The 51,817-nt window shown below is 48.1% G+C and overlaps 1 protein-coding gene across 6 annotated transcripts; it reads left to right on the top strand.

Annotated features, from left to right (window-relative positions):
- Window positions 1–798: 798 nt before the first annotated feature.
- On the top strand, window positions 799–34,327 carry KDM5C (lysine demethylase 5C). 6 transcript variants are annotated; one of them, XM_051827113.2, is made up of 26 exons: window positions 799–1,465; window positions 5,169–5,246; window positions 7,793–7,915; window positions 8,203–8,373; window positions 8,846–8,977; window positions 9,738–9,861; window positions 9,959–10,140; window positions 11,132–11,290; window positions 13,400–13,519; window positions 13,632–13,790; window positions 14,419–14,600; window positions 14,699–14,861; window positions 24,039–24,158; window positions 24,265–24,459; window positions 27,537–27,718; window positions 27,807–27,931; window positions 28,059–28,206; window positions 28,816–28,921; window positions 29,606–29,964; window positions 30,573–30,711; window positions 31,136–31,315; window positions 31,477–31,614; window positions 31,803–32,402; window positions 32,646–32,715; window positions 32,843–33,042; window positions 33,134–34,327. In XM_051827113.2, exons 1-26 carry the CDS (start codon window positions 1,316–1,318, stop codon window positions 33,500–33,502), a joined length of 4,674 nt encoding a protein of 1,557 aa, XP_051683073.1. In that variant the 5' UTR covers window positions 799–1,315; the 3' UTR covers window positions 33,503–34,327. The 6 variants fall into 6 exon arrangements, with proteins under 6 accessions (XP_051683073.1, XP_008270870.2, XP_002720062.2 ...); XM_008272648.4 differs by having other exon boundaries at window positions 32,646–32,724; XM_002720016.5 differs by having other exon boundaries at window positions 8,843–8,977.
- Window positions 34,328–51,817: the final 17,490 nt, after the last annotated feature.

The following is a 51,817-nucleotide window of genomic DNA, read 5'->3' as shown; positions in this document are numbered from 1 at the left end:
GATGTATACATGACAGGTACTCAAATAAATAAGATGAGTTACACACAATAAGTGTGATCAATGTACATAGATGTGGGATAAATACACTGTGGTTTCACCCATGGGGAAACAGGTGTTCCAGATAGTAGGCATTGGAAGGCAATGGATAAATACGCTGTTGCTAAATGTCCAATAGTTAAAATGCACATACACTCAGGTTTATTTTATAGGAATACATGCCACGAAAATATGTATGTAGTAAAAGTGCATACAGATCAGATGAAGGGCATTCATTAAAATGCTGACTGCCAATGACTCTTTGGGGTTGAGAATGAAAACTCCATCTCTGAGAAGTCTCTACGTGTAATCTTGGCCAAAATAATTTTTTCTTTCCTCTACTTGGGATCCAGGATTCTAAAATAAAATTTAAAAAAAAAAATCCATAATCCCCAGGGAGTGAGCCACCTTCTGCCTTCATTCTTTAAAAGCCCCAGAGGCGTCGGAGCCTCGAGTTAAGACCCTAATATTTCTCCGCCAACTTGCGGGCCAGCACTACGGTTCCCTCGCAACTAGGTGCCTAAAGCCGCTTTCTGTGGCTGGTATCGGAAAAACCAAAGAGAACGGACAGAGAACGTTGGGGCGGGGCTGGCTGAGGTCTGCGAAGGGGGGCCAGTTTGGGTACACCACCCACCCACGCCAGCTTCTCTTCCGGTCTCACTCCACAACGCGCATGCGCGCCACGGGCCTTTAAACGTGCAACGCCGGTCCATCCGGAAAGAGGATCCGGCTAACTAATTACAATCTTGCTCCTCCGCCGTTGAGGTGGACTATTTTCTCTCAGTCAGGAGGAACGTTTGAGTAACCGCTTCCGAATAGGAAACCCATACCAGCCTATTTAGCTCGGTCTCCACGGGAAGAAGGCTTCCTAGGGCTTGACCTGATGCAGAGTGTACGAGAATCGGAGGGACATCCCGCGGAGGGATCCGGTTTGTTGTGGTGAGGGGAGGGGGAGCCGCTGACAAACCAAGATGGCGGCGGTGGCGATGAAGGCCGCGACGGTTGGGAGGTAACTGTGGTAGCGAAGGCTGCAGTAGTTGGGAGGCAGCCGCAGAGTTTGGAAGGAACGGGGCAAGACGAAGAAGCGGTAGCAATAGCGGAAGCTTGAGCGTCTCAGAGCGCGGCAACCACACGCCCCCTAGGGCCCTCGGCGGGCGGCGGCCCCCCTGCTTAGGGCCTAGTCTCGGAGCAGTTCCTCGGCTTCAAACAGCGGCGGCGCCATGAGTCCTTAAGGGCGTTTTGAGTCCACCTGATCCCTGGCCCAGCCCTCGGGCCCACCATGGAGCCGGGGTCCGACGACTTCCTACCGCCGCCGGAGTGCCCGGTGTTCGAGCCTAGCTGGGCCGAGTTCCGAGACCCCCTTGGCTACATCGCGAAAATCAGGCCCATCGCTGAGAAGTCGGGCATTTGCAAGATCCGCCCACCCGCGGTAAGGCCTGGGGCCGGTGGTCGCCGGCGGCGAGGCGGGGGTGAAGGAATAGGGTAGCCGGCGGAGAAGTCGGGGAGGGGGAGGGGCAGGGGCAGCGCGAGGTGTGGGAAAATGGTGTGGCTGGGACCCTTGTGGATGCGGCGCGGGTCGGAGAAAGGGTGCCGGGGCCAGGGCCCTCTCGTGGCCTGCGGTCCTCGGTGACTTGGGATCAGAGACCCACCCCGACCCCTGGCTCTTCGGAGTCACTCCTGGTTCAAGACCCGGATGCCCAGTGGGCCAGGGAGAGTTCATAGGCACTCCGCACATCTTTTAGGTTCCCTGGACGACGCGGGTCAAGGCTGCACTAGATCAGGCCTTTCTCCCAACTACTGTCATCGCTTCCCTGGAGGCGGGCAGCATAGTTGAGTAGAAAGATCATGGCTCTGAAGGGAGACAGACCTGAGTTCAAAATTCCACTTTGAAGCTCAGCAGCTGTGTGACCTTGGACAAGTAAAATAATCCCTCTGAGCCTGTGAAAGGGGACCCAGGAATGGATATTTCGAGGATTGGATTAAACTAGGCAGCGTCTGTGTGTGTAGTTGGCAATACATAAGTGGTAATTATTGAGACTGTGAAGGTGTTTGATGTGGTCATTGGCTTGTCCCCTATGTGGATTGAGTCATATTTACTCACACCCTGCCAGGCCAGTTCGTCTGTGATAATGTATTGGCCTGGTGGACCAGTCAGGAAATACTGGGGTTGGGGGGGTTGCTCCAGCTGGCTCCCCTGAGATGGATTCAGGAGCGGGTCCCTTTTTCCACTTCCTGTGGAGAGGCTTGGGTCAGTCAGTCAGCTTAGTGGTGGGGTGTGAGTCTTCCTCAGAAGATTTCTACTGTCCCCAGGCCCAGGATGTAGGCGGTCCCAGAGGTTAGGGCATTCGTGGGGGTCCCCTTCCGGAAGCAGACCAGAGCTATGGAAGTGTGCCCCTTGGAATACTTGCTTCCCAAAGGTCAACATCAAAGGCCATATGTTTTCTCCTAGGTCTGGCTTCAGGCCAGAAGAAGTTCCCCAGGGGGTAGGACAGGCTACTGCTTTGGCAGTATGGAGGAGAAATGATGCTGTGTGTTTTCCAGTGAGCACTTGGGAGTCAGGGTAGGAATTGAGTTCGGCTGAAACAGGGTGTTTCTGTGTTTCCTGGCTGAAGGGGCATGGGAAGCCTCAGTCTCACCTGAGGAGGGCACCACAGGCCTCCAACTTGGTGCTTTCTGGTACTCAACCACAGGTCTAAACTAATTTCAAATGGATCCTCTGGGAGGTGTTGGGTAAGCTTCCTTTTTGGAGCTGGCCACAGATCACAGAGGTATCCTTGTCCATGGTGAGGGAGAGACGAATCCTGGGCAGCCTCACGGAGGCTCTCCCTGAAGTGGCGGGGTAGGCCTGAGGGAAGAGGCGTATCTGGGTATAGATGAAGCCAGGAATTCCTTTTCTCTGTCTTGGACTTAGGCAGGCAGGCAGGTCGGTCTTCTGCAGGTGGTGTTATCCTGTTTTGGGGGACCAGGAAGGGGAAGGGTGACGTGTCCCAGGCATGTGTGTGTAATACCAGCAGGGGCTGTCTTTTGTTAGGCCTGTTTACCCCTACAGTATGCTTCCCTATTCCAAGAAGACTTGCTCTGCTCTGGTTTGGTTTTGTTTTCTTCCTCTGAGGCTGCTCCTAGGCCACCTTTAGGCAACTGGTTTTCTAGTTGAAGCTTGAAATAATCACCCAAGTGATGCTCAGGCCCAGAATAGGAACCTATGTATGGGTGGGTGCCTGGGAGTTGGAGGGTTGCCTGAGGAAGGGTGGCTTGGGGTCTGAATTACTGGACAGGTGACTGCTGCACTGGGGAAACATGGGTGGGAAGATAGTGCTGATATTCTGGAGTAGACCTAGGACAGCTTGGAAGGATCTTGCTTCCTGGATCAGGTAGCCAACTTTCTTTATCACCCCGTTAATAATCTTGACATAGCGTTTGGCACATACCGGCATGGGGCTAAAGGAAGAATGTTGGCTGGATCTTCCTGAGCTATCTGTTGCACCTCCAGCTCCTGCTCTAGGATTCCAGTTCTGCCATTTCCTATCATGTGCCTGGTGTTGCACTAATTCCTGTCTAGAGCTTGATTCAGCAGGCAAGAAAGGTGCTTGGTGTTTGGGGTTTTTGCACTTTTCTAGCTGGGTTACTTGTGCTGAGCGGAGTGCTGTAATCTGATGGAAGAGGAGGCAAGACGGCGTTAGGGCTTTTCTGGGTTTGAGCCATACTATTTTAGCCTACTTTTTCTTGTTGTTTTTTCCCCTGCTTCACTGAGCCCCAGGTGTTAGCTACTTGCTTTGGGTGGTAGGAAAGAGTATGTGTGCCTAAAAGTCCCTCTGACCCCTCTTCTAAGACATCTATGCAGCTTTTCCTTTTTCACAGAATGTCCCTCTCCCCCAAATATATGCATGTGTATGTGGACACTGGTGGCCTGGTGTAGTGCCGAGAGCCCTGGACTGGAGGTCAGAAGACGTGGGTTCTAATCTTGGCTCTGCCACTCACTCAGCATGTGACTGTGGGGAAATCTCATTCTCTGGGCCTCACTTTCCCCTTTTGTAAAGTGAGAGCATTGGTCTAGGTTATTCTGGGTTTTTGCCACCCCAGTAGAAAGCAGGTCTCTGGGAAGGAGAGGACTGCATTGGAGGTTGGAGGGGTGTTGGGAAGGGGGTTCTTCACAGCTACCCTTTGGGCAGAACAGAACAAGTACCAAGTTGGCAGGGCTGAGACTCCCCCAACTTGTATCTTTTCCTGACTTCCCTCCCCCTCTCCAAATGCTCGGCCTTTGCCATCACAGTCTAACATCCCAGAACTCTTCCCTTGCTCCTCCCTGGGCTTCCTTCCCCTGCCTCTTCCTCATACTGGCAAGGTGTATGAGAGAGGACCCACAGAAAGCCTTCTAAATTGGGTGATGCAGATTCCTGCTCTCTGTTCCTGCTCTTCCCTGCAGTATCTATCTCATACCCTTTAAATTGAGAACAGACATTAAAGGTTGTAACCTTTGGATCCTGCAGAAACCAGAGCTGGGCTACCCTGCATGTGTATAGGGTGATATGGTCAGCCTAAGATTATAGTCCATTGAATAACCTTTTCATTTGAAAATCAGTTTAATTTCCCATATCAGTCTTGTGAAGAAACCAGGGCAAGAGTTTCAATTTCCACCTTACCAATGGGAAAACAGGCTCAGGAAGGTAACAGTCTCATAGCTAGTACGTAGTGGAGCTAGAATATGAACCCAGGTCTTCTGATTCCAGATCCTGTGTGCTTTCTAGTACTCCCAGACTCTGTCCTACCACACATGCCTATGGAATGAAGAGTTAATTTAGGTGTAGTAAGAGTTTGGAGTCAGCTGTTTTGGGCTCTCTCTTTCTCTCACTGTACTGTTGGGAGGGACTCAAGAAGAGAAATTTCCCAGGGTATGTGCATGGGGCCTTTGATGTGGACTTGAGGGGCTGGTGGGCCTTTTTTTTCCTTTTTGCTAGGCCTTGTTGTGAGGGGAGGTGAAGTTTGGGTGGATGGGGAATTTACCAGGTTAGTGGGTCTGAGGTGGCTAGAGGTCTGGGAAGGCAAGAATGTGGTGCTGAGCTGCTTTTGGCATCCTCTGGTCTCAGCACTATGCTGGGATAACCCAAATCCCTTTCCCTTCTCTACCCTCCCAGGATTGGCAGCCACCCTTTGCTGTGGAAGTAGACAACTTCAGGTTTACTCCTCGAATCCAGAGGCTGAATGAGCTAGAGGTAAGAAGACTAGCAGCTGGTAACAGGGTTGGGAAAATGGATACCTGAGCTCTGATCCCACTTCTCTTATACTTTCTCTGGCTACTGTACTTTACGTAAGTAGGCCTTTATTCTGTCTTGTATGTAATTGCATACCTTTAGTGCACCTGGGGCCGGAGAAAGCTTTACAGCTCTGAATATAACCAAGAGCAGGGGCATTTAATGTTTCTCATTTGACAGCCCAAAAGTTGGATATGTCCCTTTCCCTTAGAGGTTCCTGCTTCTGAAACTTTTCCTGTCAACTAACCTTACCCTACTGGAGTCAACAAAAGGGAAATATGAGACTGACTGAGACCTTTTTTTCCCTTGGCCAGCTGAATGTGGCCTCATGTATTTAATTTGTCCACAGTTCTGTGCTTCCTGTCTTCCTTCCATGGTTCTTGGTATGATGGAAGGTGAAGTAGATGGGCAGGAACAACACAAGAACTGGTCTGCGTGGAGGCTGGAATGGTTAGAATATTGGGCCAAGGGGCCAGACTTTTCTTGATCTCAATAGTTCTCTATGAGAAGTCTAGGACCTTTGCATGGACAGATAGGGCTTTTCACTAAGGGCTTGAGAAGGGGAAGTGAGAGTGAGTGCCCTGAAACCAGTTCCAAGTAAGGTCTTGGAGTTTTCCGTGGAAGGTGGAAGATGTACGTTAAATACTGTAGCCACATAATACGTCTTTACTAAATGTCCTGAGGGGTTAGGCCTAGCTTAATGTCCGTAACCTACAAGTGTACTGATTTTCTAGACCAGAGTTCTTCAACCTTGGCACTATTGACTTTTGGGGCCAGATATTTTTTGTTATGGGGAAACTGTCCTGTGCATTGTGGGATATTTATCACCATCCCTGGCTTCTACCTGTTAGATGCCAGTACTACCCTCTCCCAGTTATGACAACAAAAAATGTTTCCAGACTTTATTAAGTGTTCCCTGTGGGGCAAAATCTCCCCCCATTGAGAAGTACTTCTCTAGACTCCATCTGGGTGGGTGCTATTCTGGTTAGGACAGAAGCCATCTCTTACAGTGAGTACATTGAGATCCTTAGAGAAATAGATGTAACCGTATCTGTGGGGGTATAGCTAGGACATGTCGTTGCCTAGCATGGGACAAGGGCAGGCCTTCTGGAAAGGTAATGCTAGTTAATGAAGGAGGAGGAGGAGCGGGGGGGGGGGGGGGGGGATGAGACCAAAATTAGAAGGCTAAGGGTTCGGATGGAGGTTCAGGTGGAGAAAGTAGTGTTCCTGGCTGCCTAAAGGTACTCATAGCAAGGGAACTCATTTCTTACCACAAATAGACCTTAGTTCTTCTGAATTATGAAATTGTCCTTTTTCCTCCCAGTAAGATCAGGGCAGGGTAATGAATGATAACAACTGTGTAGTTCTTCCTAGAACTCTGACGGGAGTCAGCAGGTTATAGACTTGGAGACTGTCTTGACTCACTGAGATTTCAGGGAAGCGTGGTACATGCTTTGGTCTAGGATCTTCAGCCTACATCAGGTCCTGAGTTGGCCAAATGCTGATGCTGTCCTAATAATATACTATCTCTTAGTTCTGTAGGCCATTCTGTCTGTAGCATGCATTCTCACGCTTCAGCCATGGAGCAAGTTTCCTGGTGCATGAGGAAGTGAATGCGGGAGGTGTCTTCCCTGAATCGTGCCTAGAGCTTAAATATAATTCTGAAGTTTCCAGAGGGCCTTCACTGGTTCTCATTAAGTCTACCCCTCTGGGTGGACTGGGCAGTTACTTTTTTTCTTTTATAATTAAAAAAAATAGAGGGGAAATGTTTGGTGTAGCAGTTAAGATGTCCCTTGGGATACTTGCAGTCTATATAGGAGTGCCTGGATTTGAGTCCTGGCTCTGCTTCTGATTCTAGCTTCCTACTAATGCACACCCTGGGAAGCAACAGGTGATAGCTCAAGTACTTGGGTCCCTGCCATTCACATGGGAAATCCAGACTGAGTTCCAGTCTCCTGACTTCAGCCTGGCTGTTACCGGCATTTGAAGAGTGAGCCAGTGAATGGAAGATCTTTGTCTCTGTCACTTTCTCAGTCTGCCTTTCAAATAAAAGATGAAAATAGATAATAGAATTCTTTTAAGTTTTATAATTAAAAAAATGAATCCAGAGAGTAGAACTGATTTTGCTCAAGACTGTACAGCCAGTCAGTAGCAGAGGGAAAGCTTAAACTTAAGTTATTTGACACCCAGTGATCTTGTTGCTTGCTCTGTGACTTACTTTCTTTAAGCCTCTGCTTCCTCATCTATTCAGGAGATGGTAATACTCCATAACCCTGGCATTGATATTGAGAGAGAATATATGTAAAATTTCGGCTGTGGTGACTCTTGGGAGATGAGAGCAAGGTGGGACTAAGCGCTGTCCAGAGCCCAGGTTTCGGTTCATTTGGAGAAGCCCTGGGTAGTGTACTTGGGCTGTTCTATTCCCTTTCTCCTCTCTTAAGATTGGGCCAGAAGAGAGGGGTCCGGGGAAGAGGGTGGCCAACCTCTTTGAGCCATTTTTTCTTCAGGCCCAGACGAGAGTGAAACTGAACTACTTGGACCAGATTGCCAAATTCTGGGAAATCCAGGGCTCCTCTTTAAAGATTCCCAATGTAGAACGGCGGATCTTGGACCTCTACAGCCTCAGCAAAGTAAGAACAGGCTTTTCTCAGACACCCCCAACCCCATCCCAAGAGCCTTGCTACTTTGGGGACTCCCTTGGTTTGGATATTGGACTTCTAGACAGCACTGGAAGGGGTATAGCCTGGTAACACACAAGCTGTCAGCAAAACATTTCTTGTTGCAATTTGAGATTGGGAGAAGGGGCTAGCTTCCAGTGAAGTGAGAGGCTAGAGTTGTCCTTATTTTGCTTTCTACAGATCTGCTCCCTTATGCATACACACAGCACATCCCTGTCCCTTCTTGCTTGTCCTTCTAGATTGTGGTGGAGGAAGGTGGTTATGAAGCTATTTGTAAGGATCGCCGGTGGGCCCGAGTGGCCCAGCGCCTGAACTATCCACCAGGCAAAAACATTGGCTCCTTGCTGCGCTCCCACTATGAACGTATCGTTTATCCATATGAAATGTACCAATCTGGAGCCAACCTTGTGGTAAGAATGCTGCGCTCGGAAACAGTGAGGCTCTACCCTCAGACACGGATTCTCACACTTGTTCTTAGTGAAACTGCTTCGTGGACTGCAGGTTTGAAGCTAGACTCTACTAATGGGGCTTATTTTCTTCACATATGCCCAGGGTCAGAGGTTCTGGAGTTATGTGTTATATGCCAAGGTCAGGAGATGGGAGAGATTTTTTGGGCTAGTGAGTCTGAGAAAAAATGAATTCTGATTTAGTTAAGGAGGTGGTTATTTGGCCTGCGGGTGATTGAAAGGATAAGCAGGGATAAGGATTCCCCAGGTATGTGCTGGTTTCAGTAATAAAAGCCGGTTGAATAAGGGCTGTTGGTGAGGGTCAGGTGAGTAGATCACAATTTCGGTTGCCTTTGGATGAAGGTAGAGGGAAATCCTTGTTCCTGGGTGCTGGAGCCCCAAACAGTAACCCTTACCCTTCACCTGTCCCCAGCAGTGTAACACACGCCCATTTGATAATGAGGAGAAGGATAAGGAATACAAACCCCACAGCATCCCTCTTCGACAGTCTGTGCAGCCTTCCAAGTTCAACAGCTATGGCCGGCGGGCTAAGAGACTACAGCCTGATGTGAGTACTTCCCTTCTCTTCTAACTTTAAGAGTTTTGAGGTAGAGTCCTCTTCCTCTGTCTGATCTAGGCTATGTTCCCTGTTACACTTTTCCCTCTCTTGTTTTTTGAGTTCCTCCAAGCGTTAGTGTGTCTCTCTCTGGCTTCACTCTTGATCCCTTTTCTTCACTGTCATTTGAGGTGCTGAGCTGCCTCTTGCTCTGTTTGCACAGTGTCTTGCATGTCTGCCCTTCTTGCCTTCTTGTTCCTCTTTGGAACCACTCTGTTTATTGAAGCAAGACTTGTCTTTCTTCTTATATTGATAGCTTACCTTCAGGCAGAAGCTCATGTGCAGACATTCTTAGCACTCGGGATACATCAGAGAACCAAATAGGTGTTCCCGGGCTCAGCATTGCGTGTAATTTAGCAAATCGTGTTTGTCACTACCATGTTTTAGTAATGCCAAACACTGTTAGGTTTTTTTTATATATATATATATATATATACACATAACCCCTAAACTCTCCTCATCACTGTAAGGTAGGAGCTAATGATTTATAGTTGAAAATTGAGAACCCATTTTTAATTCCTTTCCAAAAGGGCTCAGGAGAGAATTCACTTATCTCAGTCTCCAAAACGCAACTCTGAATTCTTGGCCCTGACCTATATCTGTGCTATAGTCCCTGTTATGAGCGCAGGTGATAGATAGTCTAGCTACTGTTCTTTTAGGATGAGGCAATCTTCCCCAGATAGTCTTGACTCATTGCCTTCTTTCTTCCTAGCCGGAACCCACAGAGGAAGATATTGAAAAGAATCCGGAGCTGAAGAAACTACAGATCTATGGGGCAGGTCCCAAGATGATGGGTCTGGGCCTCATGGCTAAGGATAAGACTCTACGGAAGAAAGGTGAGGCCTAGCAGTTGGGGATGGCCTCACCTCCGGAGAGGAGGCCAGGCCCAGAGGGTTCCAGACCAATGTTTAGAGTTACTTTTCTCCCTCCCAGATAAGGAAGGGCCTGAGTGTCCCCCTACCGTAGTGGTGAAGGAGGAGTCAGGCGGGGATGTGAAGGTGGAGTCAGCCTCACCCAAGGCCTTCCTGGAGAGCAAGGAGGAACTGAGTCACAGCCCAGAGCCCTGCACAAAGATGACCATGAGACTGCGGAGGAACCACAGCAATGCCCAGTTTGTAAGGACCTACCCTGACTTCTAATGCTCTGCTTCTTGTTCCTTCTCCAAGTGCTTCCCCAGTATGACACTGGACCATATTGCCTTAAGCAGAAAAGTGGGCCTGGTGGGCTCCTGCCCTCAGGTGGCTCATTTAATTGGGGAAACAAGGCCAGCTCACATGAAACAAAGAACAAGAAAGGGTGATCGAGTGCTGCCAACATGAAGTGCTGAAAGGATCCAGAGGAGGCTGTCTGTTGCCTCCCCATAAAGATTAAGCTCCTCACTACCCTGCATGATCCGGTCCCTGCTAACCTCTAGCCTCAGGCCCCAGCACTGCCCACCTCACTCTTGTTACATGTAGCCACACTGAACTTCTTGTAGGTATGTTCACTTTTGTCCTCTGAGATGTGCCGTGCTCTTTCATGTCTCCATCCTTTGCACATGCTTTTTTTCTGCCTGGAAGGGTCCTGTGTTCTGCCACCTTGCCAGGCTTCAGTTTGCCTTCAGGTTTCAGCCGAATTCAAGAGTCACCTTTTCAATGAAGTCTTCCTCAAGGCCATCCCTCCTTATCTGCAGCTGATTTGAGTGCTTCCTTCTCTAGGTCCCCACAGTACCCTTTATGGGCCACTCTTGGGGCAGGTTTTTTTTTTTTTTAATTTTTATAAGTGTGTGCCTAGAGTGTTGTATGCTCTGGGAAGACAGATACCATGTTTTAAGTCATTTCTGAACCACAAAATTGAGTGTAGTGCTAACCATGGGTTCTGTAAGTGTTGATGATTAAAAATGGGGCCTGAGAGTTCAAGCCTGAGTGGTAAGGACTATCTCACAGTTCGCACTGATTTTGGTGCTTGCATGCAGTTGAGCTCCAGACCTAGTGTGACTAACCTGTACGGCACCATGAATGACCCAGCCAGCAAGTGCAGCAGTCTCCAGTGGAGAACTCTGGAGGGGCCTGATTGTTGAAGGTTGGGACAGAGCCTATATTGAACTTTTGCTTCCTTCCCCTGCAGATTGAGTCATACGTTTGCCGGATGTGCTCCCGAGGGGATGAGGATGACAAGCTCCTGCTGTGTGATGGTTGTGATGACAACTACCACATCTTCTGCCTGCTGCCTCCTCTGCCTGAGATCCCTAAGGGTGTCTGGCGGTGCCCGAAGTGTGTCATGGCGGTAAGGCCTTCCCAGCCCCAGTCCACCTCTGCCTTGTAGGGTATCTATCCTTGCCATCCTTCATCTGACCTTCTTGAGGGTAGCCTCCTAGCCAGCCGCAGTCTTGGGTTCTGGATCCCAGGGTTGAGGCTAGGCTGGGCAGAGCTTTAGGAGAAAGAAGAGGAGACTCCTTTGCTTCTGTCCTCTGGGAGCTCTGAGACCACCTGGGGAGGTGAGCATCCTGATGAGATAGACTATATATAATGAGGTATAAGCGGACACTAAATTGTGCCTTAGAAACTCTGAGATGTGCAAGTTCAGAGAGGAAAACAAGGGCAATAATCATAGAAGATGTCAGGAAAGAGACAAGAACATTAAGAAAACATATTCTTTTGATTTCTAAGTATTTGATTCTTTTTAAAAGAAAGCTTGGAAAATAGATTGTCTACTATCTACCATGTAGAGATAACCATTGTTAATAGTCTGGGTATCTTTTTTTTTTTTTTTAAGATTTACTTATTTGAAAGAGTCACGTATCTGTATCTTGTATCTGCTGGTTCACTTCCCAGTTGGCCACAATGGCTGGGGGTGGCCAGACTGAAACCAGGAGCCTGGAACTCTGTCCAGCTCTCCCATGTGGGTGAGAGGGGCCCAATCGCTTGGGCCATCTTCCACCACTCTCCCAGGCACTTAGCAGGGAAGTGGAGCAGCCAGAGCTTGAACCACCACTCAAATGGGATACTGGCGTCACAAGGGGCAGCATGAACCTCTGTGCTACAACACCGGTCCCGACAATGTGGTGTATTTTCTTCTCACCTTTTTATTGTTCCGTCTATGTAACTATCTTTAACAAGTTTGGGGTCTTGGAATTCTTTACTTTCATTTGTTACTTCATAAATCATTTTTCTGTGTTATTTATTTAAGGTATTTTTTTCTTTTAGTTCCCTTCTGTTGTGATATTTAAGTTGGCTTGAAGTCCTGTAGGCTTTAACTTGAAGAGGTGGGAAGGCATTCCAGACTGGATGATCCAGGAGCAGAGGCATACAAAGGAGACTGTGCCTAGTGCAGGTGGGGCCAGGGAGGAGAGCAGATGAAGCAGCAGTGAGGGCTAAGCAGCCAAGATGTTTGGTTGGTACGTTTCAGGAGCTTCCTACTTTTATCCAAATTCCCACTGCCCATCTTCATTTTCCTCTGGGCAGACATCGATGGTCTCTGGCTTTATATTAAGACTCAGCTGTGGTTGTATAGACCTGGTGTACAGATGACCTGTACATACACACGGTGAGAGAGTAGGGCAGTGCACAATGGCCTTGGTGCAGTGGGAGAGATTTCTCGTGGAGAGGACTTTGGATACCAGTGGTATTGTGGATGAGGAGGACTGACTGTCACCTCTCCTTGGCTCTCTAAGTGATTATGAGCCAATGGACCAGATGCACATTTATTTTTCAAACGCAAGCAGGGTGTATGTGTCTGACTGTGGATAGTTCATCTAAAGCCATGAATGTAGGTACAAGTGAGGTAGATCTGCGTCTTGTCTTCTGAGACTGTCTAAAGAACAGAAGTATGGTAGGATTTGATACTGTAGAAGTAAGTGCCTTTGTTTTCCATCCTCCAGAGTAATAGAATATTCAGTACTATTTTCTCAGGCACATAGTTCTAGTCTGGGCATAAAAAAACTTTCCTAAGTATCCTGTGTGAGCTCATATTTTAGCTAGAGAAAAAATGATGACCAAAGAACATAGGATAATATATTGAAGTCAGAACCCGTGTTTAGATAGTGAAGTCCTAAAGGAAGAAAAGCATATAAGCTATAGTAATGAGGGAGGACTTGTGGAGGTGTGGAACTAATTGGGTTTTGAAGAATCAGTGTGAGTAAGTAGGAGAAGACATTCCATTAGGGAGGAACTCTGAGCAAAAGCATGGTGGAAGTACATATGGGAAATGAAAAGACTAAGCTGAAATGGTAAGAGACAAAGGTGGAGCTATTAAGTAAGGCCTGTCTCAGGGCCCTCGAGTACAAACCTAGGGTTGTGTTCCTTCCCTATTTCTACCCCACATTTCAGTTTTACTTAGAAGGATTCTCTACCTCTCTGCCCCTACCTTGGTTTCATGTTCTCCTTTGGGTTTCAGGAGTGTAAGCGGCCCCCTGAAGCCTTTGGCTTTGAGCAGGCTACCCGGGAATACACTCTGCATAGCTTTGGCGAGATGGCCGACTCCTTTAAAGCTGACTACTTCAACATGCCCGTGCATGTAGGTGATGGAAGGCTGGGGTGGTGTTGGTGCCTGATACTCTCAGCTCACTTGAATCAATGGGGCCAAGGTATGATAAGGCCACAGTCATGTGCTACCCTTGTTTCTCCAGATGGTACCCACAGAGCTCGTAGAGAAGGAGTTCTGGCGGTTAGTGAATAGCATTGAAGAAGATGTGACTGTTGAGTATGGGGCTGACATCCATTCCAAAGAATTTGGCAGCGGTTTCCCTGTCAGTGACAGTAAGCGGCACCTAACCCCAGAGGAGGAGGTGAGTGCATGAGTGTCGTGGTTATGTGTCAGCTGTGTGAGCTTAGGCAGGTCACTTAGTATCTGCAAGGCTCAATATCTCTAAGATGGGATAATTATGTCTGCCTTACACAGTTAGATGAAGTGATGAATGGAAAGAAAGTCTGATACCTGGCCAGTGCAGAGATGTGATGGGTTCTTTTGCCTCTCTGAGCCCATTTCCTTATCTGTGAAATGGGGAGACTATATCTACCTTGAAAATTTATTACAAGAACTAAATGAGATATGAAATAACTTGACAGGGTACTTGGCTCACTCATAAGTATTCAGGGAGTGGGATTTATGTGGATAGGAAAAATTGAGTACCCAGGCCTGCTTCAAGGTAAGAGTGTGTGTGTTTTGGTCCAGAGTAAGGGTTTTTAATTTGCAAGAATTTGGTGGATGGCTATATTTGTAAATCTCCCTGAAATAGAAGTGATTTCAATTGGAATTTTGTATGTATGCATTTGGGAGGGGTATATAATAGATTAGATAGTTCAGAAAGTTCTGTGACCTGCAAATTGAGGTTTTCTAAGCCAAAGCAAATAACTTAAGGTTTCAGTTCCTTAGCATGACCCTCATCACGTTTCCACAAATATCTAACCTGACAGGAGTACGCTACCAGCGGTTGGAACCTGAATGTGATGCCGGTATTAGAACAGTCTGTACTATGCCACATCAATGCAGATATCTCTGGCATGAAGGTGCCCTGGCTCTACGTGGGCATGGTCTTTTCAGCCTTTTGCTGGCATATTGAGGATCACTGGAGTTACTCCATTAACTACCTCCACTGGTGAGTGAGGGTCGTGGAGAGCCAGGGAGGCAATCATCATGGTTCCTTGAGTGGCCATAGATGGGACTAATCTATTTGTCCCCTTTGCACTTGTGCAGGGGTGAGCCAAAGACCTGGTATGGGGTACCTTCACTTGCTGCAGAACACTTGGAAGAGGTGATGAAGAAGCTGACGCCTGAGCTCTTTGATAGCCAGCCTGACCTCCTGCACCAACTTGTCACACTCATGAATCCCAACACCCTCATGTCCCATGGCGTGCCGGTGAGTGTCCAAAAGCAGGGACAAGGGGATGGTGTTTGTCTTCTGGAATTTACCCTTGCTCTTTTCTTATTCTTGTGCTACCTTAATCAGGTTATGTGTTTGTTCTAATAGAGACCTAAAATAACAGTGATTAGATACACAGTGTGGTGGTGAGGCCCCTGGGCCATGTGTTTGAAGGCAACAGCTTAGGAATGGCTTATTCTCACATCTTCGTTCTAGCCAGTTGAAGAGGGAAATGGGAGAAGGGCAAGGTTAGACAAGTCTCCTTACCTTTAAGGACACATCATTTCCGTTCATCTCCTGTTAGTGGTCACATGACCACATAGCCATAAGGGAAACAAGGAAATATAATTATGCTTCTAGAAGGTTCATATACCACCTACAAATTGGAAGTCATGCCATTAAAGAAGATCAGAATGAATACCAGGACAACTAGCAGTCTCTTGCATTTTTCAATCGTCACCATTCTTTGGAGTGGTAGGTCTTTTCACTCCTATAACAGGTTGGTCCTGGCCTGTCCTCCTCCTCTGTGTATTCCTCTTCCACCCTGTAAAACATTTTGCTGGTTATACAGCCTTGCTTACCTTGAGAAGCAGTAGATTTCTGGGGATTTTTAGCATTGGTTAACATCAGCCAGTTTTCTGGTATGGATCTTAAAACAGCTAGATCTATAGTCCTATAAGAATAGGAGTTAGTACCTTCGTCCGTTCCTCCCTGTTCCTTCCACCCTGTCTGGCCTTGGCCATGCTGCCACTTAAGCATGGATTTCAAAATACAATGCATGGTGCACGATAGACAGCAAGTCCCTGTGATGGATCCTTGGACTTCTGTACAGGAGGGCTTTGGCCTAGGTCAGTGGTTATCACTGGGGTCTCTTCTTACCTTTATCTCATTTTGATAATACTGTATATCCTGTGAGTCATATTTTTTCATTATATGTCTTAGTGATACTCAAAATCAAGGATTCAGATACCTAGGAAATTGGACAGGGGGAGTATCCCACAGTAGCTCAGTCAGTCTTTCTCCACTCAGAAGGGTCCATTTCCCTTTCTGCCTCACCCTGTTTTTAAAGGATTACTATTACTGGAGTTGAGATGATTGAGGGCCCTTCCAGTCTTGCTGCCTCACAGGTGAACATTGGGTGTATACTTTCCTCAGATTGCTCCCTTCCTGATCCATAGCACTGCATCAATCCTTGTCTAATACCAAGGAAAACCATAAGAGTCGAAGACTCAAGGATTTGAGCAGCTAAGGTGCATACAGAGGGGCTTCAGAAAGTTTTTGGAAAATTCACATTATTTATTTTTTTTTAAATTTTTTATGAACTTTTTTTTTTTAAAGATTTTTATATTTTATTTGAGAGGTGGAGGTATAGCCAGTGAGAGGGAGAGACAGAAAAGTCTTTCTTCTGTTGGTTCACTCCCCAAATGGCTGCAACAGCAAGAGCGCCAATCTGAAGCCAGGAGCCAGGTACTTCTTCCGGTCTCCCACGTGAGTGCCGGGGCCCAAGCACTTGGGCCATCTTTTACTGCTTAACCAGGCCATAGCAGAGAGCTGGATTGGAAGTGGAGCAACCAGGACTAGAACAGGCGCCCATATGGGATGCTGGCACCGCAGGCAGAGGATTAACCTGTGCCACTTTGCTGGCCCCTCACATGATTTCTTTTTTCATTAGTTTATTTGAAAGAGAGATATCTCCAACGCACAGGTTTGCTCTCCAAATGCCTGCATCAGCCGGGGCTGGGCCTGGCTGAACTCAGGAGACCAGATCTCAATCCAGATCTCCCACATGGATAGCAGGGACCCATATACTCGAGTCATCACCTACTGGTTTCAAAGGTGCATGTTAGTAGGAAACTAGAATTGGGAATGGGGCCAGAACTTGAACCCTGGGCACTCCAGTGTAGGATATGGACGTCTCAAGCAGTGTGCTAACCACTGCACCAGATACTCCCCACATTATCTTTTAATTCCATTTTTCATGAATTTTTTAAAAATATTTATTTGAGGGGCTGGCGCTGTGGCTCACTTGGTTAATCCTCCGCCTGTGGCGCCAGCATCCCATATGGGAGCTGGGTTCTAGTCCCAGTTGCTCCTCTTCCAGGCCAGCTCTCTGCTGTGGCCAGGGAGTGCAGTGGAGGATGGCCCAAGTGCTTGGGCCCCTGCACCTGCATGGGAGACCGGGAGGAAGCACCTGGCTCCTGGCCTTGGATTGTCGTAGTTCCGGCTGTAGTGGCCATTAGGGGGTTGAACCAATGGAAGGAAGACCTTTCTCTCTGTCTCTCTCTCTCTCTACTGTCTAACTCTGTCAAATAAATTAAAAAATATATATTTATTTGAAAGGCAAAGTTACAGAGAGGTGGAGGCAGAGAGAGGGGTTGGGGGAGGTCTTTCATTCACTGGTTCACTCCCCAATTGGCCACAACAGCCAGAGCTGGGCTGATCCAAAGCCAGGATCTTTCTCCGGGTGCAGGGGCCCAAAGACTTAGGCCATCACAGCTTTACCTGCTGTGCCACAGTGCTGGCCCCTTTCATGAATCTTTTAAAAACCCTCTGTAAGCGTAGATTTCAGAAATTTGGGAACCCAAATAAACTTTAAATTCCATTTTCCACAAACTTCTTGAAGTACCCGAGTATGTCAAAGATCATGGCACTGTTCAATTCTTACCTGTTTTTGAAATACTTGTCTCATTTTTAAACATGTGCTCTTTGCTAGCACTTCCATGGCATTTTTCCTGCTTATGACTCACCAACTTCTCTGGCCAGCTGCTGTTTTGCCACCCTGCCCTCTGTCTGCCCTGCCCTTTGTAGTTCCTGGCCTCTCCAGGCCCTTTGGACTTGGGCATGATCCTCCTAAACCAAGGCATCTGTGATTTTTATGTTCTCCTACTGGCAAGCTCTGGTGTAGCCAGCTGGAGCTCCCTCCAGAGCTATCTTTAGCCCGTACTCCTCCTGCCTTCCCCTTTGTTGGGAGAAGGCCATTTCTTTTTATAGATAGGTAGTGTATTATTTTCCTTAAAAATGAAACATGCCCCCTTTCCAAAAAGTGGGAAACAGAGCAGTCACCCCAATTACTTATTCTCTTTACCCTAAAATATTTTATATTTCCATCTATTGTTTTTCTATGTGAATTTAGACGCAATTATCAGTGTATGGGTTTTACAATCTGTTGGTAAGTTGAAAGATCTAGAACTGCACTGTCCAATTCCATAGCCACTAGCCACATGTTACTGTTGGACTCTTGAAATGTGCTTAGTCCTAGCTGAGATGTGCTGAAATGTATAAAACCATATGGGATTTCAAAACTTAGTATGAAGAAAAGATGTAAAGTATCTCTCTAATTAATACTTTTGTATGCCAGTTTACACATTGATAGTAGTAAAACTGCATTGAGTTCAGTATGTTAAGATTATTTTTAAAGATTTGTTTATTTGAAAGAGTTTACAGAGAGGGAGAGGCAGAGGCAGAGAAAATTCGCTGGTTTATACCCCAAATGGTTGGCTACACCAGCCAGGGCTGAGTCAGATCAAAGCCAGGAGCAAGTAGCTTCATCCAAGTCTCGCATATGGATACGGGGACCCAGAGACTTGGGCCATCTCCCACTGCTTTCCCAGACACATTAGCAGGGAGCTAGATTTGAAGTGAAGCAGCTGAGTCTCAAGCTGGTGCCCATGTAGGATGCCGGTGCTGCAGGTGGTGGCCACAGCACTGGCCCTTTTTTTCACTTTTTTAATGTAGCTGTCCAGGAATTTAAAAGTACCGTGTGTGCCTAGCATAATTCTCTTGGACCAGCATTCGTCTACAATGATTTTACTTTACTATGAAATCTTTGTAACTCTCATTTTTAAAATAATAATAGTGGTAGTAATATTATTGCACTATCATTTGGCTACCATAAAGTTCATCCATTTTAAGCACACGGTTCAGTGAATTGACACAGCTGTGCTGGTACCACAATCCAGTGTAAGAACATTCCCAACATCCCAGCCATTCTCCATTCCAGCCCTTGTCCCCAGCAGACATGTAACTGCTTTCTTCCTCTCTAGATTTGCCATTCCTAGAATAATATGTAGTCTTTTTGTGTCTGGCTTCTCTCAGCCTGTTTTTGAAGTTCATCTATGTTGTAGCATGTGTCATAACTTCATTTCTTCTATGCCCCAATATTCAGTTTACCAGTTGGTGAACATTTGAGTTGTTATTGCTTTTTGTCTGTTCATAATTATCATTTTTAGCATCTGTAGAATGTGAGGACAGCTGTTCCAGATAACCACATAGAAAACGGTAAAGTGGCAGACTAAAGAGTGTAGGTTGGGACGAAGAATCAGGATGTTGGGTTCTACTCCCTGCTCTGTTACCTGGGGTTTTTTTGGAACTTAATTGTCATATCTACAAAATTAAGGCTGGGACTAGATCATTCAGCAAACATTGCTGGAGTTCTATCTGTGTGCAAGGCCACTGGTCAACACCCTAAAGGTAAATAAACCGGTGCCTGCCTTTGCATATACACAGTGGAGAATAGAGAATAGAGAGAGGCATAAACAAAGCATAATGAAGTATTACAGGCACTGCAAATGAACAACAGATTGGGCAATAAAAGAATGTAAGAAGGAGGTGTTGGGAAAAGGTTTGTAGAAGCAGTGATCCTTGAAAACAGAGTGAGTTTGCCTGCCAGAGCCAGTGAGAGGTTCTCAGCAGAAGCATGATCTGATCAGCATTACATTTTTGGGAAGATAATTCTAGTGATTTCTAATGGAAATCAGTAGAATAATCCAGGCAAGAAATGCTGATGTTACCTCTGATTAGCGATAGATCCGAGAAGAAGAAAGCATACTAGAGGTGGGAGCTAATAACATGACCCAAATACATGTGGAGATATTCGTGATTGGGAAGATTCAGTATTGTTAGGATGTTAACTCTCCCCTTATTAATCAAGAATCCTAACCAAAGAATCGTTGGTAAGAAGGGTATATACATTTCAGATTTTGATATACATTAGCAAATTTGCTTTCCAGAGAGTAGAATGGATTCTCATTTCAGCACTATACCTATTCCATTGCACCTTCCCCAGCATTGAGTGTTCATCTTCAGTTGTGAGACTTTGTGGTAAAAGAGATGAATTAATCATACAAATGGCTGCTTCTGTTCCTTTCAGAAACCCCACTAAAATGACACAAAATGATTTTTGTTAAGCTAAACAAATCACAGACCTGGAAAAAATGGGAGGAAACAACAGTAACATTCTTCAGACTACAAAACAGGTTAATGAAAAAACTATTTTTAATAGATTCTTAAAATCATTTATTTGAAAGGCAGAGTTACAGAGGGAGAGGGAGAGAGAGAGCGATCAATCTTCCATCCACTGGTTCACTCCTCAAATGGCCCCAGTGGCCAGGGCTGGGCCAAACCAAAACCTGGAGCTTCATCCAAATCTCATGCATGGGTAGCAGGAGTCTAAGCACTTGGGCCATCTTCTGCTTTCCTAAGCTATTAGCAGGGATCTGGATCAGAAGTGGAGCAGCCAGGGCCCAAATCAACACCCATGTGGGATACCAGCGTTGCAGGCAGTGGCTTTACCCATTTTGCAATAATCCTGGCCCCAAAAGAACTGAATATTAAGCCCATACTAAGAACATATGATTTAAACCTCAGAATCCCCTAAAGGTTTGTAGTTGGTGGTCCCAGGCATTTTAGGAATACACGGATAGAGTGAAAAATAAGAGTTGATACATGTCTATATGAGAAGCTGTGAGATCCTTTTCCACGTTGAGTGGCTGTAAGTGTCTTTTTTTACTCTAGTAAGACTGAAGATTTTATTTCTGAAGATGTTAAAACAAAAGGGTACTCTGAATTGATGTCACCTAGATACACTTAAGGTTGGAGCCAGAGTGAAAATAGTAGGATTTTTATCATTGTATGCATACTAGATGATGAGGATCCCAGCTGTCTTCTTCCACATGGCTGTTAGAATACTGGCAGCCAGGACTTTTTCCTACAGGAAGAAAATGGAAGTGTTTTCTCTGGGAATCTGACTGATCTAGAGGAAGGACTTGGAATTTCCCATACTAAATGGTCCAGCCATATCACCCACATTGAAGCTCACAGTTGATAAGCTTCACCTATGTACTCATAGCTTCCATTCAGTTTTTTTTTTGTTTGTTTCTTCCTTTTATATAAGCAGGCAGTCCCAGATAAACAAACAATTGAGGAAGCCCTGGAAAATAAAATAGAACCAAACAGCGGCCGGCGCTGTGGCTCAATAGGCTAATCCTCCACCTAGCGGCGCCAGCACACCGGGTTCTAGTCCCGGTTGGGGCGCCGGATTCTGTCCCGGTTGCCCCTCTTCCAGGCCAGCTCTCTGCTGTGGCCCAGGAGGGCAGTGGAGGATGGCCCAAGTGCTTGGGCCCTGTACCCCATGGGAGACCAGGAGAAGTACCTGGCTCCTGCCATCAGATCAGCGTGGTGCGCCGGCCGCAGCGCGCCGGCCGCGGTGGCCGTTGGAGGGTGAACCAACAGCAAAAGGAAGACCTTTCTCTCTCTCTCTCTCTCTCACTGTCCACTCTGCCTGTCAAAAAAAAAGAAAGAACCAAACAAAAACTAACTTGGAGAAACAGAAGCTAAGCAGGGAGAAGTAAATTTATAAAGAAAAGGAAAAAAAGAAACATCGTTGATATCTTCAGAGATAGACATGTGTAGAAATCCCATCTCACCTGCAATTTCACTTTCCAAGGTTTCAGTTACCTATGGTCAGCCACAGTATAAAAATATTAGATGGAAAATTCCAGAAATAAATAACCTATGAGTTTTAAATTGTGCACTGTTCTGTGTAGTGGGATGAAATCTTGTGCCATCCTGCTCTGTCCTCCCGGGTTGTGAATCATCCCTTTGTCCAGCCTATCCATGCTGTTTATGCCACCTGCCCCTTAGTCACTCAGTAATAACCCTTTCAGTTATCAAAGGTTATCAGATTGACTCATGGTGCCATGATTCTTATGTTCAAATAACCCTTGTCTTTGTTAATTATGGCCCCAAAGTGCAAGAGTGTTGTTGCTGGCATTCGGATATGACAAATAGAAGCTGTAAAGTACGTGTAAGTGAAAAAATGAGCACTGTCTATGTAATAAAGGAAAAACATTGTATGCTGAGATTTCTAAGATCTATGGTGTAAACTAATCTATCCATGAAATTGTGAAGAAGGAAAATGTGCTGGTTTTGCTAACACATCTTAAACTGCAAAAGTTAAAGGCACAGTGTGTGATAAGTGCTTAGGTAAGATGGAAAAAGTAGCAAGTTTCTGTATGTATATATAGGAAAAATCAGTGTTTATAAGGTTTGGTACCATTGGCGATTTCAGACATCCGCTGGGAGTCTTGGAACATATCCTCCACAAATAAGAGGCAACTGTTGTACCAAAAACATGAAAGAGGAGCAGGATTCTATTTCAAAAGAACATTCTGAGAACTATTTTTATTTTTTAAAAGATTTATTTATTTGAAAGGCAGAGTTACAAAGTGGTGGGGGCGGGGAGGTCTTCCATCTGCTGGTTCACTTCCCGGATGGCCGCAATGGCTGAAGCTGCGCCAATCCAAAGCTAGGAGCAAGGAGCTTCCACGCGGGCACAGGGGCCCAATCACTTGGGCCATCTTCCACTGCTTTCTCAGGCCATAGCAGAGAGCTGGATCAGAAGTGGAGCAGCCAGGACTAGAACTGGCACCCATATGGGATGTCAGCACTCCAGGTGGCAGCTTTACCGGCTATGCCACAGTGCCAGCCCCGAGAACTATTTTTAAAAGCACATAATGGAGGGGAAGGGGTAGGCGTTTAGCCTAGCAGTTAAAATGCATGTGTCCCATATCAGCTCCCAGAACCAGCTGGTCCCATAACTGGCTCTGGCATCTGACTCTAGCTTCCTGGTAATGCAGACCCTGGGAGGCAGTGGTGATGGCTCAAGTAATTGGATTCCTGCCACCCACTTGGGAGACCTGGGTTGAGTTTCCAGCTCCCAGCTTTGGTCCAGCCCAGCGTTTGCTGTTGCAGACATCTGGGGAGTATATTAGCAAATGGGAGCTCTCTCTGCCTCTCAGTTGATAAATAAAAGAGCATACTGAGAATGCACTCAGAATGGCTTTTCAGTGTTGAAACCAGAACCTGGAAGATGAGGGCAATGCCTTCAAGATGATTTTCATCTTAGAATTCTATATGCAGTCAAGTGTGGGAGTAAGAATACAGACATTTAAATTACTAGTACTTTCATAGAAAACAGAAAATTGAGAAATGTGAGGATGTATTTAACAAAGTCTGGAACGTGTTATTTGGTATTGTTAAGGTCAATGCCAAAATAATCACAAGAGGTGAAAATGATAAACTTTGGGGAGGGGAGAATGGTAGAACCTGCTGATTTTATAACAAAATGTTGTGGAACCATTTGGCTCTTAATTCATGCATGAAAAGTGATATTTATAATTTTTATAAAAATTACTAGGAAAGGGGCCTGCCGGCATTTGGCTCAGTGGGTTATTAAGCCACTGCTTGCTACACCAGCATCCCAGAAAATGGGATGTGGTTTTCAATCTAGAAGAGTCTAGTTATTTTCACTACACTCTTAGAGGCTAAGGCTGGCATTGCAGTGCCAGGATTAAACCACTGCTTGAGACACTGGTATCCTGTACCAGAGTGTCAGTTCGAGTCCTGGCTGCTCTTTTTCTGATCCTATTCCCTGCTGATGTGCCTGGGAAGTTAGTTGAAGATGGCCCTAGCACTTGGGCCCTTACCACCTCTGTGGGAGACCAGGATGGAATTTCTGGCTTCATCCTGGCCCCACCCTTGCCATTGCAGCCATTTGGGGAGTGTACTAGCAGATGGAGGATCTTTGTCTCTCCCTGTTGCTCTGCCTTTCAAATGAATAAATGGATAAACTTTTTAAAAAAATTACTAGGCAAATTGAAATATTTTGATATGTGCATTCCTTATTTTTGATTCTGAAATCTTCCTATCATCCTTCAACACAGGAAAAAAAAAAAAAAACCTGAAAGTGGAGGTCCTTTCAGAGTTGGAGGATCTAGGATTCTGTTGTCAGACTGTGTTCCTTGAGGCTTTCTTTTTTCTCCTTAAGGACCTTACACTTAGGTTTCTAACTGGAAAACTGCTATTTCAGTGGCCTGGGCCTGTTTTCTTCCTCAGGTTGTCCGCACAAACCAGTGTGCAGGAGAATTTGTCATCACCTTCCCCCGTGCTTACCACAGTGGCTTCAACCAAGGCTACAACTTTGCCGAGGCTGTCAACTTTTGCACTGCTGACTGGGTGAGTCTGGAGTGTGGTGGGCTGGCAGGAAGAAACAAGGATTATGGGGAAGCTGAGGCATGCTGCCTGCAGGCTTGGCCATACTCAACTTTGAACCTGTCCGTAGCTGCCAGCTGGGCGCCAGTGCATTGAGCACTATCGCCGGCTCCGAAGATACTGTGTCTTCTCCCATGAGGAGCTCATTTGCAAGATGGCTGCCTGCCCAGAGAAGCTGGACCTAAACCTGGCAGCAGCTGTGCATAAGGAAATGTTCATCATGGTACAGGAGGAGCGGCGCTTACGAAAAGCCCTCCTGGAGAAGGTGAGTGAAGAGGGTGTGCACTGCGTCAGACACCGTAGCCTGGTGGAGGTGAGGGTGAGGCAGAGGTAGTGCCAGGAAGAAGTTGTAGTTACTGCTATTTTTTTAAGATTATTTGAGGCAACTGCTGTGTCATAGTAGGCTAAGCCTTCACCTGCAGCACTGGCATCCCATATGGGTGCTGGTTCAAGTCCTGGCTGCTCCACTTCCAATCCAGCTCCCTGCTAATGGCCTGAGAAAGCAGTAGAAGATGGCCCAAGTGCTTGGGCCCCTGCACCCACGTGGGAGATTCAGAAGAAGCTCCTGGTTCCTGACTTTGGATCATCCCAGCTCTGGCCATTACAGCCATTTGGGGATTGAACCAGTGAATGGAGGACCTCTCTCTGTCTTTCACTGTCTCTGTATGTAACTCTGCCTCTCAAATAAATCTTAAAGATGAGTTAAAGATCTTAAAAATTTTAAAAGATCTTAAAGGTCTTTAAAGATCTTAAATATTTATTTATTTGATTTAAAGGCAGAGCATCAGAGAGTGAAAAAGGGAGAGAGAGATCTTCCATCTGCTGGTTCACGTCTGCAAATGGCTGCAATAGCCAGATCTGAGCCAGGCCAATGCCGGGAGCCAGGAATTCCATTTGGGTCTCCCACGTGGCTGGCAGGGGCCTAAACACTTGGGCCATGATCCGATGCCTTCCTAGGTGCGTTCATAGAAAGTTGGGTCAGAAGCTGAGCAGCTAGGACTCTAGCTAGCACTCTGGTACAGGATGCTGATGTCTCAAGCACTGACTTAGCCCACTATGCTGCAACAACAGCACCCACCTCTGCTCTTATAGTAAAAAGAACTAGACCCATCTGGATTGAAAGCCTCATTCCATTTTACCTTCTGCCTTTTACTAGCAACCTTGGACAAGTCAATGTATTTTGCTGAATGTCAGTTTCCCCATCTTAAAAATTGGTGATAATGTATATACTTTTAGGTAGTTGAGTGGATTAAAGATAATGTTCAGTAACTGGGCCATAGCAACTGCTGATACAGCAGCTGTTCATCATTATTTAAATGATCCAACAAGACAGATCCGCGTATGAAACCCCCATAGGAAATGATCTGAGAGATTAAGCAACTTTATGTGTTACTTAATCTCCCAGTTTTACTTTCTCACCCTATAAAATGGGATTACCTAACTTGCAAGGTAGTCCTAAAGCTTGAGTAAAGTGATTTATATCAAAGCATCTAATACTGCCTTTATAGTGTAGCAGCTGCTCTTATTGGTAATATTAATTCATGAAGAGAATGATTGAAATATGAAATGTTTCTTGTGCCATTTTATTACACTCAGGTGGCTCAGCAACTCAAGCTAGAGCAATAATATTAGCAAGTAGAAAGAGGTCCTACTTTAATTGATTTCTCATAAGCGTGTGTCAGTTCTGTGTGTAGCTGTGTGGAAACCACTAAAGAGCAATAAAGTCTATTCTGTAGTTTCAGTGACTTGCTTTAAGCACTACACTTGCCCAGTTAGGAAATGGACTTGATGAGAGTCCTCCGTAAGATTAGAAAGGAATACTGGTCCTAGCAATCCTTGGCTGCCTGTTTAGGGTAATACTTTGTTATTTCAAACTCATCTATACTTTGCCTGTGAGCATGAGCTGTTGGGAAACTTCCAGCTGCAGTAGTGCTGGAACTCTAGGGACTCTCCATTGTGGTGTGTGGTGGTGAGTCCCTGGGCTTTTCCAGGCATCATTTTCTCTCCGTTCAGTGCTATTATTAAATGATGGCCCTGTGACTGTACCAGGCTACAGGAAGGAACTAAAGCAAGGTGGGGAGAGTAGACTTTCTCTCCCTGACATTCACATTCCTTACTCTTGCTCCTGCTCTCAGAGAAGGGTTCTGGACGCTGTAGTCTTGCAGTCCTGTCACAGATTGTGTGCTTGAGTACTTGCCTGCAGGAAAGGACTCATGGTTTGCACCCACTTCGGGAGAGTCCATGATGCCAAAAAACATAAGGGCTTCATCCTTAGACTGTTACCTGCCTTTGGAGTAAAAATTAACTGCAGTCAACTCCTCCCTTTGGCAAGTTACTGATTCTCCCTGAGACTTAGTTTCCTCCCCTGTAAGATGAGGCAGGCCTGTGAAACGTGTTCTGATTTGAAAAGCAGACCTAATAACAATAAATATGTGTTGAGCACTTATTCTGAGTGCTAAGATGCTTGGCTAAGTCCTTAGTGGCTTTGTTGATCCTCGTAACAATCCAGTGAGGATAATACTGTTACCCCTTGTCTTATCAAAGAAGCTGAGATGTCTAAAGAGGCTTAAGTAATTTATTCATGACCACATGGCTAATCAGTAGAGTGGGATGTATAATATACATTGCGCTTACAGCTTGCGGATAGGTAGATTTAAAAGTTGATATGTAAGATAGAAACTCCAAGGAGCCAGTAGTTCCCTGTGAAATCTCTAAAATTGGCCATTGTACTGTCCTCCAGTTACTCCAGCATCACCGGCTTTTTTCTTCATTTTTGGATTGAGTTTTTCTTTCCCTTCATCTGAAGGACAGATGAAGTCATTGGTTTAGGTTTGGAAGCTATGTTGTTGGGGGAAAATGTATCTTTAAGCCTTGGACGCAAGCGCCTGCATACGGTGTCTCTTGCCTGCTTAGCAGCCATCATGGTGCCTAGAGCACAGTGGGCTGCAAGTGACTGGAAACCAGTTTGATCCCCCTACACCAGGCCTATCTCTTGGCCACTCCCACAGATTGCTACCTCTGTGGGAACTTGGTTCACCACTTTCCTCACCTTATCTCACGAGAAAGGCCTTTTCACTGGTCTGATTCTTACCTGATTTTTCTTCCTCTATAAAATTCTCTCTGCCTCAGCCCACACTGATCTTGCCCTGGTGTATCTGATCCCTCCAGCTTTGAGAGTTTGGAGTTTACCAAGGGCAGGTATGTTCCATGGGATTTGGCGTTTCAAACACCATGGCCCTCAGTGTAGATTTGAGTCTAAAATTGCTCTTGGTGGTGGCTGAGATGGTGATGTCTTCCATCCTGTCCTGGTTCTATAATGTATGGGGGTTGATATGCCCTCAGGGCATCACCGAGGCTGAGCGAGAGGCATTTGAGCTGCTCCCAGATGACGAGCGCCAGTGTATCAAGTGCAAGACCACATGCTTCCTGTCAGCCCTGGCCTGCTATGACTGTCCAGATGGCCTTGTCTGCCTTTCCCACATCAATGACCTCTGCAAATGCTCCAGTAGCCGGCAGTACCTGCGGTGAGTATGGGACATGTCTAGAGGAGGTGGGACAAGCAGGGGGTGTAGAGCTGGGCCAGATGTGCTCTTCCCTGCCCTCTTTCTCCAGGTATCGGTACACCTTGGATGAACTCCCTGCCATGTTGCATAAACTGAAGGTTCGGGCCGAGTCCTTTGACACCTGGGCCAACAAAGTGCGAGTGGCCCTGGAGGTGGAGGATGGGCGGAAGCGCAGTGAGTGATGGGGGGACGGAGGGACTCTACAGGCAAGTTCTATTCCCGTTTCTTCTGTACCCCCAACCCCCTTCTTCTGCCTTTACTCAATGCTGCCTACTCCTTGCTGCTCTCGTTCTCCCTCTAGGCCTCGAAGAACTGAGGGCGCTGGAGTCTGAGGCCCGTGAGCGGAGGTTTCCTAACAGCGAGCTGCTGCAGCGACTAAAGAACTGCCTGAGTGAGGCGGAGGCTTGCGTGTCCCGGGCTCTGGGACTGGTCAGCGGCCAGGAAGCCGGGTATGACAGTGTGAGGTATTGGGGTTCAGGTAGCCAGCTAAGGACCCAGCATCCAGGACAGGTGTGACAGGCGTGGACTCTGATACCACTGGGCAGACAAGGTGTTGGCAGAAAGCTGCCAGCATTGGAGTGTGAGATGACCTAGGGTGCACTGTAGAGGGCAAGGAGACCAGGCAGCTTAGAATAGAGAGGATGAGTGACTTTTGTAAAATGCCAGAATTCATCAGTACCTAGAGGAGATTAAGAGACCAAAGGATTTTGTGGGCAGGGAGGAGTTGTGGGATGTTCAGGGTCAAGAACAGGACACAGACATAAACTTGATCACAGCTTTAGAGTTCACAGTAGAGGATGGATTGAGAAGTTCAGCTTCTGTTACCATCAGTTAATCTCTAAGCCTCTCCACTCTAAATAGATTTCCTTCTAATTCTTTTCCCTCATATGAATGCACTTGTATTGTAAAACCATCCCTGTAACCTTGGAAGTTGAGGGAAGTTGAAGTGTGCAAGGTCAAGGTAGACAGGTATACTGAGAAAAGGTTTTGGGTGTTAGTGCAGAGATGGAGGGAGGGACTGGGCTTGGACCTGAAACCCCACATGTGAAACTCCATAGCCCCCACAGGGTGGCTGGTCTACAGATGACCCTGGCTGAGCTCCTGGCCTTTCTGGACCAGATGAACAACCTGCCTTGTGCCATGCACCAGATTGGTGATGTCAAGGTGAGGAGGGATGGGCTTGGAGTGTTGCTGGGGGATTAGGGGGTTTGGGGGACCTGAGCAGCAGGCCTCTCTTGGCTCCCTTAAAAAAAGTGAAAGTATTTGAGTGAGATAGTATGCGGGTATGAGAAATAGCAGGAGGTGTGAAGCAAGGGTCTAGTGACTGCCTCTTAGAAACGGGATTTGAAGGGCGGGTGACAAGGGTGTGAGTATGGGATGCAGAGTCAAGGGAATGATTCCTGGAAGAGAAGGAGGTAACCTGGTGCTTGCTGGGTCTGGAAGGTTGAGCAAAGTTCATGAAAGTAAAGAAGGAGCGAGATGGCGAGGGCAGTAGACAGCAGCATGAACGCATAAAGGTTTGTGTGAGGTTGAAGTGTAGCAGAGCCTAGCATTTCTTAGAGCCAGAGGATCTCTTGTTTCCTCCAAGAATGGAGTCCTCTACAACCCGTTAAGAATCTAGGGGTTGAGTCCAAGAATCTGCATTGTAACAAATTCCCTAGGGCATTCTAATGAGCAGTCAGGGTTAGAGACTACTGTCTTAGGGCTTGGAGAAGGGGAGCCTGGCCCATGTCAGGCTCCAGAAGATTGGAGGGTAAGAAGGTAGGTGGGGCAAGGGTATCTATCTGGTGGTGGGACCTCGAAGTGAGCCCAGCTGAGGAGTTTGTTCTTCATCCTGTATCCTGGTAGGGCATTCTGGAACAGGTGGAGGCCTACCAGGCCGAGGCTCGTGAGGCCCTGGCCTCACTACCCTCCAGTCCAGGGCTACTGCAGTCCCTGTTGGAGAGGGGGCGGCAGCTGGGGGTGGAGGTACCTGAGGCCCAGCAGCTCCAGCGGCAGGTGGAACAGGCGCGATGGCTGGATGAGGTGAAACGCACGCTGGCCCCCTCAGCCCGAAGAGGCACCCTGGCTGTCATGCGGGGACTGTTGGTCGCGGGCGCCAGTGTTGCCCCTAGCCCTGCTGTGGATAAGGCCCGGGCCGAGCTGCAGGAGCTGTTGACCATTGCTGAACGCTGGGAGGAGAAGGCCCACCTCTGCCTGGAGGCCAGGTAGGTCGAGTCTCTTCCCCTCCCTGCCACACTCTCATCGTTTAAAGTTTATAAAGTGAAGAACCTGAGGGTGACTGCCACTGGTGGCCTTGGGCCTCACAGTCCTGTGTTGGTGTGTTCTCCTCCCCTGTGCCGTTCCCTGTCTTGTCCTTGTTTTTGTTTGGAACTCCATAAGCAGATAGAGGCAGCGGTGTATAGAGGACCAGGTCTATAGGCTGCCATGTGCACATACGTACACAGAAGCACACAGAGCAGGCAGATGGCTGGATGTTGGTAGAAGGACGCTGCACACAGGGCATTCCAGCGGACCACAGTCCTGATCTCACACACACATACAGGTTGCGTGTAGGCATTGCTGGCAGGCAGCAGAGGCGAGGCATGAGTGCTGTGGCAGAAGGATGTGGGTATGCGTGCATTGTGCAGGAACAGGGACCGCCAGTCACCTGCAGGCAGAGCACAAGCCAGTAGGCCAAAGGAGCTGTAGGAACCACAGGCACCCAAGGGGCCCAGGCAGATAGATTCAGTGAGCAGGCTGGGCTCCTGGTCAGGCAGATCACACCACATGAAGTTATCTCTCTCTCTCTCTCTTTTATTTTCCCTACCTTTAGACAGAAGCACCCGCCAGCCACACTCGAGGCTATAATCCGCGAAGCAGAAAACATCCCTGTTCACTTGCCCAACATTCAAGCTCTCAAGGAGGCTCTTGCCAAGGCCCGGGCCTGGATTGCTGACGTGGATGAGATCCAAGTGAGGACCCTGCCACCCTCCAGCCCTGGGCTGTCTGTGTAATCCAGCTGGGTTGTGTGGGCCAGAAAGGAGGAGGGGCATACCACATAGTGAGGAGGGAAGCTGTGCATGATGGGTGATGTGTGAAGAGGGCTCGTGTGGCCAGTTTGGACGTGGTGGGAGGCAGGGCAGGTGTGTGGAGGAGAGGCAGACCATTACAGAATCACTAGTCTAGTGGTCTTGGAGACAGACTGGATCCATCCAGTGGGTGGATGCAAGCATTGTGGGAGAGAGCCAGGTAGGTGTTCCTTTGGGTGACGTGGGTTTTTTTTTTCTGCCTTAAGACTGAGTCTAGTCTGTCTTCCCAACTCCGCACCGGGCATTGAGTTAAGTGTCAGTAGGTGCTGACGAGTTGAACTGAGCTTTCTGTCAAACCTGCCCCCAGAATGGCGACCACTACCCCTGCTTGGATGACTTGGAGGGCCTGGTGGCTGTGGGCCGGGACCTGCCTGTGGGACTAGAGGAGCTACGACAGCTAGAGCTGCAGGTACTGACAGCGCACTCCTGGAGGGAGAAGGCCTCCAAGACCTTCCTCAAGAAGAATTCTTGCTACACGCTGCTGGAGGTGAGGCCTGGAACCTTGACCCATAGCCTCGCCTGCACCTGGCATGGCTATTGAGAGACGGCTCTTATGAGAACATGGGTTTGGGGGGCACCAGGGAGGGGAGGAGAGGGTGTCGGAGGTAGGAGAAGCCCGGTCACTCCCCCTCTGTCTGCCTGTCTCAGGTGCTCTGCCCGTGTGCAGACGCCGGCTCAGACAGCACCAAGCGCAGCCGGTGGATGGAGAAGGAGCTGGGGTTGTACAAATCTGACACAGAGCTGCTGGGGCTGTCTGCGCAGGACCTCAGGGACCCAGGCTCTGTGGTAAGGAGCTTAGACGCAGACGGGAGAAGAGCCTGGCAGTGAGAGAGTGTCTGAGCCGGGTGACCATGGGCAGACCGCTTGCTCCCTGAGCTTCAGTCCTTCTGGTTTGGGAGTGGGGTGTTAAGGGGCCCTAGGGAGAAGGGGATGGGCTGCTCACCTACTCTTTCCCCCTCTCCTGGGCACGGCAGATCGTGGCCTTCAAGGAAGGGGAACAGAAGGAGAAGGAGGGTATTCTGCAGCTGCGTCGCACGAACTCAGCCAAGCCCAGCCCCCTGGCATCATCGTCCACGGCTGCCTCTGCAACTTCCATCTGTGTGTGTGGGCAGGTGCCGACCGGGGTGGGAGCTCTGCAGTGTGACCTGTGTCAGGACTGGTTCCATGGGCGGTGTGTGTCGGTGCCCCGCCTCCTCAGCTCCCCGAGGCCCAGTCCCACCTCATCCCCACTGCTGGCCTGGTGGGAATGGGACACCAAATTCCTGTGTCCACTGTGCATGCGCTCACGGCGCCCGCGCCTGGAGACCATCCTGGCACTATTGGTAGCCCTGCAGAGACTGCCTGTGCGGCTGCCTGAGGGCGAGGCCCTGCAGTGCCTCACTGAGAGGGCCATAAGCTGGCAAGGCCGTGCCAGACAGGCCCTGGCCTCGGAGGATGTGACTGCTCTGTTGGGAAGGCTGGCCGAGCTCCGCCAACGGCTACAGGCTGAACCCAGGCCCGAGGAGCCACCTACCTACCCTCCAGCCCCTGCCTCTGACCCCCTCAGAGAAGGCAGCGGCAAGGATATGCCTAAGGTGAGCTGCTTGGCTTGCTCCTGTCTTCACCTTCCGCTCTCCTACCCTCTGCTAGCCCTGTCCCTGGTCTCTAATTTCCGTCTCCTTTGGCCCTGCTTCCTTGTGTCATTCTGCATCCCCGGATCCCTGGACTCTGCCCATCCCTCCAGCAGGTGGAGGCTCCTTAGTTCCAGGTTTGGGAAAGAAGAGGCAGAGGTCCTTTGGCTTGGTTTCCCCTTAGTTCATCCTTGTTCTCCTTGGCAGGTCCAGGGCTTGCTGGAGAATGGAGACAGTGTGACCAGTCCTGAGAAGGTAGCCCCAGAGGAGGGCTCAGGTAAGAGAGGTAGGTAGGTCTGACGTGTGTGGTATGGGCAGGCTGCTGACTGTCACCAGAGTGACCTGTGTGGTCCCTAGAAGACCAAGGGTGGCCTCTAACCCAGCCTGTCCTCACAACCCCCCAGATCTGGAGCTGTTGTCCACACTGTTGCCGCAGTTGACTGGCCCTGTGTTGGAACTGCCTGAGGCAACCCGGGCGCCCCTGGAGGAGCTCATGATGGAGGGGGACCTGCTGGAGGTGACCCTGGATGAGAACCACAGCATCTGGCAGCTACTGCAGGCTGGGCAGCCTCCGGACCTGGAGCGGATCCACACACTTCTGGAGGTGAGGCAGGGGGTCGAGGGCAGGGCCGGGAAGTCAGGCCAAGCAGGCAGGGAGCCTTGACCTGACCACTGACCCTTGTCTCTGATAACAGCTGGAGAAGGCGGAGCGCCACGGCAGCCGGGCACGTGGCCGGGCCCTGGAAAGGCGGCGGCGGCGGAAGGTGGATCGGGGTGGGGAGGGCGATGACCCAGCCCGAGAGGAGCTAGAGCCAAAGAGGGTACGGAGCTCAGGGCCGGAAGCTGAGGAGGCCCAGGAGGAGGAGGAGCTAGAGGAGGAGAGTGGGGGTGAGGCCCCCCCTGCACCCCTCCCCACCGCTGGCAGCCCCAGCACCCAAGAGAACCAGAATGGCTTGGAATCGGCAGCACTAGGGGCCACCTCAGGCCCCTCGGCCCCTTTCTCTACTCTGACTTCCCGGCTGCACATGCCCTGCCCACAGCAGCCGCCTCAGCAACAGTTGTGACAGTGGCTGAGCCTAGCACAGACCCTAATGGAGACCTCCCCCACCCCACCCCAGGGCCTCAAGGATCCTCTTTCTGACCATCAAGCCTGCTTCTTGGGAGGTGGGCAGATGTGGGGGATGGCCGCCCCCCACCCACCCACCCACCCTCGGGTCCCTTGACTTTTATATTCTGACTCCAAGGTATTGTTCAGACCTCAGCTCCTGGGGGCCGGCCCCTGGAGTCCCCCTCCCTGGTAGCCTCTAACCAGCATTCCCAGACACCTGAGGCAGACAGACAGATGGGTGGGCAGGGAGGCAGCAGGGGCTGGGCCAGCACCATTCCAGAGACAAGGCCAGTGCATTATGCAAACTGGGGGACTCTCCTCTTCCTTCTCTCCCCAGTTCCGGCCCTGGCCAGGCCATGCTACACTAACCTCCCTCCCTCTCTCACTCTTTCGCCTCCCTCCCCCCTTTTTCTTCTTCCCTCCCCCTTCCCCCATTCCCTTGACTGTTCCACCCAGAAGGAGGAAACTTCACATAGCTGTGCTCACAGGTTTCTATTTTAGAGAATTTGGCTGGGAGCTAACCAGGGCTCTCTGTGATTGGAAGAAAGCTTTTGGTGCTTGTCCTCACAACCACCTTGGCCTGCCCACCCTGTCCTCCCGTCTCCTTTCCTCCTCCTGGGTTCATGTTGTAATAAAAGAAGATTGTTGGTGTGTAATTAATTTGTTGAAAAGCAAAAACAAAGCAAAACAAGAAACTTGGTTCCAACTGAAGCCTATTTTAATTTTATTTTATTATTTTCCTCTTGTTAGAAATAAAACCCTTAGCAACATTTTTTGGAAACATGTTTCTGAAGTGCATTTCTCTTCGAAGGGGCGACTCGGGCCTCCCTCACCTGTCAGTGGAGCAGCTGTAGTGTTGGCAGGGGCTCTGGGTCTGGAACTGCTCCACTAGCTTCTCCTTAACCCTGGGCACAACCTGCAGGTCCTCCTCCCACCACTCTGCGCCTGAGCCAGTCCCACCCCTGTCCCTAACAGGCTTCTGGCCCTGCTCACTGAAGCCCCTGCACAACAACCTCCCCCAACTTCATGCCCTCCTTTCTAGCCTTAGGCTCCCGGAGGGGTTTGCATCCCATGACATTGTGTTCATGTGGACAAGTCCATGGTTGGAAGGGTGTTCTCCAAAGTATAGATCTGAGCATGTCACTGCCACCTCCAGCCACCCTCGATGCTTCGTTGCTTAAGGTCAAGGTGAAGTGTGTGATCTCATACTTTCTGGAATGCTTTCCTGCCTAACTCATGCCACATACAGGGACCCTGCCCTGGTTTTCCTCCACTGATCTTTCTGCCCCCGATGTATGGGAGACTAAAGCTCAGACTGCAGTCATTTGCAAGCAGCCCTTGAGGTTGCTTTAAACTGCTTTAAATTGAAATAAAATTCACCCACTTGAAGTGGTTTTCAGCGTGTTCAGAGTTGTGCAACCATCACTGCAAAGCTTGTTTTAGGACATTTTCGTCACACCTTAGCCTTTGCCACCACCACCCTTGAGCCCTGATTCGCCTGTTCTGGGCTTCCTCTGTACATGGAGTCATCCGTGTGTCATCCTTCTTTGACTTAGTTGATGTTCAAGCCCATTAGTGCTCCTGTAGCAGTTGGACAGCTGTTCTCCCTTCTGGGCCCCAGGTTTGAGACAAGGGAGCTGAGCTGGCCCTGGTGCTGTCGGCAGGGATTGTTTGCTGCCTGTTTTTGTGGGTGGTTGCGTGCCTGTGTTTTTTCCCGCAAGAAGACTACCCAGCTTGCTTCAGAGTTATAAAGGGGCCTGTGACCCTCCAAAGGTTAAGATTCAGCCTTTGTGATCCTGAATGTAATGTGTTTGGAACCTGCCCCGGGTGCAAAGACAGGAGAGAGCAAGAGCATGTGAGTCCTGGTGCGCCAGCCGGCTTCCCATCATGCTGTGCTCCCTGGAGCTTTCCCTCCTCTTGGGCCTGCAGGGAGCATTTTAAGGCTGACGGCCAGGCCCTGACCCCTAGCTCGAGAGCTCTGCACACTACCGCTGTATCTGCCCTTCCTCAACTGAATGTCCAGCGGGTTAGTTTTGCTTCAGTTTTCCCCCCTCCAAAAATTTGCAGTTGCTAGGAACCTTGTGGTAAAAGAGCCCACCCTCTTAGACCACAGATTGGCAGGAGAGCCAGACTCATTCCTACCTCTTCCAGGTGGGGCGCTGAACTGGCTGGACACACAAGGACAGTCCAGGGCCAGTGGCCTACTCTGTCCTGGGCCCAATTTGCCCACAAGCCCTAGTCTGGAGGCAAAAGCTGGCTGTTGCCCACCTAATCAACTGATCTTGATAAAAGGGTGGAGGGAGATGACAGGAGAGGAAGGGGCTAGACATGAGCACTTCACTGCCACTCCCTGTGCCAAGGCAGTCGGCCACCAGAAGCTGCTGGGTGAGGAAGAGACAGTGCCTACGAGCTGCTCGCAGGCTGGAGAACTCGGCACAGGACAGTCCTGCGGGTGCAGGCCCTTCCCCCACCAGCTTTCACCCACCATTCCCATCGTGGCACCTCCCACCCATCCCTCTCTCACACTCTGCCCCCAGTCACAGTGAGTATGTGTCTCAGGAGCTCTTCTGGAGGGGCTGTAGCTGCCATCCTGCAAGACCCAGATCCAATTGAACTTGCAGAAAACTTGCGTTCTGCATCTGTGCCCCTTTCCTAAGCACTCCTTTACAGAGGGGAGAGTGCCGAGCTCCGGGGAGCCCCAGGTGAATGAGGGGTGGGGAGGAGGCCAGGGGCGTCTTCCTGACTGGTTTTCTACGATAGAGGCACTGCCTTGCTGCCATGTCCCTCAGAATGGCTCCTGAGTCTGCAAGTGACAAGAGACTGGGAAGAGATGTCGCTGCTACTGATGACTTTCCCTAAACTTCTCCCAGACTCCACTGACTCCTTCCTTCCCTGCTTTAGTGCCTTCACTGGGCCTCATGTGATGTCTGAAACACTCCAGGATTGATGGGTCTGTCCCTTCCCATCCCTGGGTGGGGGTGGGGGGTGAGGGGAAGGCTTGAGTCCCCTGTCTTGACTTGCAGACCAGAGGACGCAAGAGCCCCACACTGTGCACGTGAACTCTGCACTACATGAAGTTCATTGGTGAGACTGGCTTTGTGGCACAGTGGACTAGGCCACCACTTGGGACCCCAGCATCACAGATCAGTGCAGCAGTCTGAGTTCCAGCTACTGTGCTCCTGATCCAGCTCCCCACCAATGTGCCTGGGAAAGCAGCAGAAGGTAGTCCAAGTATTCGGGCTCCTGCCTCCTGCGTGGGAGACCCAGTTGGAGTTCCTGGCTCCTGGCTTTGACCTGGCCCAATGCCAGCCATTGCAGCCATTTGGGGAGTAAACCAGTGGATGAAAGACATTCTCTCAACTGTGCCTTTCAAGTAAATATTTCTCGAAAAATTCATCGGTACAGTCCATGTTGCTGAGGTTGTGCAATATCTCCTTCCTCGTCTGTGTTTGTAATGTATTGCTGCATAACAAATCGCTTAGAGTTTAGTGGCCTAAAACATCTAGACCAGTTCCTGTGAGTTAGGATTCTGGGTGGACTTCAATTTCAGGGTCTCCCTTAGGCTGCCATCGAGGTGCAGCTGGAGCATAGTCACCTCAAGGCTCAGTTGGGGAAGGACCTGCTTCCAAGCTTGCTCACACAGCTATGGGCAGGATTCAGTTCCTGGCAAGGTGTTGGCCTAAGGACTTCTGTTTATTGCTGGCAGTTGGCCAGGGGTCACTCTCAGATCCCTTGCCCGTAGACCTTTCCAAAGGGCAGCTCACGACACGGCGGCTTGCTTCATCAGCGCAATCAAGTGAAGTGAGTCAGGCAGAGAGAATGAGGCCGAGTGCCCACACTGCACGAGAGCAACCACACGGTCTTTAGCCCGATCTTGGAAGTGACAGCCCATCACTTTTGCAATCCATTGGAAGTAAGTCACTAGGTTCGGGCCACACTCAAGGGGCGGGGACTGCACAAGGGTGTGACTGCCAGTGGGCGGGAACCATTGAGGGCCATCTTGGAGACAGACTACTTTAGCTGGTCCTCTGCTCCCTGATCTCATGTCCACATCTCATGCAAAATACATTCACTCCATTTCAAGGTCTCTAAAAGTCTCATTTCAACTGCAGCGTCTCCTCAAAGTCCAGAGTATCATCTAAATCAGGTCCAGGTGGGAATGAGGCTCCTTACATGTATTCCTTAAGGACAGCTCCTTAAATGCTTTTTTTCCCCATTTGTAGATCTGTGCAACTTACAAGGCAAGTTGCCTGTCCCCAACACACCCAGTATACAATAGTGGAACAGACAGGGCAGCTGCTCAGTTCAGATGAGAGGCACAAAGAATGGCTACGGGTCTCAAACAATTCTGAAGCCCAGCTGGGCAAATGAAAGTTCCTTGATCTGCTTTTGAGGCCTGGGAATAATGTTCCATGGTTTGTGGCTCCGCCCTCTGGCCTCTTCCACTCTGTGCCTTCCTTCCTTTCCCAAGGGAGACAGGAGATGTTTGCAGCTAGGCAGTTTTGCCAGTTTGCTTCATGCCAGAAGTTTAGGGGTGCAATAGCTTCGCTTCATTTTTTTTCTTTTTTATTAGAGCTGCAGAGAGAAAGGGAGAGACAGAGAGGAAATCTTCCATCTATCCACTGGGTCACTCTCCCAGGTGGCTACAATGGCCAAGGCTGGTCTAGGCCAAAGCCAGAAGCCCAGGAACTCCATCCAAGTCTCCCAAATGGATGACAGGGACCTAGTGACTTGGGCCATCTTCTGCTGCCCTCCTGGGTTCATTAGGAAGCTGGATAAGAAACGGAGCAGCCAGGACTTGAACCAACAATCTGATATGTGATGCTGGCATTGTAGGCAGCAGCTTAACCTGCTGCACTACACCACTGGCCCCCATCTTTTCATTTTTTACTGTTTCTGTAACAAGCTGCCTCCAAAAAATAGTTCCCTAGAGGGGCTTGGTGTTTGTCTTCTGTTGGCAGGCTGGGTTCTCAGCAATGACTATCACAAGGCTGGTCTTGATAGCAATCCATATTGTGGAGCTTGTGCCTGCTACCACGAGCATTTTGTTCAGGAGTCCATTGAAAAAGATGTGACAAAGTAAGTTGAAATTAGCTGACGTCCACAGAACGGGACATTTTGTCTACCTCTCTGGGCTCCTCTTCCACCGTGGATTCTCTCTGGTGCTTGTTTGTGTGGGACATGTATGTGTTCCTACCCTGTGCCCATTCATCCGTATTCGTCTCCCTTGGCCCTCCTTAGCAATAATATTTCTTTCTTTCTTTCTTTTTTTTTTTTTTTTTTTTTTTGGCAGGCAGAGTTAGACAGTGAGAGAGAGAGAGAGAAAGAGAGAGACAGAGAAAAAGGTCTTCCTTCTGTTGGTTCACCCCCCAAATGGCCACTACAGTCGGTGTGCTGTGCCAATCCGAAACCAGGAGCCAGGTACTCCTGGCTCCTGGCTCCGGATCTGGTGGTTTCGGCCACTTGGAGAGTGAAACAGTGGAAGGAAAATTCTCCCTCCCCCCCCGCCTCTCTGTAACTCTGCCTTTCAAATAAATGAATGAATGAATGAATGAATCTTTAAAAATAAATGTCAATAATCAGCTTGAGAGATAATCTGATCATTATTTTTAAAAAAGAAAGCAACGTCATGTGTGATCTGATCCCATTCTGCCTGGTGGACCATAGAGACAGTCTGGGTTACCAAGGAGTCACATTAACTCCAAAGCAATATCCAGTGTATTCCAAAAGCTGTGACTCTGCCTGTCCCCAGAGCACAACTGCCCGGGCTGCAGGTCCCTGTGGGGAAAGCAGGGTAGGAGCGACCCAGCACACGCACTCGTGAGAAATGTAACAAGGTTCTTCCTCAAACAGGCTCTCCCCTTATTTCGATGGCTTCTAGTCCATGATCTGAGGGAGAGGCTGGGACTCTACGCTTATCACACTATAAGATTTTTATTTTTCCTTTCTTTCTTTCTTTCCCTCCTTTTTTTTTTTTTTTTTTTTTTTTTTTTTTTGCCATATAACAAGTAGGACTTTCTGGAAATGATGCTTCCTTAGCACTTGCGGATCTGCACACGTCACACCAGCTGAATGACTTGCTGTGGCTCTGATGTCCATTAGAGGAGCCGGACCCAGGAGCCAGCATTCTGATGCAGTGTGTTCAGCCACTGCCTGAGATGTCAGTGTCCCATATCCAAATCCATATCAAGTCCCAACCGCTCTGCTTCTGATCCAGCCTAGTCTGTCTGCCACTGCTTTCACTGGCATATTACCTGGCAGCTGGACAGGAAGCAGAGCAGCTGGGATCATATGGGATACCCACGTGGCAGGCAGCAGCTTAACCAGCTGCACCACAACCCCACTCCCAAGATTTGTACACTCAAATTATAAAGCATTGCTGAAAGAATTTAAGGGAGACCTAAAGAAATGGAAAGGCATCCCACATCTGTGGATTGGAAAATTTAGTATTATTAAGATATTAGTAGTAGCCAGAACAATCAACAGATTCAATGCAGTGCCTGTGGAAATTTGAACAGCCTTTTGGCAGAGATGGAAAACTGGTCCTCAAATTCACATAGCATTTCAAGGGACTGTGAGTAGCCTAGACAATCTGGAAAACGAACAACAAAATCACATGGACAATTGATTTTCGCCAAGAGTGCCAGGTCCTTTTGATAGAGGAGAGAATAGTATCTTCAATAGATAGTGTTGGGACAACTGGATTTTCACATGCAAAAGACTGAAGTTGGATCCCTACCTCATACCAGATGCCATCAACTCAAAACGGGTGAATCACCTAAATTGAAAAACTAAAATTTAGGGTTTTATCTTCATGACCTTTGACTTTGCATAAATTCCTAAATATGACATCAAAAGGATGTCAAAAAAATTGGACTTCATCAAAATTAAATTTTTTGTGTGCAGCAAATGACATTATCAAGAAAGGGAAAAGATAATGGACAGACTAAGAGAACATATTTACAAATCATAGATCTTATAAGGATTTACTATCCAGAATATGCAAGTCAACAATAAAACAATTTTTTAAAAGACATTTCCTTATATAATCACAATATCCTTAGTACACTCAACAACTGACAATCATTCCTTAATACAATCATATTCAAACAAATGCCACCATATTAAATTTTCCCAAAATTAACCAACAAGTATCTTTTAATAGTTTGAATGTTTGATTTAGGATCCAAATACCGACTTTTTCTGTAACCATGTACTCACTTCTCCTTAAAATTTCACCATCTAAGTATGAATTCTTGCCTATATAGTTTTAATTTTGCCTGTTTTTTTTTTTTTAAATTTATTTATTTATTTATTTTTGTCTGAAAAGTAGAAAGAAAGAATGCGAGAGCACCAGCTCTTCCCTCTGCTGGTTCATTCCACAAATGCCTACAATATCCAGGGCTGAGTCATGTCAAAGCCTGGATCCTGGAACTCCATCCATGTCTCCCACATGAGTGGCAAGGACCCAAGTACTCGAGCTGTCACTTGCTGCCTCCTCGGGTGTGCATTAGCAGGAAGCTGGAATTGGGTGGGATTGAGACTTGAAACCAGGCACTCTGACATGGGATGGCAGCATCCCAAGCAGCATCTTAACTGCTGGGGCAAACACCCACCCCTCGATTGGTTCTTAACATCCCATAAATGGAGTCATAGGGTATGTATTCTCTGGTGCCTGTTCATTCAGCATTTTCATACTATTTTATTGAACCTACTCTAATTTGCTTACCAACCCGACTTCTGAAACAGGTAGAGGTTGTTTCTGATTTTTGTCTACATGGCCAATGCTGCAAGAACATTTTTGTGCATGTCTGTGGGTAAGCATTCCTTTCTGTAAGGTATTTGCCAGGAAACAGAATTGTTGGGGGCAAAAGCGTAGTCACATCTTCAGCTTTTCTATTGATGTTTAGCTTTGTGGAAGGAGTGTTCCTGATGGCTATTCTGCCCAGCAGAGGAGGAGAGGCATGGTTATTCCTCGTCTTTCCCTATCCTCAGCACTGTTCATTCCAAATTTTGCCGGTCTGAGGACTGTGAAATGGTATTGCTCGTGGTTTATATTGGTATTTTCCTGATAACAAATGAAGCTGAGCACCTTTGCATATTCTCACTGGCTGCTCACGTCCTCTCTTAGGAAAAATGCCTGCTGAATTGTTTCCCATATTTTTCAACTGATTTTTTAACATATATTATATACATATATATATATATCTTTTGCTAAATTATAGGACTTGATTTTGTCATCTGCAAATGAAATCTTTTATGGCTTTAAGTGAAGCAGATATAAGATCATCTTCCCTTTGCTGTGGGTTTGTCTTTGCACTGTGTATGGTGTCACTGGGAGAAAAGAAGTTACTGTTTTTGGGTGCAATTTTATTAGTCTTTTCCTTTCATGGTGCATACTTTTGGCATCTTGCTTAAGAAATATTTTACCACTCCAATGTCAAGAATATTCTCATGTTATTTTTTGTTTGTTTTTCACATTTAGCTGTATGGTCTACTTGAGAATTATTATTATTTTTTTTTAATGTATGATGTGAGGTTAAGATTTGATTTAGTTTCAGTTTTAGTTTTTTTTTTTTTTTATCCTGGACACCCAATTGTCTGAGCTCCATTTACCAGAAATACTGCCCTGCTACAACTGTTGCACAGGGCTAACATTTTGTTAAATCAAGTGTGCATACATGCATGGCTCTTTCTCAAAGCTGTTCGTTCAACTGGGCTATTTTTTCCAGCCTTGTTCTGATACCACAGATGCATAACAACTTCAGATAGAGTGAGTTCTCCCATATAGTTCTTCTTCAAGAGTTATGGCTGATCTATAATTTTTGAGAGGGTGTACGAGAGGATGTGGGACGGAGAGGAGGAGGGAGAGGAGGGAGGGAGGGAAGGGGGGAGAGAGAGAGAGAGAGAGAGAGAGAGAGAGAGAGAGAGTGTCTTCCATCTGCTGTTCACTCCTCAAATGACCACAACAGCCAGGACTGGGCCAGGTTGAAGCCAGGAGGTCCTTTGAGGCCTCACACGTGGGCGCAGGGGCCCAAGGACTTGGGGCATCTTCTGCTGCTTTCCCAGGCACATCAGCAGGGGGTGGGATCAGAAGTGGAGCAGTGGGGACTCAAATTGGTGCTGCAGAAGGTGGCTAAACCGACTATGCCACAGCGCCGGCCACTCAGCTACATATTTTTCACAGCTACTATTTTCATTTTTCTGTGCCTAAGGGAAGACCCCAGGAAGAAGGTGGTCGTGAGCTGCCTGGAGAGATAGTAGGGCTTTGGCAGGTTCGAAGATGCCAGCCAGGCCTCATTGTCTGGTGAAAACTAACCTCTCCGGGCCCCCTGAAGGGCAGCATCCGCTGTTTGGTACCTGCTATCAGGATGGTGGGTAAACAGCTTGGCCTTTTCCCTGAGACCAAGGCTTAAGGTCAGGCTGGGGACCAGCACCTAGTGCATCCATCTCTTTATGCCTTCCCTAACCACACACCTCAGCATCTCCCACTGGGCCTGTCCTGCTGTGCGCCCTCTCTGTCCCTCGCTCAATCTATAGCTTGGTCTGTGACGTCACCAATATGACCCCTCCACACAATCAGCCATTGCTGAGGCCCAGGGGGGGCGGAAGAAGGCCCAGGAGGAGCGGGCACATTAAGGTCTCAGCGGCAACATGGCCCTGGCTGTGCCGCTGGCTTTCATCTCAGTGGGGCGTGCGGGGGCCGAGAAAGGCACAGGAAGAGGACTTGGTGAAAGCATGTATTCTTTCGTATTTATTTTATGGACTTGTGACGCATAAGAAAGCACACCGTCCTAGGGAAGATAGCACCTCTTTCATTTTTATGACTGTCTAAACAAACTGTTTTCCATCCTTAATGACAAACTTGAGTGCCTCCTGGGGACACACATTTTGTGTTACTTTTTTGTGCTGGAAATGGCCACGCACAACTCCTGACCAAGACTCTTTACCGACAATCTTTTCAGATTCTTGATCATTGCTATTAATGAGAAATATGTTTTGTTCAAGTAGGTGGTGGTAAATGGAAAAGAATATATAGTTTTTTTCTCCCCTCCATTAGCCAGAATTTTCATGTCATTCTTGGAATAAGTTGAACCCATTTTTTAAAACATGCAGTTATTTTTTTGAAAGGCCAAGTGAATCACCTGCTGCCTTCCCCAGGTGTGCATTAGCAGAGAGCTGGAACCCAGCAGAGTTGGGGCTCAAACCCAAGCACTTTGATTTGGAATGAAGGCTTCTTAAGTGGTGTCTGAACCGCTGCATTAAATACTCGGATCATGCTTTCCTGTTGGCCAAAAGTTACTGTGGAACCCTCGCCACTAAATTAGATAACCTGTACACAGTGGAGGACAGATGCTTCTCAACTTAAGGATTTTTGGAAGCTTGAAAATATCATGAAGTCAAAGTTGCATTTAGTACACCTCACTTCCTGACTATCCTAGCTCAGCACACATAGCAGCCCAGAGTATCAGTTGTTAACCCTGGTGATGGCGTAGATGACTGGGATCGGCCATTTGCTGCCAATGCCTGGCATTCCGAGGGGGTTGCACCCTCACCTATCACTTGCCTGGGAGTATCTGACCTGGCTAAGGCCACTGCTCAGAGACCAATGTGCCAGCAGCAGAGAGCAGCACTGTGTCCCCAATAATGACACCATGGCACGGGACGGTCAGCCAGCTAACTTGTGGCCTGTCAATTCCTTTGGACTTCTCCCATCACAGAAGGAGCACCCTTTTGTTATTATTCAAATGGACACTACGGATACAGGTTTCCAGTTTCTGCTAAAACTACCACCCATGAGTTTACAGAATGTCTTATCCCACTGCCATGGTAGTCCACAGAGCATTGCTTCTCACTAAGTACCCACTTCACAGCCAATCAAGTAACAGCGACGGCTACGTGCCCATGGCATTCAGCAGTGTTTTTTTTTTTTTTAAGATTTCATTTATTTATTTGAGAGCTAGAGTTACAGTGAGAGGGAGAGACAGAGAGAGAGAGGTCCGGTCACTGGTTCACTCCCCAAACAGCGGTGACGGCCAGAGCTGGGGCGATCCAAAGCCAGGAGCTTCCTGCAGGTCTTCCATGTAGGTACAGGGGCCCAAGGACTTGGGCCATCTTCTACTGCTTTCCCAGGCCCTAGCAGAGAGCTGGATCGGAAGTGGAGCAGCCAGGTTTTGAACCGGTGCCCATAAGGGATGCTGGCGCCTCAGGCAGAGGATTAACCTACTGCGCCACGGTGCCCGTCCCTGCATTCACCAGTCTTACAGTGTTCCTTACCATCCTGGCTTCACAGAGAACAATTGAAGGGCTTTTTCAAGACTTCGAGCACCAACTAACATGCAATACCTTGTGGGGCTGGGGCAAGGTTCACCAGAAGGTTGTTTATGCTCTGAATCACATTCCAATATATGATGCCATTTCTCCTGCAGCTAGATTTACAGTTCTGGGAATCAAGCACTGCTCACTATTATCCCTAGTGACCCACTAGTGAATTCTTTTTCTCAAAGATTTATTTTATTGGGGGCCGGTGCTGTGGCGCAGTAGGTTAATCCTCTGCCTGAGGCGCCAGCATCCCATATGGGCACTGGTTCTGGTCCCAGCTGCTCCTCTTCCGATCCAGCTCTCTGCTATGGCCTGGGAAAGCAGCAGAAGATGGCCCAAGTCCTTGGGCCCCTGCACTCATATGGGAGACCCGGAGGAAGCTCCTGACTCCTGGCCTCGGATCAGCTAGGAGTCAGGCCATCTGGGGAGTGAACCAGCTGCCATTAGCAGCCATCTGGGGAGTGATCCAGTGGATGGAAGACCTCTCTCTCTGTCTCTCCCTCTCACTGTCTGTAACTCTACATCTCAAATAAATAAATAAAATCTTTTTAAAAAAGATTTATTTATTTGAAAGAGCTGCAGAGACAGGGAGAGAGAGAATGAGAGAGAGAGCAAGAGCGAGAGAGAGAGAGAGAGAGCCCCTCCACTGGCTGGTCCACTCCCCAAATGGCTGCAATGGCTGGAGCTGGACTCATCCGAAGCCAGGAGCCAGGAGCCTCCTCCGGGTTTCCCACATGGGTGCAGGGGCCCAAGCACTTTCCTGCTTTCCCAGGCGCATTAGCAGAGAGCTGGTTTGGAAGCGGAGCAGCCGGGACTCAAACCGGCGCCCACATGGGATGCTGGCACTGCAGGTTGGGGGCCTTAACCAGCTGCACCACGGCACTGCCACCACCCCTGCCCCCCACTAGTAAAATATATGCTTCCTTATGTTCTGCTGATCTAGAGGCTTCAGTTCCAAAGCGAAGAATGCTTCCACCAGGAGTCACAACAGTGATTCCCCTGAACTGGCAGTTAAGAGTAACTCTGCCCCCTGGCTGCTGTCAGCTTCTCATGCCTCTGAATCAAAATGCAAAGACAGGAGTTACAGCGTGGGCTGGGGTGACATTCTCACTCACTGCGGGAAACTGCAGCAATACTCCACAATGGATGTAAGAAAAAGAGTATTCTCGGCCGGCGCCGTGGCTCAATTGGCTAATCCTCCACCTAGCGGCGCCAGCACACTGGGTTCTAGTCCTGGTCGGGGCGCCGGATTCTGTCCCAGTTGCCCCTCTTCCAGGCCAGCTCTCTGCTGTGGCCCGGGAGTGCAGTGGAGGATGGCCCAAGTCCTTGGGCCCTGCACCCCATGGGAGACCAGGAGAAGCACCTGGCTCCTGGCTTTGGAAAAGCGCAGTGCGCCAGCCGTGGCGGCCATTGGAGGATGAACCAATGGCAAAGGAAGACCTTTCTCTCTGTCTCTCTCTCTCTGCCTGTCAAAAAAAAAAAAAAAAAAAAAGAGAGAGAGAAAGAAAAAGAGTATTCTTGAATACAGGAGATCCCTTAGGGCATCTTTCAGTATTACCACTCTGTGATGAAGGCCAATGGAAAACTCTACCAACCCAACCCAGATAGGAATACTAATAGCCCAGACCCTTCAGGAATGAAGGCTTTGGGTGCCCCTCTAGACAAAGTACTGCAATCAGCTGAGGTGCCTGCTGAAGGCAAAGGCAACACAGGAGGCTAGAAGGAGATAATTATAAATGCCTGCTATGTCCACTTGACCAGTTACGGAAACAAGGGTTGTAATTGTTGAGAGTGTTTCCTCCTTATTTTGTCAGAAATGTGTGTGTAAAATATCTTTGTGTTCTTCCCCCTCTTGTCAGATAATATGAGATGTATTGACTTTATATCACAGTACTTACATATTGTTAACTTCATATCACAGTACTGAAGTTAAGGAATATCTTTAATTTAATTTAATTTAATTTATTTGAAAAGAGACCAGGATGGAGTTCCTGGCTCCTAGCCCAGCTCTACCTGTTATGCCATTTGTGTCTGTGGAGTGAACCAACTGATGGAAGGTTGATCTCTCTCTTTCCTCTCTCTCTCTCTCTCCTTCTCTCTCTGTGGCTCTTTCAAATACATAAATCAAACTTTTTTAAAAGGAGAGAAGAGAGCATTAATGAAAGACCTTACCTTCTTTGGTGGGGGGGAAGGGGTTGGTGCACTTTCAGATGTATATAGGAGAGCTGTATGTTGGGTGGAATTATAGTCTTCATTTGGAGAAGGCCATGTTCCACTACCTTCCCAGGCCATTAGCAGAGAGCTGCATCGGAAGTGGAGCAGCCGGGACTCGAACTGGCATCCATATGGGAAGCTGGCACTGAAGGCAGTGGCCTTATCCACTAAGCCACAGTGCCGGCCCCCAAAACTATTTATTTATTTGAAAGCTAGAGTGACAGAGAGGGATAGATCTTCCATCTAGCGGCTCACTCCCTAAGTAGCTGCAATGCCTGGAGTCGGGACTGGGCCAGGCTGGAGCCAGGAGGCTGGAACTCTATCCAAGTCTCTCACATGGGTGGCAGGGACCCAGTACCTGGGCCATCTTCTGTCGCCTCCCCAGGTGCATTAGCAGGGAGCTGGACTGGAAGCAGAGCGGAGCCGGTGATCTGATACAGGATACTGGAGTCACCGTATGCTCACTGCACCGTATGCTCATGTTGGACACCTTCCTTGGGTCTTCACCTGGCATCAGCTCTTCCTGGGTGTTCAGCCTGTGGGCCTTTGGACTGGAAACTACACCATTAGTTATCGTTTTCTCTCTCTCTCTCTCTCTCTCTCTCTCTCTCTACTTGCATATATATTTATATAATACTTTCTATCAATTCTGTTTCTCTGGAGAACTGTGGCTAACAGATTTGAAAATAAATATTTGTATAAATTAGGTAGGCTCATATGTTAGGTTCTCAAAAATTATTTTTGAATATTGGAATGCATTAAGAGTGCCTTAAGATGAATTGCACTGAAATTTTTTTAAAAAACCTATATGTAGTCAATGAAATAATAATTTTTGGTCAATTTGATAATAACAACAAATTTAAAAATTCATAAACTAAATATGACACATAGTTTGAATGCCAGTTTTCTTTTTGAAGCTATAAGGCCCTATAATCAAACCACTCAAATGAATCAATTTAATTAAATAATTCCACTGCTTTTTTTAAATTTTTTTTCCAAAACAAAATAAATCAGAATTTATTTCCCTGAAGAATCAGCATTTGGGGTTGGTGTTGTGGGGTAGCAGGTAAAGTTGCCGCCTGCAGTGCCAAGAATCCCATATTGGCACCAGTTTATGTCCCGGCTGCTCCACTTCCAATCCAGCTCTCTGCTATGGCCTGGGAAAGCAGTAGAAGATGGTCCAAGTCCTTGGGCCCTGCACCCGCATGGGAAGACCCGGAAGAAGCCCCTGGCTCCTGCCTTCGGAATGGCACAGCTCCGGCCATTGCGGCCAGTTGGGGAGTGAACCAGCAGATGGAAGACCTCTCTCTTTCACTCTCTGCCTCTGCCTCTCCTTCTCTCTCTGTGTGTAACTCTTTCAAATAAATACATAGATCTTTTAAAAAAAAAGAATCAGCATTTGGCTCACTGTTAATATATAAATCTAAAAATACAGAGAGAGGGAGAGACAGAGAAATTGGGGAGGGAGAGTGACATAGAGAAGGAAGGAGGGACAAAAAGAGAAAGAAAAAAAGGGTGAAAGAGAAAACGAGGGAAGAAGCAGAGAAAGAACAACAAGGCAACAACCGACAAAATAAAATCCATCTCATTCCTGTTAGAGCACCTAATAGATGATGATGATTCTGTTGAGCAAGATATAACTCCCCCCCCCAAAAAAAAGTTGTAGATGTGAGAGATATTTACTAAACATGTATGATTATTTTAAACATTACAATTGTTGATAACCCCCACTGCTGGAACCGACCTGCAGCACGGTAAGGTACCTGGACACTCAGACTGGGAAGGTCGTTTGATGAGGGAAGGCTTGTAATTTTGCCCCTAGAACCTTTTAATTGGGAGGGCTATACATTCTAGTTTGTGCCTTTTCCGTTTGTGTTTCCCGGGGATTTCTCATTGTCAAAGTCAGAGTCACAGAGAGGCTGCCCTGGTCACCACTGCCCCAGGCTACACAGGAGGGTTTGTCATCATCACATTCCTAACATCACTATTATCCTACTTTCTAATTGTGTCTGTCTGAGAAAAAAAAGTGATATCTCACTTCTATTTGAATTCCTCAGATTTCCCATGATTCTGAACACCCCATCATATGCTGTTGGCTTTTCAGATTTCTTCCCCTTCATATTGCCTGTTCTATACTTTGCCCAGTTTTCTATCAGTGCCACTGTTCTTTTAAAGATTTATTTATTTATTTATTTGCATCATTGCAGCTATTTGGGGAATGAACCAGAGGATGAAAGATTTCTCTCTCTGTCTCTCCTTCTCTCTCTGTGACTGCCTTTTTTATTTTTATTTTTGACAGGCAGAGTGGACAGTGAGAGAGAGAGACAGACAGAAAGGTCTTCCTTTGCCGTTGGTTCACCCCTCAATGGCCGCCATGGGCAGCACGCTGTGGCCGGCGCATCGTGCTGATCCGAAGCCAAGAGCCAGGTGCTTATCCTGGTCTCCAATGCGGGTGCAGGGCCCAAGCACTTGGGCCATCCTCCACTGCACTCCCGGGCCACAGCAGAGAGCTGGCCTGGAAGAGGGGCAACCGGGACAGAATCTGGCGCCCTGACCAGGACTAGAACCCGATGTGCCGGTGCCGCAGGTGGATGATTAGCCTAGTGAGCCGCGGCACTGGCTGACTGCCCTTCAAATAAACAGATCTCTAAAAACAATTTTGGGGGCTTTTTATTTTAAAATATTTCAAATAATACAGAAAAGTATAAAGAGTTCAATATGCACAGATAGGTTTCACAATTTTAAGCATTTTAATAAAAATATGTATTTATTTGAAAGGGAAGGAGAGAGAGGGAGAAACACCCATCCAAGGGCTCAGTCAAATGCCTGCAATAGCCAGGGCTGGGCGTGGTCAGAGCTGGGAGCCAGGAACTGAATCCAGATCTCCCTCATGGATGACAAAGACCTAAGTACTTGAATCATCACTGCTGCCTCTTACGGTACACGTTAGCAGGAAGCTGGACTCGGAAGTAGAGCTGGGGCTCAGACCCCGGGACTCCAGTATGGGATACTGGCATCTGAACTGATACATCAAATGCCTGCCCCTTCTGCTTGGTATGAAAGTGGGCATTGGAGGCAGAAGAGGGCAACATGTACTGTGCAATTTTGATTTTAATGTGAATGGCTGGGGTTAGGGTTAGGGCTAGGGGTTAGGGGGGTAGTCTGCCCTCCCTTGTTAAAAGTCAGCTCTCCCCAAGTTGATTGGGATGTCTACAAGAGCCCAATCCAGAAATTCATTGGCTGCTGTGGGTCAGACAGGGTGAAGCAGCTGGCATGGGGAGGTTCAATTATACTCCATCTGGCCTGCAGCATATTCCTGTGTTGAGTCTGCAAGGCACTTGCCTGCCTACTATTTTAGTAGACATACAAGACCGGACAAGATATATACTTCATTGGAGCATCTCATTGTAGCATAAGAGCAAAAGGACTTGATCTCAACTAACGTGGCAGCAAACAACGGATGTGATGAAGTAAACTGAGCACGGGAGACAAGCAGAATAGGCGACCTCTGTGTTGAGGGGGAAATGTCCACTGCTCATCAACGGAGACAGGGACGCTAGGACTGGGGAAGAAAATGGAGGCTGAGTGTGGTCAGGAGTGATCTCAGTAGACTCAGTGTAACCTCTATGATTCTTTTCTTTTTAAAGATTTATTTATTTATTTGCAAGTCAGAGTTACACAGAGAGAGGAGAGGCACAGAGAGAGAGAGAGAGAGAGAGAGGTCTTACATCTGCTGGTTCACCCCCTAATTGGCCGCAATGGCCGGAGCTGCGCCAATCTGAAGCCGGGAGCCAGAAGCTTCTGCCGGGTCTCCCACACGCGTGCAGGGGCCCACGGACTTGGGCCATCCTCTGCTGCCTTCCAGACACATAGGAGGGAGCTGGATAGGAAGTGGAGCAGCCAGGACTTGAACAAGCACCCATACGGGATGCCAGCATCACAGGTGGCAGCTTGGCTCAGTGCGTCAGAGTGCTGGCCTGGGGACTGCGCTTCTGAGGTACAAGGGTTTGGTCTTTGCTTTTGTGGGGACACAAGTTCAGGTTCCTGTTTTCCCCACTGGTTTTAAGTTTTATTATGAGATGGGCTGATGAGTTGCAGGCTGCATTTGGAATCCTTTAAGAACAGGGGATGACTGGCCGGCGCCGTGGATCACTAGGCTAATCCTCTGCCTGCGGGGCCGGCACACCGGGTTCTAGTCCCGGTCGGGGTGCCGGATTCTGTCCTGGTTGCCCCCCTTCCAGGCCAGCTCTCTGCTGTGGTCCGGGAGTGCAGTGGAGGATGGCCCAAGTGCTTGGGCTCTGCACCTGCATGGGAGACCATGAGGAAGCACCTGGCTCCCGGCTTCGGATCAGCGCAGTGCGCAAGTGCGCCGGCCACAGCGGCCATTGGAGGGTGAACCAACGGCAAAGGAAGACCTTTCTCTCTGTCTCTCTCTCTCTCACTGTCCACTCTGCCTGTCAAAAAAAAAAAAAAAAGAAGAAGAAGAACAGGGGATGGCAAGCTACAGAATCTGAAAAAAAAAAAGAAAGAAACACACACTCAGAGGGGACTTCAAAATCCTCCACCTTGGAGAACTTTCTGTAGCAACCATTGACTGAATTATAATCATTTTTTTTACTTCTTTTAAGTATTAAAATAACACATTTTATTTTAAAATGTTAAAAAGCATGATTCTTTCAGGAAAAACCATTGCCGCCAAACCAAAACAGGATAAGCAGGATGTTAGAATCACCTG

This window comes from Oryctolagus cuniculus, chromosome X (genome assembly GCF_964237555.1).
Source record: "Oryctolagus cuniculus chromosome X, mOryCun1.1, whole genome shotgun sequence".
Lineage (NCBI taxonomy): Eukaryota > Metazoa > Chordata > Mammalia > Lagomorpha > Leporidae > Oryctolagus > Oryctolagus cuniculus.
Note: the sequence above shows the minus strand (reverse complement) of the source record. Positions and strands in the feature narration are given on the sequence as shown.

Bases quoted from the DNA above. Each gene is read 5' to 3' on its own strand.
- KDM5C (XM_008272647.4), top strand. From the start codon at position 1,316: ATGGAGCCGGGGTCCGACGACTTCCTACCGCCGCCGGAGTGCCCGGTG. The intron at 28,922-29,605 runs GTGAGGAGGGAT...GTATCCTGGTAG, and splicing joins ACCAGATTGGTGATGTCAAG to GGCATTCTGGAACAGGTGGA. The intron at 30,712-31,135 runs GTGAGGACCCTG...ACCTGCCCCCAG, and splicing joins CTGACGTGGATGAGATCCAA to AATGGCGACCACTACCCCTG.